Source organism: Polypterus senegalus, chromosome 12 (genome assembly GCF_016835505.1).
Source record: "Polypterus senegalus isolate Bchr_013 chromosome 12, ASM1683550v1, whole genome shotgun sequence".
Classification (NCBI taxonomy): domain Eukaryota; kingdom Metazoa; phylum Chordata; class Cladistia; order Polypteriformes; family Polypteridae; genus Polypterus; species Polypterus senegalus.
In genome coordinates, this window is record NC_053165.1 from 161,402,010 (window position 1) to 161,465,063 (window position 63,054).

Genomic DNA, 63,054 nt, shown 5'->3' on the forward strand with positions numbered 1-63,054 from the left:
TATTCTTCATTTCCCTTAGCAAATATCTTTTCACCGGGGCTCTCTTTAATGCTCCTTCATTTGTTACTTTCTCTGGCCATGACAATTTCAGCATTCTTCTAATAAACACACACACGCCTCTCTAGTCCACCTTCCATTGTGCTGCTCACAGTCCATGTTTCACAACTGAACCCTAGGACAGACCAAACGTAACACCTTGGAAAGTTCATCTCTGTTTTCATTTTTCTATGCTGTGTGTTTTAACTGCACAAGAAGCCATTTTCCTGTAGCAATCCCTTTCTTCATTTCCTATTCACTTCTCCCACCTTGTGTTGACATGCCACCCTCAGTAACAAAAGTGACCCACTTACGTAACATTTTCAGATTTATTTCGGCACAACATTGTCTTTTGTAAACACCACACTAACAGTCGTCTTGCACTTCAGTGTTAGTCCTTCTACTCTGTGACAGTCGAAACCCATAGTGAGCCTTAGGCAGGGAGAAGGGGTGGCAGCCCCTTAACTTACCTAAAAGATATCCCTCAGAGCACACAGTTGGCACCATGACACACTGTGGAGGGGGCACATGCCCCTTAACTTATCTATTTAATTTAATATTGTTTCTTTGTATCCGTATACTGCTGCTGGATTATGTGAATTTCCCCTTGGGATTAATAAAGTATCTATCTATCTATCTATCTGTTATATAGTACCTTTCACTCTATCTATCTATCTATTTTATCAGATGGCACACCTCAGTGTTTGGAGTACACACTAAGAACTACGAGACATCAAAGAGGTGGGTGGGAGGTCCCCCTTGGTCTCCAGAGCCCACGCCACTCATCCTTCCCACAAAGTGTCCCTCGGAGCACACGGTCAGTACTAGGAGACATTAGAGGGGTCGTCCTCAGCGTCTGGGGTACGCGGTCCTTATCTAAACCGTGCAACTCAGTGTTCAGCATACATACCAAGTACATGGAGACATCGAATTCCCCCTGAGTGTTCGGAGAGCACAGTCAGTTCTATGTGACACTGATGACTCAGGACTATGAGACATTTGAATACAGGAGGTCTCCCTCGGTGGTCAAGGCACGTGTCCCATAACTTATCTAAATGGTGCCCCATGGTGTCCAGAGAGACATCGTAATAGCACATTGGTGTCTGGCCTTTGTCACCTAATGGGTTAGACCGACTCCGCTTTCTCCTCATGGTCTTCCACATTTAACATTTCCTGTAGGTCTTCTTCACTTTCAGCAATAAATACAGCGTCATTTGCAAACGCTCATTGGTAACATTCACACCTCCTACCCTTATTCCTCCAGTTTCTTCAACATTTCTTAGAATCATTTGGCCATACAATGAGAAAATACCTGCTGGAAGAACACAGCCTTGTCACACTCCCCTACTTATCAATCCTATTGGCTGCTGTTTGTTCTCAGTATTGATTCATTACTAATCAAAGGTGTTTCCCATCAAATGGTAGAGTTTCTAAAATGTTACATGGATTGGGGATGATAAATTGGCCCCTGATATATATGTGTGTGTGTGTGTGTGTGTGTGTTCAACTTGTGATGGGCTGACTCTCCTTTCAGGGCTTGTTCCTGTCTTGCTTCTGACGCTTGCTGGGTTAAGCTCCAGCTTCCCTATGACTCTGCCCTGAACACGCGAATTAGGTAAATTGATGGATGGATATAATAGTTATAAATGTAAAAGGGCAGAACAGACTCTTTTTCATACGAGAATATGCTCCTTTAACGTGGGTACTGACATCTATTACACTTTGTACAACTTTGTCATGGCCAGTGTAGTGCTCTGGGCTGGTAACATCACTTCAAGGGCAGCCCACTGAATCATCAAGCTGATTAAGAAGGCAAGCTCAATTACGGGATGCTCCTCGGACCTGCTGGAGGAAGTAGAGAATCAAGTCCAAACTGATGGCCATTATGAACAAAGCTACACATCCTCTCTCCGATGACCAAGAAATTATTCCACAGAAGTTTGCGCTTCGTCAAACCTACAGCTATATGTCGTTATAGTGCCTCACTGGGACTGCTCTCCGATCAATAGCAACATTAATAATTCTTTGAGTGTAGAGTCTTGCTTATCAACCTTCGCTTATCCAACATTCCGCATTATCCGACGTCCCACCGCAAAAAACAAACAAACAAAACAAAAATCAATCGGCAACAAGAACTGCAAGTTGCGAGTGTGAGCGTAGTCTATTTTTTGTTGCTCCTGACTCTACCACAGCTTATTACAGTGAAACCTAAGTTTGCAAGCATAATTCATTCTGGAAATGTGCTTGCAGTCCAAAGCACTCGTACAGTATATCAATGCCAATTTCCCCATAAGAAATAATGGAAACTCAGATGATTCGTTTCATAACCCAAAACTATTCATATAAAAATGATTAATACAAATATATGTCGTTATAGTGCCTCACTGGGACTGCTCTTAGTAAAGTTAGACCTCTTATATCACTGAAAGATGCTGAGAAATGAGTTCACAGACTAGATTACTGTAACGCACTCCTCTCAGGATCACCCAAAAAAGACATAAATCGTTTGCAACGAGTGCAGAATGCAGCTGCTAGAATCCTAACTAGGAAAAGAAAATCCGAGCACATTTCTCCAGTTTTGATGTCACTACACTGGTTACCTGTGTCATTCAGGATTGACTTTAAAATACTGCTTATGGTTTATAAAGCCTTAAATAATCTCACCCCATCGTATATATCGGAATGTCTGACATGTTATATTCCAAATTGTAACCTTAGATCTTCAAATGAGTGTCTGCTTAGAATTCCAAGAACAAAACTTAAAAGAAGTGGTGAGGCGGGCGGCCTTCTGCTGTTATGCACCTAAAATCTGGAATAGCCTGCCAATAGGAATTCACCAGGCTGATACAGTAGAGCAGTTTAAAACACTGCTGAAAACACATTACTGTAACATGGCCTTCTCCTAACTTCACTTTAACTTAATCCTGATACTTTGTATGTTCAATTCATCATAATAACTATTCATGGTGGCTCTAAAATCGGTACTGACCCCTACTCTCTCTTCTGTTGCTTTTTTCCGGGCCTGCGCCACCTCCACCTACTCAAAGCGTCATGATGCTCCAACAATGATGGATGGATTAAAAGCCAGAAGTCTACGTGACCATCATCATCAAGTCCTCCTGTGAGAATCCTAAATCCAAAGAGGACTGTTTGACTTATGTGAGGTAGAATGCCCAGAGGGGACTGGGCAGTCTAATGGTCTGGAATCCCTACAGATTTTATTTTTTCTCCAGCCGTCTGGAGTTTTTTTGTTTTTTCTATCCCCCCTGGCCATTGAACCTTACTCTTATTCTATGTTAATTAATGTTGACTTATTTTGTTTTCTTACTGTGTCTTTTATTTTTCTATTCTTTATTATGTAAAGCACTTTGAGCTACTGTTTGTATGAAAATATGCTATAGAAATAAATGTTGTTGTTGATGTAAAAGCCAATCCGAAAAGATCGCGGACATGCTATAAGCGCCTGCCGTCGATGGGTTATACAAGGAACAAGGGACATTATAAATACGCAGGGCACAGTATTGCTTTCCCCCCGACCCTGCCTGGCTGCTGTGTCTGTGTATAGGAGAATGGCAGATCCCGCTAAAATAAATCACCACGCTGTTGCTGTTTCAAGCTAACTAAAGCTGGTGTTGCTAAAAGTACTGAGACTCCAAGGTCTCCGGGGACTCGCACGTCACAGCACAAACACACACACAAAGTCACAATGCTGCAGTAAACGGTATACGCTCGTACGGATGTTGACTATTTAGTGACGGAGTTAAGGCTAGAAACTGCAATTAATTACATTGAGCAACAAGAAGAAGCTACAGGAATCGACATAATGAGGCTGCAAAGAAACGGCACTCGTCAGGAAAGCAGACTACGATCAAAAATGTCTTTAAATCATCACAGGACTGAACTTTTTAAGTACAGTACATACTGTATTTAACGTCAGACAATTCTGTAACTGTAAGTTCATTTTTTCAGTTAATTTATTCTGTTATCTTGTTGTAAAACATGATTATTAGGTTTGTAATGTGTAAAATTATAACAAAGTTTGATGTTTAATAGGTTTCTTCTTAACACCAGCCATTATCCAACATTTTCGCTTATCCGACGTTCGGCCGGCCTGTTTATGTCGGATAAGCGAGACTCTACTGAATTTGAAGGAGCGGGGGGTTGTTCTTCTTTGTTCCAGTATTTCTTGGGTATCTAAGCTAAATTCATCCCTTGGAATAAATGCAGTACTATCAGCTCTATTCAGTTCCAAGACCATATGTCTAATTTTACTGAAAAAAACGTTCCTGTGGGTGGCATGGTGGTGCTAGGACCCACAAGAGTGTGCATTAGAACATTAGAACAATCTAGACGAGAACAGGCCATTCAGCCCAATAAAGCTCGCCAGTCCTATCCACTTGTTTCCTCCAAGAAAACATCAAGTCGAGTTTTGAAAGTCCCTAACGTCTTACTGTCTACCACACTACTTGGTAGCTTATTCCAAGTGTCTATCGTTCTTTGTGTAAAGAAAAACTTCCTAATGTTTGTGTGAAATTTACCCTTAACAAGTTTCCAACTGTGTCCCCGTGTTCTTGATGAGCTCATTTTAAAATACAAGTCTCGATCCACTGGACTGATTTCCTTCATCATTTTAAACACTTCAGTCACGTCACCTCTTAGTCTTCTTTTGCTTATCAAACTGTAAAGGCTCAGCTCTTTTAATCTTTCCTCCTAACTCATCCCTTGTGGTCCTGAATCAGCCAAGTCACTCTTCTCTGGACCTTCTCTTGTGCTGTTGTGTCCTTTTTGTAGCCTGGAGACCAAAACTGCACACAGTACTCAAGATGAGGCCTCACCAGTGTGTTATAAAGGTTGAGCAGAACCTCCTGTGACTTGTACTGCACACATCAAGGCGCTATATAACCTAACATTCTGTTAGCCTTCTTAATGGCTTCTGAACTCTGTCTGGAAGTTGATAGCTTAGAGTTCACTATGACTCCTAAATCCTCCTCATAAGGTGTACTCTCGATTTTCCGACTGCCCATTGTGTATTCAAACCTAATATTTTTACTTCCTATGTGTAATACTTTACATTTACTGACATTAAATTTCATTTGCCACAAATCTGCCCAAGCCTGTATGCTATCCAAGTCCTTCTGTAATGATATAACGGATTCCAAATTATCTGCTAATCCACCTATCTTGGTATCATCTGCAAACTTAACCAGCTTGTTACTTATATTCCTATCTAAATCATTTATATTTATTAAAAATAGCAGCAGCCCCAGCACTGCCCCCTGCTGGTCACCACTCTTAACATCGGCCAGTTCTGATGAGGTTCCTCACACCATCACCCTCTGCTTCCTGTGTCTGAGCCAATTTTGCACCCATCTAAGAACATCACCCTGATCTGCCACTTCTTTTAACTTGATGCCCAACCTCTCATGTGGCACCTTATCAAATGCTTTCTGAAAGTCCAGATAAATAATCTCATAAGCTCCACTTTGATCGTATCCTTTTGTTGCCTCCTCCTAGAATTCCAGCCTGTTAGTAAAACACGACCTCCCTCTTCTGAACCCACGCTGACTGTCCTGTCCTTGTCATGTGTTGCTCAGTCTTATCCTTAATAATTCCTTCCATTAATTTTCCTGTGATGCTTGTTAAGCTTACTGGCCTATAGTTGCTTGGATCTGCCCTGTCACCCTTTTTATATAATGGGATGATATTTGCCATTTTCCAGTCCTTTGGAATCTATCCAGTGCTCAGTGACTTCCTAAAAATATGTGTCAAGGGTTTATATCTGTACTCACTAGCCTCCTTAAGAACACGAGGATAAATATTATCTGGTCCTGGTGATTTGTTTGATTTCATCTTATTTAATCTGAGCAGCACTTCTCCCTCTACAATTTCCAAATCCCTCAGTACCTCCTTAGTAGTCCCTGTTACTGCTCTGAGGTTATCCACTTGCTCACTTGTGAACACCTCAGAAAAATGTAAGTTTAGGGCATCTGCTATTTCACTGTCTATCTTTTAATTCCTCTTTACTATTCCTGATGAACTTGACCTCCTCCTTAACTGTTCTTTTACTACTAAAATACTGAAAGAATCTCTTGGGGTCTTCTTTCGCCTTATCTGCTATATTCCTCTCCAACTGTCTTTTAGCCTCTCTGATATCCTTCTTAATGGTTGCCCTCATGTTCTCATACACGCTACGGTTCTCTTTGCAGTCATTAGTCTTATATGCCTTATACAGCAGTTTTTTCCTTTGCAACTTCTTTTTTAAATCTTTATTAATCCATCGTGGAGTGATAAGTGCTGCTGTCTCGCAAGACAGATGTCCAGGGTTTGTGTCCTTCCATGGTGTCTGCATGTTCTCCAAGTGCCTGCGTGGTTTTCGTACAGCCACGTGATTGGCCGATTAGATAACCGCATGGATAAGCAGGGGTCCAGGTGTTTGTAAGAGTTTACTCAGCGACTGTACGGATCTCTTTGTACTTTGTCTGGAAAGCTCAGTCATGGTCTCATCTAATCTCAAAACCATTTCCCATACTCTCATACTCTTTTCTGCTTTCCCGTGGTTCTTTTTGAGATATAAAGACCTGCATGCACTTTTACCCGTGTCTCACCGGCTGACCTCTGTAGCTTCTTCAGAATGGTTGCTTGCCTGTCTGTGGCTTCTTTCCACCGGGTCTCCTTTTCGCTTTCTCACAGAGTTTTGAGAGATGAACTTTTGAGGAAGCATCTGGGAGGTTTTTGAGGAAGTTTTCCAGATTCAGGAAGTAGATATGAAGGTGATACAACTGCTACAAGTACTCGGTCCACATCAATGGCAGGCTCAACTGGGTGAATACTTTTATAGGTCCTTTAAAAGTGCTTCTCCGCTTTTATTGAGACGCTAGGCAATGCCAAGCTGGCATTTTCAGAAGCACAGGCCCTGTAGAGCGTTTTCAAAAGCCTCCGTGCTCAGGGGTTAAAAACACTAGTGGACTAAAGGCAAAAACGGAGACTTCTGTCAGCATTTTTAAGCAAAAATATAGTAGTGTGGACGTGGCGTTAAGACTGAATGTTGTCATTGAAAACAAGTCTTCATCTTGGGGTAAGGTAATAATTGTAATAACATTTTGAAACTTGTTTAATCCGTTAGATGCAGGAGATCAAGGGCCTACACCACCAGTATGGAGTGCAAGGCAGGAACCATTCCTAGACACAGTGCCAGTCCATCACACGGCCTGCAGTGCCAATACGGAATCGGCATGTGCCAACCTAGTCTGCATGTGTTTGGATGTGTGGGAGGAAAATCCACACAGACATAAACGCCATCTGGGCACTGGATCTGCGAGCTAACCACTGTGCCACCCGCGGTGCTGTCTACACAACATTGCTATTATTATCAGTGTAAGACTCCGCCTGCAGCGTTCACCTCTCACTTAAAAAGAAGGCCGACTCCAGTCCGTCAGCGAGACGCCATCGTCTGTTTGTTCCAGTCAAGTGGCAGATTTGGATTTGCAAGGCTCGAGAAGATTTAAAGAACTCCTCTGCTCCCGGTACTCGAAGCATTTTGAATTCTAGCGGCTTTACTGGCCCTGATGAGCTCTGAGGTTATTACTGTCTGCTGTTAACGTTCAATATTCTTATCTGCTGGAATCCTGGGTGTGTCTCCTGTTTATAACAGTAGAGATCATTCCTCGTCTCCAAGTTTATTTCCTTGTATCTGTCGAAAGATGACGTTTGTACATTCCTGCTGCAAACAAAATCCTCATCCTAGCCTAACCCACACTGACCCACTGCCTTCATAATCATTCAAAATCATAACCTTCCACGCCTCTGAGTAGCCCAGTTTACATTTCCATGGTCACATAGTGATAGAATCTACCAAGGCAGTCATGGGCATAAGATGGGATCTTAGTGCAGCTGTGCCCACTCACACAGAATCAATTCCAGCTTCACCAGACTGGAGCTTCAGCATCCGTAAATCCACACAGTTTGTGGATGACATACTGAGACCACTTTGCTATATCATGACAGACGCTTATGTTCTACCCACTGTGCCACCATGCCAAAAAGAAGCCCTTTACAGTCTAGTTAATTAAATAAGAGCATTACCTCTGGCGTTTTATCACTCCATTTGTTTTCAGTATTGATTGCCTCCTCAGAGGTAATACAAACACAACGGGCACGGCCATAAAACGTTATCTCGACCTGGCAAAGTCACGTGGGCAACCTTCCAAGAGCAGCAACCATGCATACCATCTGCAATAAAGCAGGCTCTCGACCAAGATAAAGCTTATCACAAATCCATTCTAATTTGTATGATGGCAGCCGTACTCGTCTCCTTTTCAGAGTCTCGGATGCTTGCAGGTTGATACCATTGTTACCGAACAAGCACGACTTTGTTAACATTAGTGTCAGCTCCTCGAAAAGGCGTCTTCTCTGACCTGGAATCCTGCTTTTCGTCACATCATTGTTTTTGCTTCAGATGTAAACTTTATTTTCTACTAAGTGGAGATGTGACATTGGCTTCCACAGGGCAGCAGCAGCACACGTACAGTAGACAGACGTTCTGTTAACTTTGACAGTTTTCTCCTTTTGGTCTTAAATGCTCGGCAAGCAGGTGAACGATGAGCTCCCTCTCAAGCAAACCTACAAAGGGACTTCCAAAAGTCCATTTGCTTTAATAGAACTAAAAGAGATTCCTCATAAATCTTTTTCATTCTCTACCTCTCCACATTAATCGACACCAATCTCCATACGCTTTTGCAATCTTCGGATCCACCCCCAGAAATCATCCTTTTCTTTCAGTTTTGACCAGGCCCGTCGCGACAAGGCAGGCAAACCAAGCAATTGCCTGGGGCCCCGAGTTGGCCTGGGGCCCCAAGACAACGACTGGTTAAGAATAAAATGCAGCGACAAACTGTGTGAGCGCCCCATTGATAGTGAATGCAGTAAAGTGCAATGACACTGTTATCGGGATCCCCCTCAAGGGGGCCCCCCTCGCTGACAGCAGCCAGCCAACCACGCGATCTCTGCTGCCGGCAAAATACAAAACTTCTTCGGCAGTCATGAAGCAGAATTATGCTTCAGGAAGCCAAAAAAGAAAGAAGAGAAAGGAAGAGGAGGATAAGAAAAAACAAGACAGTGGTACGTGATAAATTACACACATAAAATAGCTCGACTTGTCTTTTGCAGCAGGTAGGCTAGCAGAAATATGTTTATGTATCATACATAAATGACATGACATTGCTGTAGCTTTGTAATAGGTTTTGATGAAAGTGGCATAGCATGCTATACTAACTATTCCACTGTGATAATCTATTTAGGAAAACCACACAATAAATTCTGTGCATCAAACATTAGCTTGGGATGTTTTTAAGCATTGGTAGTCGACTCACAGCACTACTAATAATTAGTAAACATTTAATTATAATTTCATTGTTTGTTAACAGTAAAAAGTTGATTTATATAGCACATTTCATACACAATGGCAATTCAAAGTGCTTTACATAGAAGAAATTAAAATAATAAAAAGAAATAAGAATAATTAAAACAGTTTAGAAAAATAAAATAAAATACAGTACAGTCGGACGAACAGCTGCACATTTTTGTGCACTTTTTTAATGTATATTTGATTTTATGGTACACTGGTGTTTTTTGCAAATGTTCAATTGTTGAAAATGTTCAAATTGTATGCACTTTATATGCAACAGCAGTATTTGCACTGTAAACCTTTTTTATTTATATAAAGTGTGAGTGAATTTAAACAGTATGGCTATGCTGTGGTTCCTTTGCGTGCGTGCGTGAGTGCGGGGGGCCTCCATGTCCATTTTGCTTGGGGCCCCCAAATTCCTTCAAACGGCCCTGGTTTTGCCAGTTTTTCATTCACTCCCTTGTTCACAACTTCTCAATCCTAATAGCACCTTCCACACATGCTGGCCTTGAAATCACAAGGGGCCAGGTCAGGAGAGTAGAGCGGGGCATCCTGAAGAATTATTCCAGAGGCACTAACGGTCAAAATGGGCTTGGTTGCTTGATGTGCAAGAGTTATGCCATGGGGAAGGAACCTGTCAACTTGTATTTGGGACGACCTGTCTGGAGATCTTGAAGAACTTGAGCCAAACATCTCTGAGTGCAGAAGTCTGAAACTCCCTAGAGGTTTCTGAGCCAGCGCTTGGTCTCTAGGATGAGCTGCCAGCTTCTTGAAGCTTTTGCCGTCGATAAACCGAGATGAAAATGTGGTAAAGCACGAGCACTCATTGTTCTCGCCACGTTCACTTCTACCTTTATTATCTCCAGGACTACCTACAAACCTGAAAATTTAAGAAGCTTTTGAGAATAGTAGAATAAAAATCAACCAGTGGGAAAAATTCTAAACTCCATGTGAGTGTGCTTTTGGAACTCCCCTCTTATAGTTCAGTCACAAACCTGCCTGGACGGGGTTGCTGGTCAGTTGCAGAGGTCACTCACACATGTTAGCATTCATATGGAAAAATCAGGAGGGGTCTCAGATATGGGGATGGATACTTGAGGAGTAAACCACAAGGCAATAATTATATTTTTAATTTTTTGTGCATTAAGGAATGATCAACAAGAAATCAAATTGAATTAATATATTGAACAATTATTATAGAAGTTGAATAAATCTCACTCTATAGCTGCATGAATTAAAAAAAAAATTGAGAACGTGTTCAGGTAAAGTACCACTTCCAGTTAGCGGAAATAGTCCAAAAGTTGATAGAAATCTACGTCTTGTACCTCATACTTGTATGCAAAATTTGGTTGACCAAAGTGAAATTGAAATCAAGTTATTGTGTTTACACGCAGACACACACACAAGACATAATTCCAAAAATGTTTTTTTCGGACTCGGGGAGGTCTAAAACTTCGAGACTTCTTAAAATCTTGACATTGAATTTTTGGACGATTACAATACTTTTCCTATACTTTGTATATGAAAAAGTAAAAAAAAAAAAAAATGAGATGAGATTTTTCAGGTACTCATTAATTATGGCCCTGGAGACTGGCGACGTTTTCCATGTTAGAACAATAATTAAAATTGTGACAAGAACAGGCCATCTAACCAAACAAGCTTATCCATCCTCTTCATTCTGATTGTCTAAAATAACATCAAGTCGAGTCTCTAAGGTCCTGCTTTCCACCACACCATGTGTCTAAGGTTGTCTGTGTGAAATTAGCCCTTGTGGAGCCGACCCGGACACAGACAGGCGGACATGTTGTTAATCACCACCACACGTATTTATTGACAATAATATTTACAATTGTTACGTCACTCAGACTCAGTCCGTGCACAAATACCCCAACACACAGTCCTGGCCACACAAATGCCTTCTCTTCGGGCCGCCTCCACACTCCTCTCGTGCCTCGTCCTTCTTCCACCCGACTCCAGCCTTGAATGAAGGGAGACGGCCCCTTTTATACGCTCCCAGATGAGCTCCAGGTGGTTCCCGGCATTCCCCTCTGGACACGCCCCAGTGTGGCGGAAATGCCGGCTGTTCTCCCGGAAGCTCTCCTGGTATCCCTCTTCTTCTTCCCCCCAGCACTTCCTGGTGTGGCGGAAGTGCTGAGGTCCAGGGTCCCCAAGGCATTGGGGCGCCTCCTGGCGGTGACCACGGGCCCCTACAGGGTGGGGCTTCCATGCCCTCAACCCATGGCCCCCAAAGCAACCAGGATGGCGGCCCCCACGTGATGCCAGATGGGCGCACGCCCCCATCCGCGACACCCTTAACAAGTTTCAAACCGTGTTCCCGGAAACAAATGGGATCTACTATCTACTAATGCTGCACTCCATTAAAAAACGGGAAAGTCAGAATTTCCAAATTCTATTTTGAAAGTTTTAACTGGAATGCCCCTAAAAGTCGGATTTCCTGATTGGAAAGTCAGAAAAGCCTCACCAACCACCACCTTAAAATCCAAGAAGGCTACACAGTGCATTAACAGATGTGAAAGCTGTTGTATTATACTGCTTATTAGCACTCCTGTCTATTTGTGTCTCATTAAATTCATCGTACACACAGTGATGTCCAACTTCTACCTGTGGACATGTTGCTACAGTGCTTGGATGGCAAGATACCGTGGAATGAGTGGTCATCAATGGGTATTTATTTCGAAAAAGAAGATTTTCCTGGAGGCGCCCGTACTGATTTTCCGACTGTTTAACTGGAATGCAGTCAACTTGGGATCGATGTCATTCCCAGTTCTGACATCTGACTTTCGAGGTAAATGAAACATAGCAAAAATCCTTTCATAATTTTAAACACTTCACTCGTGTTGCCTCTTAAATCTTCATCAGCTTAAACTGAGAAGGTTCAGCTTCTTTTCTCTTCCCTTTATAGCTCATGCAATCGGACTAGTTGCTCTTCTCTGGACTTTCTCTTGCACTGCTGTGTCTTTTTTTTTGTAATATGGAGACCAAAACTGCATGCAGGACTCCAGGTGAGGCCTCACTGGTAAGTTATGGATCTTAAACATGACCACCATTGACATGAGTGCTACATATCAGGATGCTATATAACATAACATCCTATTACCTTTCTTATCACTTCTATCCATTATCTGGATGTAAATGGTGTGCAGTCCACTATGACTCCCAGATTCTTTTCAAGTTTCACACCTCCTATCATGTAAATCGCACAGTTTTACTTCCTATGTGTAATACTTTTCATTTACATATATTAAATCATATCTGCCACAAATCTGCCAAATCTTTATGCTTTCAGTCCCGCTATAACAATTGAGTTTATTCTCCATTATCTGTCCCATCTCACAACTATCAAGCTGGAAGCTACCACAGTGCAAATCTGAAAAACTGAGATGGCTTGTGGTGCGAGTCCACGATAAAACAGTTGGCGTAGTCAGCAGTATTTCCACTGCGGGGGCACAATGCACAATAGTAGGGATGAGTGAGTGAGAGAAAGAGCTCAGCTGACATCAACAGGAAACACTCCACTAACACAACCTGCTCGGTCAAAGTCAGGAGCCTTTTTTTTTAGCTCAGAATGCTTCTGAACGCCATTGTATAGGGTGGTCCAGATCTAGTTATGCAATTTTCATTACACTATAACTTAAGTTTATTACATAGAGAATTCACATAAAATTCTTTTTGTTGCCAACAGATGGCAGCACCTGCCCTGCATTCCAAAATGGCGGGGAGACGGTTGTCAGTCTAACAGTGGGTGCGATGTGTTCGTCTTTTCATAAATGCATAATTAGATCTGAACCACCCTATAATTCAGATGCTATACTGTATGTTCATGATTGGCCACCAGCAGTTACCACAGTGCAAGTCTATACTCTGAAATGACTCCTGGTGTGCAAGAGTTTACAATAAAATACTGCATTACGGTTTTGAACTCTTCTTGTCCTATCCCGAATTCCTACTTTTGCCTTTGTGTGTTTGTTACCCTGAAATCCTTTCATTCTTTCTGGTTTTGACCCATCTTGCCCTCTTACAATTTTCATCTCACATACTGTATTATTTCCTCCCTTCTTGGATCGAGTCCTTGCCGTGGCAGAAGGGTTTGTGTGGTTTAGTGATCCTCGGAGCTATGTTATCGGGAGCTACATGCTTCCCAAGGCAAACAGGTCTGAGGTGAAGATCCAGACTAACTCGATCCTGAGACCCCACATGGATTTAAATCAAGGATTGGCGTTTCCCTTGCCCAGGAAAGGGTACCCGGGGCCCCACGCCCAGGGAAGGGGCTCGCTGGCGAGCGCATGGTGGCTGGACCTTTGACCACAGGGTCCAGCCCGAAGGAGCAACATGGTTCCGCTCTTTTGTGGGCTCACCACCTGCAAGAGAGGCCATAGGGGTCAGGTGCAATGTGATACAGGTGGTGACTGAAGGCGGGAACTCTGGCCTTCCGACCCTCGGTTGCCAAAACGGGCTCTTGGGACATGGAATGTTACCTCTCTGACGGGGAAGGAGCCCGAACTGGTGCGAGAGGTTGACAGGTACCAGTTAGATATAGTCGGGCTCACCTCTACGCACAGTCTGGGTTCTGGAACCATTCCTCTTGAGAGAGGCTGGACTTTGTTCCACTCTGGAGATGCTGTGGGTGAAAAGTGTCAGGCAGGGGTGGGCTTGCTTATTCGAGGCCTGCACATTGGGGTTCTCCCTGTTGGACGAGAGGGGTGCTTCCCTGCGCCTTTGAGTTGGGGGAAGGACTCTGACTGTTATTTGCGCTTATGCGCCGAACGGCAGATGAGAATACCCAGCCTTCTTGGAGTCCCTGGAAGAAGTGCTGCGAGGAGCAGCTCCTGGGGACTCTATAGTCCTGCTGGGAGACTTAAACGCTCACGTCGGCAATGACAGTGAAACCTGAAGTGGTGTGATTAGGAGGAACGGCCTCCCGGATCTAAACTCGAGTGGTGTTCAGTTGTTGGACTTCTGTGCTGGCCATGGATTGTCCATAAGGAACACCATGTTCGAGCATAAGGGTGTCGATGAGTGCACTTGGCGCCAGGATGCCCGAGTTCGCAGCTTGATGATTGACTTTGTAATTGTGTCATCGGATCTGCGACCTTATGTCTTGGACACTTTGGTGAAGAGAGGGGCTGAGCTGTCAACTGATCACTACCTGGTGGTAAGTTGGATCAGATGGCAGGAGAGGCTGCCGGACAGACCAGGCAGACCCAAACGTATAATGAGGGTCTGCTGGGAACATCTGGCAGAAGAACCGGTCAGAAAGATCTTTAACTGTCACCTCCGGCAGAACTTCAACCTCATTCCGAGGGAGACGAAGGACACGGAGTCTGAGAGGAGTTAGTTGAGGTGGTTCGGGCATCTGGTCAGGATGTCCCCTGGACGACTAATTGGGGGTTTGTTCTGGGCATGTCCCACTGGGAGAAGGCCACGGGGCAGACCCAGGACACGCTGGAGAGATTATACCTCCTGGCTGGCCTTGAAACGCCTCGGGGTCCTCCGAGAGGAGCTGGAGGTGGTGGCCAGGGATAGGGAGGTCTGGGCTTCCCTGCTTAGGCTGCTGCCCCTACGACCTGATCTTGAATAAGTGGTGAACAATCGATGGATGGATGAATGGATATTATTTCCTGGTTGAATCACTAACTCACAACAGACTGCATTTTTGGTATTCTTCCACAGGATGGAAACATTGCTGGCCAAAAGGGCAGAAGATAAAACCTCATCAAAAACAAAAAGGTCAGAAGTGAGAGATCAAGGGACCAAAAGGTCAGAGCCAAAACAAAACACCAGACTAAATCGCTGCCAAAAACTCCTATTGCTACGTTCTACAGCCGAAGAATCAAATACCTGCATGAATTCACACATGCATGTTTTAAGAAGTATCTACAACCTTGGACAACCAGAAAGTGCATGGCAGTGAGTGTTATACCATCCTGATGGAGATGACTTGTGTCACACATTTCCCAAATACCAAACAAACAGGAAAAAAACATCCACATAAAAAGCAAAATGGCCTTGTGGGAAAGTATTCCAAAAGTACAACTAAACAGCAGAATGGGATCCTCTGTAGTTCAAAACCCTCAAAGGGGAACACAACACAGAATAATAAGCACGAAAAGACATTAATTTAACAGGATGAAAACCAAACATAATCGTACCAGCAGGTCTGCGTGAGCATCTGATGTCATGGCGGCCACCTTATTGAAGACCACAACACTGCCAACTTCACATAAAGGGATGACTTAGCAAATGAATTACAACTCCGGTTGTGGCTTAGCAGTCTAGTGGTTTGAGTTTGTTTTGCCTTTGCTGGTTACGACGTCTTTAGAGCTCCTCTAATGTAACAGACCTGTTTGGGTACGGACTGATCCCCATTTAATGTGTTTTAAGGTAATCTCCACCACTCAAATAACACAAAAGTCAAGCTGTTCATATCGCACTTCGTTTACGAAAGATCAAAACAGAAATGCACAGCAGGGCGGTCAGGTCTCCTCAGTTTATCCGTTCACTGTTTGCTCCTTGTTAGAAGCGTGTGGTTCAGCGCACCTGGCGCTTTATTTGTTATTCTCATTTTTCATATTATACAGGGAAAGGGAGCAGCAATCTCTCATGGCTCAAGTATTCTGCCGTTTTTTCTTTGTCGTTTATCTGTATTTCCATTTAAAAGCAAGTTTGAGGTCAAATTTATCGTCCTGTGTACGTGACGCGACGAAATTCTTTCTTACAAGTCTTCTATAGAGCAATGACAGCCATACAATATATGACATTAGGAGCAACATCAGATGATATAAAGGCAGAAAAATATGTTACAGATGCTGTAGTTCCAAGTATTCTGTATTCCTCAAAAGAGGCGGTTTGGGTGTCTGTCGTAGTAAGGAGGTCCAATGAGCACCTCTTATGGGGGTACAGAACACCGAGAGAAACCCCATGAAGGGACTGTGCCTTGGGAGACCCTGGGAATTCCCAGGAGGAGCTGGAGAATTGGAGCCGCTCAAGATAGGATGGCCTAATCTGTTGGGTTCGGCAGGACTGGCTCATTTCAAAGTGGCTTGAATTATACAATTTATTACTTCTATCTACACGAAAGTTTGGTGATGGGGGTTAAAGATTTGCTAGCAACTTTTAGCAAGGAGTCCGGGTGGGAGTTTTTGATAGAAAAATATATTTTTTTACGTTGTGAACAACTCCTGGATGGCAGTTTCCAAGATATCTGCCCTGAACACTGAGACCTACATACATGTTAACTTCCAAAAAAAAATGGACCTATCATCTGCAAACAAGTGGCATTGTGTTTGCCATGTTACAGACTCCAAGACTATTGTTTTTGGTCCTGTTTGGTCCAATATTTACCCCTATATTCTTCAAAAATGGTTTGACAGACATCCAACGATAACTGCCAAAGAAATTAGCTCTCCCAAATCCTGGTGAAGTCAGGAGTAGCTGCTTAAATTGGAAAAACTGAGAAAGTGCTTGAACTCCTACCCTTACGAGATTTGTGAGCTGGTTAGGACCGAACTTGTAGCACATCATGGTAAAATGATGGAATTTAAAAAGATAGCAAAATCAAAATACAAAAGCCACATAAAAGAACAAAATCTTCTCATTTATCACCCACATCTGAGTCACAGGAAGCTGGCACCGATTGTGACAGGACTAGGCTTAGGGTAAGGTGCGGTTATGGTTCAGCAGCACTAAAATGGTGTGAGCCTTCAAAGGAAGCTAAAAGAGTCCCAAATAACCTCAAAAATGCCCGCTAGGGGAGTCCGGCACGGGAGATGGATGTCTGAAGCGGAGCTCCGTTGGCAGCGGTGTTATTATTTCTTTTTTTTTTTTTTAAACATCCCGTGGTATCCTGCATTTACTTAACCCGAGGAGGCTCAATTACAGTATATCCAAGCATATATATTAACATGACTGGCAGAAATAGGGTTCAGAAAAACACGGAAAAGACAGCTAAAGCACCATCCAAGCCTAGACAGGCAATCAAGCCCAAGTTCAAGTTCAAGGTATGGCCTTTCAGAAGCTGACCTGAAATGGACAGGCGAAAGAAAAATGTCCAAATTGTTTCCAACCTGCAAACGTTGCAATTGAGCTCCAGCCTCACTGGGCCACATGTGTTGGGCCTTCACCACATTAACATCATTCTGGACAAAAATTGAAATGCATCTCAAACAGCCTGGGGGTCACAATCCCTCCTAATCCACTAAAGGCTGTGTGTGTGGTGGGCTGACAGGTGGTCTTAAAGTGGAGAAGGGCAAACAAACTGTCATTGCCTTTAGTACGCTACTGGCACGTAGATTTATTTTGCTGAACTGGAAGAATCCTAACTCACCGCTCTTAAGTCAGTGGGTACCTGATGTTATGTATTATCTAAGACTGGAAAAGCTTTAAAAAAAAAAGCATTTTCAAAACCTGGCAGGATGTGACAAATAACATTTTAGAATAAGCACTTAAATTGAGGAAGTGGATTCTCTCTCTTTCTGTTCTATTTTATTTATTTGTTCTATTATTAAAGTGCCACTCTGCTGCCCTAGCTGTCTCTCTCACGGGGTTGCTGATTTGTTTCAAACCAGTTTTGTTAAACTTGACTTGCATGTATGAAATGCTTTTTGATTTTGATAAAATATATATCTGCGGTGGGCTGGCACCCTGCCCAGGATTTGTTTCCTGCCTTGTGCCCTGTGTTGGCTGGGATTGGCTCCAGCAGACCCATATGACCCTGTAGTTAGGATATAGCGGGTTGGATAGTGAATGGATGGATAAAATATATATATATATATATACTGTAAATGCCCACTAGGGGGTAAAACAGTAAAAACCTGGCCAGCAAAAGGGAAAAATACAGTACCTTTATAAATAAAAGACGTATTATCTAAAATTGCTCTGCAACAAAAGGGCTCTGTGGAGCACCAAGACAAAAAGGAGTTGCCCACAAGGCAATCCAAGGAAAACAAAAGCCCACATATGAAATCCAAAGAGAGTGGACAAAAAAACGAGAAGGTCATAATTCAGGAAATTGTAACAGCAAATAAAGCACAAAACTCAGCAGACCATGAGCACATTTCAATGAACTACAAGGTACTGTGGGATACCGTCCACATTTATAGGGAGGAGGGCTGTACCACCTTGTGGTGATGGGCAGGTGGCACCGCCTCTTGGGGAGCCACCCACAAAGCACAATGAACATAAAGAAACTAAATAATCAACAGTGGTAACAAAGACTGTAGACAACACAAACAAAAAACAGCATTTGCACCTCAACTATGAGGGACCCCTGGCCGAAACAAAACAGGTGCCAACCCACTGCAGGGCGCACTTACACACCCCTCTCCCTCATGCAAGGTCAATTCAGATTCGTCAGTCAACCTAAGCTGCACATTTTTGGGATGCAGAGGGAAAAACCACACAGATGTGAGCAGCTGCCACAAATACATGGCTTCTATCTCAGCTTTCAAACATCCACACATCCATAATGCCACTCTTTGATCTCAGTATGGCACCAGCAGACACACTTCTAAAGTGAAGGAGAAGAGTTCAGCCAACCAACATCCCCCATATTTCTGATGAAACCATGGTGTCCATACCTTCACCAAAGTCAGCTTCTGCATGCCATGATGGAATATAAGCTGAGCCCGAGTGCTTCAACAGAACACAAGAAAAGGATTCCAAGGCTACTGATGGTTGGATTTCGGGAAAGGTGATGTCACTTAATCCAGTATAAAGCGCGTGTACATATTTACACCTGTAATACACTAACAGGAAATTATAGAATCATATAATATTTTTATACATATAAACACAGATATTACATTAAACACACAGTTAAACGGAAGCAATGTCAATGACTAACATACCATGACAATATAAAATCCAAAACATTAAAGCTGAGATATGGCCAATTGACAAACAGGAAAGGAAAACAAAAAATTCCACTCATCAGTATTCCTGAAAAAAAAAAAACCTCTGGTGGTCCATACTGAGTTATAACTAAGCCAAAGTTCGGATAACTTTGGCCAACTAGGGTTTCCTACAATGGAATTAGGCAGAAATTAACCAAATGAAAAGGACCAGGAAATGGGCAAGTCAAAAATGGGGAAACAAAGGAGACACAGTGGAGGTTATTAAAAGGCAAAAACAGACAAATAGTCAGAAAAACAAACAAAAAAAAACCCCTCCCACTGTTCTATTCCATCAAACGAGTGTGGTGCTGAGGTGTCACCCACTGCACGGCTGCACTCAGGTCCTAATTTGGGATCCTGAGGCGGTTTGTTGTGTGGCGGGTGTGACAACGCAGCGTATCGGTACAGGCTCCCAACCTCTCTCTCAAGCACTGGGTTTTGTTTTGTTTATATCCACAATCTTGGACAACTAGCAAGTGTGCAGTGCTGACCTTTACACTTGTGGTCCAAATGACATCAATAACACAACTTCTGTTGTCACAAGTAACAAACTCCATTATCAGTGATGAACAAAATGTCAACCACAATGCAGTGAAAACCTCTTGATCAGAATGAAATAATATTGATTTTATAAATCATATTACAACGAATAAAACGTAGATCAGGGGTATAATCAAAAATAAATTCCATACATATAGGATTCATAACAGTGTGAGCATTCCTGCCCTAACAAGGAATCACAGTGATGAGGAGCTAGGGGCTGAATAGCATAGCAAACAACAGGGTGATAAAGGGTAAGCCTGTCTGCTTCCTTACTCTAAAATGAAATATTCAGAATATATATCTTACTTATACTTGTACCGACTGTAAAAATAGCATTCAGTCCAAATAATTAAAGAGTCAGGATCAGGAGAAAGAATGGGGTCAACGGGCAGAGCAAGGGTCAAAACTGAAAGTCAAAGTGAGAGAAAATTCAAAGCAAAACCGTAAACCAAAAATGGAAATGAAAAGAGTTTTGTTTCATATTCCAAGTCATCAAAGTTCACAGTAAGTCATACGTTTCGTCCTATTTTGAATATTCATGACTATTAGAGAGAGATTTTTATAAAGACACGTTGATGATGTCACAAGCAGTGTGGCCCAGTGCTTTAAAGGAAATCCCCAAGAAAACCAACTATGCAAAACCCACCAAACAGCAGCACCACTCCCAAAACAAAATGGTCTTGGAAAAGACAGTAGAAAATGTTAAAACTTCTAAACTAATTTCTAATTGCAGGATTGGATTCCTTGGGTATTAAAACCCCCAAATTGACACTAGGATTATTAATCCACCTTCAGAGAAGCAAACAAGAAAAAAATCAAAGGAAGCTCACCTCATAACAGAGACAATAAGGTTATGAACTTAACTTCACAGTTTTTGCAGTGCGATTATATTTCGATATTCCCAGAAACTAGATTCTTTAGACGAGAATGGCGACATTAACTTCTGTTTTGCATATTGCGCTCTGATTGTAAGATTCTTTTCGTTTTCCCCTCTGCTCATTTGACTTTGATGTTCTCTCTCATCACCCAGTGCTTAAACCTTATCTTTATGTTTCTGTTACCTTCACTCAGTGTCAGAACATAAAACAAAAGAGGCTTTTATGGAGGGAATATAATGGTTCAATCTACGCTCATTTGTTGGATCTGAACCCATATATACATATTACAGTGAATGCGCCTACTCATTCAACATTTTTAGAAAATGTTTGTGAATCCAGTGATAATAGGAAGTCTGGAAACTCAGATGCTGCAAGTGTACAGTAGTGTTGTGTAATAAACTGGAACTAAAAAAGTATTTAACTAGCAAATTCTTAAAATGATACAATACCAGTGTTATGCTAAATTTGGTACCGGGAACCCACCCAAGTTTTTCGAAACAACATTCGTATATTATGGTGCCTGAAAACTCCAAGGGAGACCCTCCCACTTCCTGCACTGTGTTGCATACACCAGTGTGCTTCAAACTCAGAGGGAAACCAACGTACAGCTGCATGTTACAATATGCGTACATTCAGTGAGCGCCAAACTTTAAGGGGAAAAGCTTGATTAAGAAATCATGAGCCTTGGACAGACCCGCATGGAAACAGGGGCGTGTCATTTTATTGAAGAAATCTTTGACGTGAGCATCACTTTCATTACCCTCCGATGCGTGTACTGTTATGCTACAGATGGGAAATGGTTAGGTCACATGTTAATTTTAGGATCAGGAGATGGTGAAATTAAACTCATAGTCAGGAATGAAGAAACATTTATAATAACAAGAGAACACAAATGAAACATAAAACACATTTTAGTTCTGTCAAAAGTAAACTAATAACTCTCAACAGGGCAAGAAGTTTGAAACTAGGTGGATATTAAACTGTGCCATAAAACCTGTAATCCAAAATTTGTAGCAGTAAGTCGTCACTCTAATCTTTAAATTCAAATCACACACACACACACTCGGAATTTGGTTGCAAATCCACAATCTTGGACAACTTGTAAAATACAAGATGCTTACTGTTATACTGTTGAAATGACACGTCTGCTGAAATACCCGACTGTGTTTAATGAGACTTCCTAGACATCTGCCATTTTGAAGATGTTGCGTGTCATTTCTTTTCGACTGCCACATGCTAGCGATGTGACTTGATACTCCAAGTCTGAAAATGGTGCCCATAAAAAACAAAATGGTGGGGCACGAACAACCAAACATAACATGAAAAAATATTAATACCTTCAAAAATGAAACTAAAGTAAAAAGAACATAATTAAATGTTATAATCCCAAATGCCTAGAAACCTAAAGGAAGAGCAGAAAAAATGGCAAACTCCAAAAAATCCTAACACTAACAATATTATGTAAATATGCTACTTACTTCTTTTTTATTTCCAAATGCATTATTCATTTCTGCATTTACATTCTGAATTGCATTGTTCTGACTATTTTGCTAAAGTTGTATTCTTGTTTATTTCCACATTCATACTCATAACAGCATCACTAGATAATTAGTTGCTCCGTTTTCCTTGTAGTCAAAATTAGCATTTATAATAACTACTAGCAAAATACCCGCGCTTCGCAGCGGCGAAGTACTGCCTTAAAATTTTTATTAAGAAGAAAATTAAACCTTTTTAAACTGAGGGAAAATATCCCAATAATTACTTGTTAAGGATCTCTTTGTATACCACATTGTGAGTTCGGCCCTCCGGTTGTAATCATGACCAAGCTGTGTGCCGAGCTTACTCTGAGCATGTAACGTACAGTCGGCCATGTGAACAGTAATCTTGTCTCAATTCTCACAGCTTGGATTGCTGCTGTCATAATCGGTTTGAGTTTCATGGTTTGTTTCAATGACGACAGTATTTACAGGACTTGTGTTGAAGTGACATGCGGCATCTGTCAAGCATTGTAAGCACACAACCGGTTTCATCGATAAAATCACATCCAGCTTTTGAGAGTTTAAACATTCATAAACATCAAAGTGTCCACTACTCAAATCGTCACCTGTGAGTCTAAGATGTTTAAGAGGCATTGGCGGTTGTCCAAAGGTGTAACATATTTGGCCATTTCAGTACACTTGAAAGTGACAACCGAACAATTCAGCGGCAGCCATCAACTCACATGCAGAACCAGAGGTGAAGGTCTTAAGCATTTCACTCTTCTAGTGCTCCTGTGTAGTCTAATTATCTCCTGTACCGTCATCAGTCCACACCTTGAACCTGTGCCAGTCATTCAATACATAAGACACAATGGATATCAAGAGTGAGCCTGATATGGCCGTGCAATATGTAACAAAGAGAATGGAAAAGGCAGGCGGCATCTCCGGGCATGGAAACCACTTGTTCTTTGATCGATGGTGATCACCTCGATAGACATGTTAATGGGGGTACAGTTGGAATGATAAAGGAAATGGATACCTGAACAATGTAAAGTAAGTCTAAAATACCTACACAATAACTATAATCATAATAAATGAACAATAAAACAGTGGAGAAGCCGTGGATTAAATAAAAAGGCTGTAGTTATCAGCAGGGAGACGTGAATCCCGTGGCGAAGCAAGGAAAGGAATGTAGAGACCGGAGCGACTAACGGCCTTATATAGGCAGGTAGCCAACAACGTGGGAGGTGTTGGGATGGGGGACTCAACGCCGCCTCACACGGTGACCGAGCTGCAGGCTACGGACGTATATATGTGTGTAAGTAGGATTCAGTTAGCGTTGGGAACACGCGTAACAAATTTCTTGAAGATGTGCCCATAAGTAACAAAGACCGTTGGAAAGTTCAATATAGCGGCTGACAGTGGCGTCATACCACCGAAATAAGTACATACATTGGTTTCGGTTAGTGCAGGGAAGCCACCTACCAAAGTTCATGAAGATGGGGCCATAAATAAAGTTCAACATGGCGGACGTTGTTGTCCGTTATGACCGTTACGCGTAGAATTTCGAAATGAAACCTGCCCAACTTTTGTAAGTAAGCTGTAAGGAATGAGCCTGCCAAATTTCAGCCTTCTACCTACACGGGAAGTTGGAGAATTAGTGCCATTGTAAAGTTCAATATGGCGGCTGACAGTGGCATCATACCACTGAAATAAGTATGTACATCGGTTTCGGTTAGCACAGGGAAGCCGCCCACCAAATTTTGCGAAGATGGGGCCATAAATAAGAAAGTTCAACATGGCGGACGTTGTCGACCGTTACGTGTAGAATTTCGAAATGAAACCTGCCTAACTTTTGTAAGTAAGCTGTAAGGAATGAGCCTGCCAAATTTCAGCCTTCTACCTACACGGGAAGTTGGAGAATTAGTGATGAGTCAGTGAGTCAGTGAGGGCTTTGCCTTTTGTTAGTGTAGATCAGCCCAACAATATCAATTATTAACTCTAACTGCCTTCTACTTTGGCACTAATATTTATAAGAAACTAGGGGGCTCTGCACCCTGCTCGCTTCGCTCGCCCACCTCTGGCTTTGGTTTACTGGACATACAATTTAAAGAGATTGTTATTTGTATGGGAATTGTTACATATGCATTATTTTCACTTTTGCTTTAAAACCTTTGTAAAAACAATATTTGGAATTAACTTTTCTTCTACATCACATTGAATTTTGATTCCGTGTTTGGACTTTCATTGCGACTATGCAACATAAAACTGCCTGTGAGTGAATATCGTTTCTTTCTCTCTAGTAAATGAAACGACTTTCTCGAACGTTTGTCCATTCACACGACTGAGGTTAGATGACCTTTGGTCTTGTTTTAAAATAGTTGTAAGTAGGGCGTGACTTGAAAGAATCTCATGTTAAAAGTCTCCATCTCAAAGGACTTCATACCGCAACGTCGTCTTTGGAATCTTTTAATTCTCGCTGGCAACACAAATTAGACCATCTACAAGTCTCCAGCTTAAAGTTTAAATTCAAACAATATATTTGATTTCTTTTTGCTGTTCCGTTATTTCACCGAGTAATAATTTCTGTTTGCACTAATGCTATCTTTCCTATTTTTTTTTTTTTAACTTTGGAATTTTCATACTTCCATTATCTCTAACCTGCTGTGCATGTGTACCGCGCAAACATTATTTTAATTCTTTACCACTTTCTACTTTGTCGTCTACTCTTTGTCCTTTATTTCCTGCCCTCGTTAAATCTCTTTCTCTCGGGGTGTATAACGCCGCTTGTGTTGTGAAGTGGGGGTGCTGAACGCTCTCTAAGGAGATATGGTCTGATCAGCTGCTGTCTTGCTGCTGCTGCTGCTGCTGGCTACCTGCATGTTCTGCTTGTCGTGCTGTGCGTCGATCATTTAAAAGCCTGTACAGCAGCTGTCCTTTTGACTAGCGGGATGTCAAAGTGTCTTCTGAGAAGATCACGTCTCGTCTGCCTCGATTCCCTCCCAAGATTTTTTTTTTTTATAACAGAGAGATGTTGGAGATTTGTCCCCTCAGATGTACTTTTCAGAGTTTCTCAGTGTGTTTCTACTGACATCTCTTGCGATAGAGTAACGCGTTTTAAAATACCAGCTTGTGTAGAAATGAATAAAATCTTGGTCTGTTCCTATTAATTAATTGTATTGTCAACACTTTTTAGCAGGGGATTTCATGCTGTGGAATTTACCAGAATCTCATGAGAACTTCAGCTTGAAGCACCATGTGGTCACCACTCACAAGCTTCTCTTGAACCCACACATCTGTTGAAATGCCTGTTGAACGTGTCCTAACCACCTGCTATGTAGAGGCCAGCGCTCAGTGCACGTCAAGCTCGTTTTTCCTTGTTTTGTTTTAACACGGCTAACCTGACCAAAATATTTGTGGTGATTTCCACCGAGATGCAGGTTATGGTGTGCAGGACTAGAAGGAAGTCGGGTACAGCTGATTGAGAACGCCTTCAGACCCTTTCACTATCTGCATACTTTACAGTTGCTGTTTCTATCCATCAGTCTTCACTCAATAATCCAGAATGACAAAGTGAAAACAGATTTAAAGAAAGGTTTGCAAATTTATTACAAACCAAAAAGTAAAATCTCTCCTTCCTAGAAGTATTTAGACCCTTAATTCCACACTTTGTACAAGCAAGATACATTTATTGTACAATACAATGAAATATCATTTGGAACACACCTCCAGATGCCTTAGATTAAGTACAGTATATTAAGAGCAGATGATAAACTAAGTAAACATTAAACTATGAGAAGCACAGTTACTATTAACACTTTCAAGTAAAAGTAAAGGTAGACATGTAAGGATAAACCGAGAAACAATAAATGAAGTCACAGTGAAGATGACAGTCGATGTAATGGTCATAAGTATCCACATGGGTTGTGTGTAAGTGTGTGACTACGTCAATCAGTGGTGGCCGCCGAGTTTAACAGGCTGATTGCTTTGCTGTTCGTCAGCCTGTAGCAAAGCCCCTCGCTTATAACTTGTGCGGAGAGTGTTACCAGATTTATGTAGCAAGGAAGCCGCTACGCTTTTAAAATAAGGGATGGATAAAATCAGGCCAACACCTAAGCCCTACCGAATTTCCACCCAAATATTAACACCACCCAGGAAAAAGCCCCTTAAGATTAAACACACCAAACACACAAATATATAAAAAGATCCTTATTTGCTAGAATAACTATTTACAAACACAAACAATACTAAACACACACCACACGACGACGATTACAGTCCTGAAAAGAAAAAAAAAAGTCCTTACTGCAAACGATGGAAGTGATTCTGGAAATGGAAACGAGGGTTAAATGATGGAAAGAAGTGCCGAACGCTCCTATTTAATAAACTGCTTCCTGGAATATGGATAATGAAATTCTGTCCTACCACTGGAGTCCAGAAGAACAGTCTTCGGAGGTGTGCCTCTTATCCAAGAGCATCGAAGGACTAGATTGGGAGGAAAAGAACCCCGGCCAAGCACCAACCTTCTCCGCTACAAATGTCCAGTAACTGAAAATGTTTAGGAGCTGCGGCGGATGATGTTGATTAGAAAATAGTCCACTCGAAAAGTCCCGCCATATCCTACTCTTCCGGTTTTATTGGTACAGTGCATACAAACCACAAACTACAAATCCCACAAGCCCCTCCACATCGGTGCAAACCTGTTTAAAGACACCTGACCCCAGTTTACAAACAGACATCGGTGCCCCCAGTCGGTGTATGTCAACAGGGCCTACTTACACAGAAACAAAAAGCCCCTATGTGGCCCCGCTAGAAGCCTGGTGGTGCGGGCATGCAGGACCCTGAAGTGCCTGAAAGAGGGCAGAGGAGTGAAAATGCTATGGCCGGTGTGTGTTGGATCTTTACAGCACACAGTGAAGATATCTTCCAGTGATGGCAGCCAAGCACCAGTAATTCTCGGAGCCGTTTTGATGATACACAGGAGGGTCTTTCTGTTCTCAAAGTGCCGCCAAAGTACCACTTTGTAATGTAGAATGTGATGACAGACTCCATGGTGCACCTGTTGAAGTTAACCAGCAGTTGTTGAGGGAGTTGTGCTTTCTTCAGGCTCCTCAGAATCTGAGACCTCTGAAGACCTTTATTGGCCATTGCAGTCATGTCTGTTGTACATGAAAGGTCCTGGCTGATGTGGACTCCTAAGAATCTGAATCTCTGGACTGTCTCCACCCTCTTGCCATTGATGCTGATGGAATGGTAACTGTGGTGTTTTAGTCTCCGGCATCAGTTCCAATGTTTTCTTGGAAACGAGTGCAAGGTTGTTTTTCTGGCTCCAACTCTGTAGAATCTCAGTCTCTTCTCTATAGGGTACTTAATCATTATTGGAGACCAGGCTTATCACTGTGGTGTTATCTGCACACTTTATTATGATGTTAGTATCCTGGGTAGATTTGCAGTAGATTTTGAAGAGGGAGTAAAGGAGAGGGCTCAGCACACAGCCCTGTGGTACCACAGTGTTCAGTATTATGAATGAAGAGAAGGGCTTATCCATGCGCACTGTTTGTGGTCTGTTGGTGAGAAAACCTAAAATCTAGTTGCCAAGGTGTGAGATGAGAGCCAAGTAGTTTAGTTTGATAGACAACTTGTTAGTGGAATGGCGTTGAAGGCAGAGCTGTAGTTGATGAACAGCATCAGCACATTGCTGTCCCTCTGCTCTGGGTGTGACAGGGCAGTGTGAAGGGCAAGTGAGACAGTTTCTCAGCTGACTGATTTGACTTGTAAGTGAACTGGTGTTGGTCCAGGGAGATGGGGACGTTGCTCTTAATGTGTCTGAGGACAAGTCACTCAAAGAAGTTCATAACAAGAAGGGTCAGGGCCACCGGGCGATAATCACTCAGGGACCTCACCACTGCCTGTTTTGGAATAGGGATGAATGTAGCGGACTTAAGGCAAGCGGGGACAGTGGCCTGCTCTAGAGAGATATTAAACAGGCTGGTGAACATTGCTGTCAGCTGGTTCACACAATGCACCTGTGGCAGCAATTCCAGCATCAAATCTTCTACGGTAATTCATATCTATCAGTCTCATTTAGCCTCTGAAGACCTTTCTTGGCCATCGCTGTCGTGTTTGTCATCCATGACTGGTCCTGGCTGATGTGGACTCCCAAGGACTCTCTATCCTTTCTGGTGTCTTTCGTAGATCTTTGTTGAATATTGACATTCCTATCTACCAGACTCACAGAGTGCCTTTCAAGGCTCTCTGCTGTATATCAGCATCCCTATCTATCAATGCAATAGAGCGCCTTTCATGGCTCTGGACAAGATAGGAATGTAAAACAGAGAACTATGAAATGAGCTATATGAAAAAGAGAGTTTAAGAAACTCAGTATAAATCTATCAATCTCACGTATATACCGCCTTTTACAGCTGTGTCTTGTATACTGACATTTCTATCTATGGATCTCATAGCACCTTTCATGGCTCACAGTTAGATAGGAATGTACAACAAAAGGATATGAGAGAGAGATAGATAGATAGATAGATAGATAGATAGATAGATAGATAGATAGATAATCTATCAATCTCATGTAGTGCCTTTCACTGCCCTTTATTGTGTACAGACATTCCTGTTCATCGGTCTCATATAGTGCCTTTCATAGCTCTTTGTTGTATACTAACACTCAAATCTTTCCATTTTATATTTTTCATATTTATCCATCAGTTATAAACTGCCTTCCACATATACTGTAGAGCACTAATCTAAAATAGTTTTATATATCTTTAACAATCTTTCCAATCTATCAGTGTCACACAGTGCCTTTCCTAGCCCGCTCTCTTGTATATTGACACTCCTATCTGTCTATTATATAGTTTTTCACATTTGATCACTCAGTTATATGATACAGTAAATGTTGTATTTGTTTCTTTCCTTTGAGTCTTTTTTAATTTCTTTTTCCATTCTCTCGATTGTTGCTCATAAAGCTTCACCTTCTAAGTGCCCATTTCTGGCTTAAAGTCACCAGGACTCCGCTCCCCAGTTCCTCCTCTTCTCACATGCAAGCCCAGACCCCTGCCTTTTTAATCCTCCTCCTTAGCATCACCTCTTATTACTGAGGCGGATGATGGGAGGCCTGAGCAGACCCTTTCTTAAGGTCCCCACCACTGTGCTCTGCAGTCTCTGTGGAGGCTCTTTGTGTTTTGCTCTTCATGTTTGGATTTTTCGCTCTCCTATGTTACTGTCACCGATGAGCGGTGATCTCCCACTCATCCTTCTCACTGACGTCACTATTTGCCCTGCAAACAATAAAGACAAATTTTTAATTGTGATTTTCTGGCTCCAGGCCCCATTTCACCATGGCTACTGTTTTGTTGCTGCTCAGATCATCTCCCACCGTGTACACATTACATGGGTGACCTAAAGCAGGAGGGTGAAGTGTCTTTATGGGCACCTTAAGCGCTCAGGTGGCCAGGTGTCCTATACAGTGCCTGACAACATTTGCTTTGAACAAGCACTTGAAATATAGTGCCATGGAAGAAAGGGTGGATATTAAAGGTGATCTGCTGGCAACCCATCCAGAGTTGGCTCCTGCATTATGCCAGGGATGCCATGATGGGCTCTGGCTTTACATGGTTGTGTAGTAGAAAAAGTATAATTAGAAAATGTAAGGAGGGATGACATGAGGTAACATTCTAAAACTCATGTGTGGAAGGCTGGAGCTTAACAGCCACAAATCAGTAGAGTCCAGCGACACGCTTACATGTGTGCCCAACCAACATGCACCTCTTACCAAAGGTGGACCCTCTGACACACTGGAGTTCCATCCAGGATTGGCTCAGGTCCTGCACACCATGCCTCTGTGACAGACCCCACCAAATTGGATCACGCCACTCTGAGAATGTCAAAAAGTGCCTTACGCCAGATGTCTACATCTGCATGGTGTCAGCATCCTTCTCTGAGACATCAGCTACGCTCTGCTCCAGGACCTTCACGTTTACAAAGTTTAGCTGGATGTGTCAGGGTACCTGTATTAGCACGCCATTATGTTTAGGCATTTGTATGGCCAGCCACAAGTGACTGACCCTTAAGTGTAGCCTCACACTTTGCCATTTATGTATGTGGTGTTGATAGGGCATATACCAGGTACAGCCCACCTGGAGGGATCACAGTTCGACTGGCTTGGGAACCAAACCCTGGAAGCAGTGCCAGTTAAACAGAAGGGTGAGATAAAGAACACTGAAGGAGAGACGGATGTGTGGTAGCCATGCGGACACAATACTCAGAAAATCTGGACTTGATTTAGAGACCTCAATCTGAATTTATGGAACAGCCATGTCATCCTGATATGTGCGCTGGATTTCTCTATAAATATAAATACATTGGCCTGCCATTGAGTATGTTGGTCTATGGGTGGTCAGGCATCCCATCTAGGATTGGTTCCCACTTAGCTGAATATGCCTAATGTGAGTTTGCCCAATAGATGCTCATCTCCTACACAGGTTGTACAAAAGTGAGTGATGAAAGGCACTACATAAGATCAATAGGTAGGAATATCAGTATAGAAGTGAGAGCTATGAAAGGCACTATACAAGAGCAGTAGATAAGAGTGTCAGTGTGTGAGAGAGAGCGGAGAAAGGCACTAGAGAGACCAACAATTAGATGAGAACGTCAAACAAGAGATCAACAAATAGATAGCAATGTCAATGTATGAAGGAAATAAGAGACAGACGTGTCAAAATATGACAGAGAGAGAGAGCTGTGAAAGGCACTATATGAGATTGACAAAAAGAAATATAAAAAAGAAAGAACTGTAAAAGGCAGTACATGTTATATACAAGAAAGCTATGAAAGGCACTATATGAGATCAACGGATAGACAGTAATGTCAATACAAGAGAGCTATGAAAGGAACAATATGAGACGGATAAATAGGAATGTCAGGATACAAAAGAAAGCTATGAAAGGCACAATATGAGATAAACTGATATATAGAAATAAATACAAACAAAAGAAAGCAAAGGAGGGCACTAATGAGACTGACAAATAGGGACGTCAATGTGGAAGGCTGTCACTAATGTTGCTGGGTAAGACTTTAGCTTCTCAAGGAATTGACAGGTGTGGTGAACGGATGTACATGTGACAAAAATCTAAACTTAAAGGGGGCCTGGATTTAGTTTTCAGCCTGGGGGGTCTTTGGGCACTCCAATTTTCTGTTAACAAAAACAAACTGGCACTTCATGGGTGAGTGCGTCCCCCCCAGTGGATGGTTTAATGTACCATTCAGGGTTGATTGCCCCGATTTTTGATACCAACATCCACCCAGTATCCTAACCTGCTTACCCTGAACAGGGTCATGGGGCAGCAGGTGCCGATCCCCAAAGTCACTGGGCGCAAGGCAGAAACAATACCCAGACAGGCTGCCAGTCTATCATAAGGTGAACATGCACACGGGCCAACTGAGCAATGGAAATTCACCTAACCTGCATGTCTTTGGATTGTACTAGGTAACTAAAAGAAACCCATGAAGATATGGTGAGAACCTGCAAACTCCACACTGGGAGCACCCAGGTCTCCTTACTATTAGGTAGCAGCGCTACCCCTGTGCCACCTGTGCCGCCCGTATGACAAACATTTACTTTAAAATCTCACATCTGACTTTATGGTTGTGGTTTATGACAGACAGGCCTCCCTCACAACGGTTCTCTTTGTTATTTTGTGAGCTCAGAGTCTTAGAAACTGTCCCCACCAAGTGACAGACAAATTGGGCCAATCTGTGAAAGTCCCCAGCCGGAGGAGCGTAAGGACGGCTTGATGACGCGCGTCATTTTAAATGTAGGCAGCCGGCTCCTCAGACCTCCACTGCACTTCCTCCTCTAGGTAGGGTGACAAATCGGGAGGGACGCCGTCTTTCAGCTTCTCTTTACTCAAGCCGAGTCAGCACAGTGGCAGGAAAATCTATTTCATCGTAGTGGGGTTTCCTGGAGACTTTGTTTGGTTGGAGCCTGAGCCAAATGGAGCCAAGCGCGCGTCCTCTTTTGCATTTTTTTATTTTCCTTTTTCTAATCTGGGTGGACTGTTTAGTTTGATGTGGAGTGCAGCTCAGGAGCAGCACACGTCTCATTTATAGCATCAGCCACACACACACGCCAGCCGTTATGACTTTCTCCAAAGCAAACTGAATCCTCAGCTTCTCGGTAAGTCAAGAGTTATTTATTTGTCAATGTTGTAAAGTGTTCACAACCCTCACAGTGTTTGAATGAATTTTAAAACCGCTTGTCCAAAGCATCTTTACTCACAGCGGTGAGCACAATAAATCCACATGGAGAAGGAAAGCGGGAAAGAAGTCGGCAGTGCAAAGTCCTCAAGTGATATCCTGGGGGTCACCTCCATAAAAAGGTGAACACCTGATGGTCCTGGAAGAGAGAGCCTCGACTATTAAGGGGTGATGCTGTTTAATATTTGTGAACCTTGTAGCTCTATGGTAATTACCTCTGGTCACCGTGACTGCATGTGGGTAGGTAGGCATCTCTGTGATGGGCATGCGCCCAGTTCAGGACGGGTTTCTGCTTTGTGCTCAGCACTGTCAGAATGGTCTCTTGCATCCTCTCACTCCAAAATCCAAGAAGCAGGTTTGGAAATTGGATGGATGGATGTGTGGTGCTGCTTCTCCTTTTGTGGGCGGGCATCCTGCCCAGAGTTGGTTTAGTGCTGTCTAAATTGTTTGTAGCACACTGTGATACCATAACGTAATAAGTAGGCTTGAAAAATGGAAGAGCAGATACATGTAAAGAGCAACAAGATAGAAAACAAAGAACAGCACGGCAGTGACGTGGTGCAGCCTTGCAGCTCCAAGTACCTGGGCTCTGTTTCCGGCCTGGCCACATCAATAATAGGCATCCTCCTTGGATGAAAAGGCATCCAGTCCAGGGTGGGCTGCTGTTAGTATTTGCTCTGACACTGAGCGATCCCACAATACAATCGGCAGTTTGTAAAATAGAAAGCTGGAAGGGCATACTGCAAAAAACAGAAAGTCAGTAAAATGGTGCAGCCTTATAGCACCAAGGTCTTGGGTTCAATGCCCAGCATGACCACATTGAGTGAGTCTTTACTGTGATGGACTAACATCTTCTCCAGTGTTGGTTCCTGCCTTGTTTTCATTGATGACTGAACTGTTTGTTCCATGTTGTGATTCCATAATCCAATAAGTAGGTCTGGAAAATGGAAGGATGGACCCATGGTAAAACACTGGTATGGCGGTGAAGTGGTGCAGCCCCTAATGGGTCCTGGGACGAGGGTTCAATTCCCACTGTGGTCACTTCGAGCATGTGTGTGTTATATGCGCCATTCCTGTGATGGAGAAGTATCTAGGCCGGGGTGGGTACCATGCCATGCGCTCTGTGCTGTCACTATGAACTCTTGCTGGTCCCACTTGATCCCATAATGTAATAAGCAGTTTTGGAAAAGGATGGATGCATAGGCAGATAGTAAAGAAAAGCCTGGCAATAAAGTGGTGCACCTTTATGGCTCAAAAGGGTCCTGGGCTCAATCTCTAAGATGTGAATATATGCATTTATTAATAGCCTGGTATCCTGTCCAGGGTGGCTTCCTGTCTTGTGTTTAGAGCTGTCAAAACTCTCTGTTGCACTCTGTGATCTCATAACCCAAATGACAGATACATGGTAAAAAGTGGCATGTTAGAGATGATGTGCGCCCTTAAAGCTCCTGGGACCCGGGTTCGAATGCCAATATGGCCACACTGAGTGTATCTGGGTATGTGTCTTTCTGTGATGGACAGGCATGCAGTCCAGGGTGGTTTCCTTGAAGTCTGTGCTGCTTGTATCCACCTTGGCATGTTGTGATCCCTAATTCAATAAGCAGTTTGGGAAATGGATGGATGGATAGCCTGGCATATAGTAAAGGACACAAAGGCAGTAAGCAGGGTCCTGGCTTCAGTTTACAGTATGAGTTAGGTATGCATTCTCCCCGACTCAAAACTCTAGGGACCTGCTGCCTTGCCCAAATGTAGTAATGTGGTGTCTGCATGTTCTCCCAGTGCTCATATGGTTCTTAAGTTTGCTTCAAGCTAAGGTTGTTTGTTAGCAAATTCGTATTAATATTTAAATGTTATACTCACTGTGGTGTCTGCTCTCCCAGTGCTCATTGCCTTCCTACCGCGTGTCCATGTGATGGCTTGTCACTTCATCCAGAGTCACTTATTGTCTTGTGCCAGTTGTTGGTGGTATGGATGATGGCTCCTCAAAACCCTGTAAAGCTAGGAATGGATTCAGAAAATGGACGGGTAAATGACAGCTCAGTTTCATGTTCAGAGCAGCACCTGCTTACAACAACAACAACAACAAAAGGCAACCAATTTACTCCGTCTTTGTTTAAAAGCTGTGAGTCCCAAATACCAGACACAACCTCAGAGACATGAGTCCCGGGTTCAAATGAAAGGTTTATTATAATACAACACCTCCAATAATTCTATCAACTGCAAATACAATCACAATTCACTTTCACTCTCTGCCCTCCTCCTCTTCCTCTCCTCCCAAGTGAGCTTTGCCCTTCCACTCGACTCCAAATGCCAGGGCTTCCTTTACACCATACCCAGGAGTACTTCCGATGCCAATGCAGTGCAACCAGGAACCACTTCCGGGTCAGACGGAACCTCTCTACGGAGAAGGAACACTCCTTTCCCACAGCTCCCCCTGGTGGCTCCCAAACACAGCTGTACACTTGGACTACAACTTCCACGCAGCCCTGCAGGTGTGCCCATGGGAGATCCACCAGAAGGATGCCGCCACCAACCCCACTGGGGGAGTACATGGCCCAAGGGTGCTGCTCCCTTCCATCCAAACTTTAAAAAGGCCTTCCGGCCAGGTAAGCACCCATCCATCCCAGTCGGGATGCCAGGCAATCCTCTCTGACACAGCACAGCCACACGCGAGAAAGAATTGCAAAGAAGCCGAACTAAAAGAGTGGACACAAATAATTTAACCTGCACAGCACCTTTCAGTTACTGAGAAAAGTGCTTTACAGATGAATTTAACAATTTGGGGTACAGCCAGGCTATGTGAGGGGGTCTTGGGCCTTGTGCTTTCAGAGTATAGGCAGTTTAAGTGAGGGGTCCTGGATCTTCTGCTGTAACCGACCACCCTGGGCTAAGACACGGGTCGAAGGCGTACAGCCGGGACGGGCGCACCTCGTGGAGAATAAGTTTCCAGGAATAGTCGTTTACAATGCAAGGGAAGGCGTTACAAGTTAAACAGTCTGTGAATCAGTTTGTGAAATCCACGTCAGGTTTGCTGGGAAACGGAGACAAGCCCTGCGTCATCTGCTACGAGTGACCCAAATAAGGTGTCAGCTGGGCGCACACTCAGGTAAGAAAAACTGAGACCCACGTGCTTTTGAAATGAAGCGTCTCAGACCTCCTCCACATTCCACCCATCGCATTTCTCGACGGGTTAACCCAATTCGGGGCAGCTGAACTCCCTTTAATAAATCTGTAGGTTTTGCTCTGCCAGTTCCAGCCAGCCAAGTTGTTTTAGCCCCCCCAAGTCCCTCAGTTCTGATCCATTTGAGTGTGAAACGGTGGTACCAGCTGAATGAAGAAGGCGTATTTCTAGAAAAGTGGAGAAAAGCAAAGCGCTGCCGCCTGTGTGTGCTTTGAGTGGGCAGCAATTAATTACAGGGATGAAATGAACACAAAGGTGGTGCCGTAAAAAACAAAGCGGAGGGGGGAAAAGAAAAGGGAAAAAAAAACAAAAGAAATCACATGGCCGTGATTGCTTATGTCGTGCTTGTTTATTGATTTTGTGCTCAAGTTTGTCAAGGGTGGAGGCACGGCAGCCCGGCGTACGATACCGGGAAGTTAGGCTCATTGTTTATCACAGTCCTGAGGAATAAAGAAAACAGAAGCAAAGGATCACCAGTTTAACTCCAGGCTACAAAATGCAAATACCTTTACAGATATTAAAATAACCGTCCAGCCACTCACTATACGACGCACCTAATAGAGCCCGGGCATGATAACAAGCGAGTTGAATTCAAAACAGCACTTTCAGATGAAATGATGTCATCTTGAGAGATACAAATCCTGAGGTTACGACACCAATTCCGTCATCATCTTGTCTTTGCCACTCCATCCACTACCACAGTTACAGTGCATTCACAAAAGCATTCAGACCCCTAACACTTTATTGTATTTTAAATGAACTCGCTTGCCGTCTACACTCAATAAACCGTAACGACCGGGTGGACACTCCTTTTCAGACAGGTTTGCAAATGTATTAAAAATCTCTCCTCCTGAGACGCACACAGACCCTTTGCTGTGCCACTCCACATTGTGCTCAGGCGTCTGCCGTTTGCTTTAATCCTCCTCCGGATGTTTCTAGAACTTGATGGGAGTCCACCTGTGTGGCCAACTGAAGTGATTGGACTTCCATTGTGCAGAAGGGCACACGTGGGCCTGTTGTGTTCGGGTGCAGGAACAACAGAACACCTCAAGGTGATTTGGGGCACCCGTTTATTAAAAATGTGACAATAGGGATGACGCCTGTTGTGGCGTCACTTTGCCTCATTTTTTGGGCGAAAGAAAAACTTAACCGAAAATCCAAGCGTCTTTTAGTCAGTCACAGAGTTCTGACTGGCAGCAGATTCCTATCATTAGTGACGCCTTCTCTTCCAGGAGCCTGGTGGCTTTGTTCTTGAGGGACCAAAAAGGGGTCCTCACTGGGCAGATTCTGGGTGCTGGAGGGAGAGGATAGGGTGAGTGGCAGCACTGGGTCATTACACACCTTGCAAGTGCTCCTCGAGGAGACCTGCATGTGTCACTCCGTGTATAGAAGGTCTCACAAGTCGCACTGGATGGATGACACTGTGATGTTCTCAAACCCACTTTACAGTTGCGGGGAGCCACAGCCTAACTTGGCAGCACTGAGCGCAAGCCAGGAATCAACCCTGGACAGGCGGACGATTCATCAATTACCTGATAAACTGCATTCCCATCTCACTGCTCGGTCCTGCTTTGTGCCTCATGCTGTTGGGATTGGCTTCTAATGGAAAACTGGCTGCAGAACCTGGATGAAGGAGAAAGTGTGGAATGGACAGATCACGATGGCAGGTTAGGGCTGGCATAGGAGGAAAGCAAACAGTTTGCAATGTGCAATTTCTACATAAAACTTACAAGGTGTGCAATGACCCCGTGCACCATGAGAGGGTGCTGCCACTCACCCTATCCTCTCCCTCCAGCACCCAGAATCTGCCCCGTGAGGACCCCTTTATGGTCCCTCAAGAACAAAGCCACCAGACTCCTGGAAGAGAAGGCGTCACTAATGATAGGAATCTGCTGCCAGTCAGAACTCAGTGTGACTGACTAAAAGATTCTTGGATTTTCGGTTAAGATTTTCTTTAGCCCAAAAAATGAGGCAAAGTGACACCACAACAGGCGTCGTCCCTATTGTCGCATTTTTAATAAACGGGTGCCCCAAATTACCTTGAGGTGTTCTGTTGTTCCTGCACCCGAACAATTTGCAATGTGCAATTTCTACATAAAACGATAGGAACGGTCTGAATGCCACTCAATCCAAATCGGAGTCACAAGGGCTGGAAGCCTACATCAGCAGCACAGGGGCACAAGGCAGGACTCGACCTTGGACTGGTGTGCCAGGCCATTACAATTAAGCAATATTAGACACTTCAAAAAATAAAAGTGTTAGGTGATGAAATCTTGAAACTACCACATTAACCAACCGATTGTGGAAGTGAAGAAATTAAAACTGGTGGGGTAAAAATGCCAGCAAATGACATCACACAGCAGGAACGCTCAAGTCCCGAAAGGCAAGTTTAAAGGCAACCGAATTACACGACACGTTCGATGCGAGTTACGGTAGGCAGAGGACTGAAAGGTCACAGAGCTTGGACTGGTTGCTCTCTTCTTTTGTTCCTTCCGTGACCAGCCTAGGTGAGCCTCCATAAAGCACATACAGGACATTTTTCTTGTGCTTCCCCAATATTTGTCAAGATGAGGCCGAAGATCGTTTCCTCTTCCCTTTTTACTAACAGCTGAACTGATCGGCTCTTTTTCTCGAACCGAGCTGGTGATGGTTGCCCAGAAGAAGGTCCCGATGCTGGAGTGTATGTTGTTTTTTATTTGGCAGAACTTTGTCACCTTCCACTGTAATTGTAGTCTCCGGACTTGTGATGGAGGACGTGGCCAGTTGGATGATCTCTTCCATGTCACTCCTGGCACTGTACTTCTATTGTGTCTTTACTTGCTCTCCTCTGAAAATGTGAAATCTAATTGCCAAAAGCCACAACTACACAGAAATGACTTCCTAAACACACCTGCTGACTTTCAACATCCACAGATCCTTGTGTTCAAAGCTTATTGAGAATAAATTTCCATCAGTAAGTGTTACATCTATAGGCGATAATATTGTACTACTAAAAAGGAAGACGATGGAGGCAGGTTTAAAGTGATAACACCACCTTACTATTATTATCTACTTCCTAACAGCTCCCCAATACCCATAATTCCTTATTACTATCCCCAAAAGCTCAGACTTACAATATACTACAAGTAGCCTTCACGCCACACCATTAAAAAGGTCCAATCACATTACATCATTTTTCTAGTGTGGTCTTATCCAGTGGTGTAGTTTGACACCCCCAGTGACTCCATCAGACTGGTCTGCGACTCGTCCAGTTTGATCCTCTCTTAAGCTGTAATGGTGGACTTGGTGCGTGTATGAGAGCGGACAACCAATGACCTCTCACCCTGACATATGGTGAATGTAATGCAGCAATCAGTAAACGGGGAAAACATGTGGACCTTGAAAACAGAAGAGCGGCTCTTCTGTCTGACGTCTCATGTAATACGACAAAACCAAGACAGAACGGAAAAAAGAACAAAGGGCTGGGCGGCACGGTGGCGCAGTGGGTAGCGTTGCTGCCTCGTAGTTAAGAGACCCAGTTTGCTTCCCTGGTTCTCCCCGTGTCTGCATGGGTTTCCTCCCACAGACCAAAGACATGCAAGTCAGGTGCATTGGCGATCCTAAATTGTCCCTAGTGTGTACTTGGTGGGTGGGTGTGTGTGTGTGTGCGTGCCTTGTGGTGGGCTGGCACCCTGCCCGGGGTTTGTTTCCTGCCTTGCACCCTGTGTTGGCTAGGATTGGCTCCAGCAGACCCCCGTGACCCTGTAGTTGGGATATAACGGGTTGGATGATGGATGGATGGACAAAGGGCCGAGACTGCAGCTCAACTTGTCTTACTTACCCAGAAAGCATTCGTACAGAACCAGCTTTGTCAGGCTGTCAGAAAAAGGGGCGAGCAAGGGACACTTTGGAAACGTGCAACTGTGTTGGAAAGTCGTCACCGAGTCGCAAACTTTTGTCACCGTCTGCAATTTCGAGTCATGCAGTTTGACATGATTTGAGCAACCAGATCACCAGCTGCAGTCGTCAAACTTGATTTCCCCTAAAATGAATGCTCGTTTCCCATTGCAGCCCCTCACTCCTCAGACCCGTCCTTAAACTTCCATCAGCTATACTGTGAGATGAACATCGAGCAGAGAAGGACGTGCACACATCAAGTGACCAGATGGGGCCTTTTTTTGTTTTAGTGTCCCTTCTGTAGGCAGCTTAGTTGAGCCCCCTTAAAGCCCCTACAGGCCAGTTTACATTTTTCTTATGGTCTCCCAATTTTTTTGCATCCCCATTTTAGCACTGCTAATGGCATCCTGCTAAGGACAATTTGGTTGCATCACCAAAGCGGACAAACCGGCAAGGGAAAAAAATGCTACAATGTTAGTGGCTTTAAATACCAAGTTCATTTTCCAAAAGGATGATTCCAATGTGGATGGCTCGGTGCCACACCATGACGTGGAGTTTGCATGTTCTCCCCAAGTCCACAGGGGTTTCACCTGAGCTCTTCGGTTTCCACCCTCAGTCCAATGACATGAAGGATAAGGCCGTGTCACATTATGTGACTTTTCCAGTGAATTTAACTTGTTGGTCAGGTCAGGTTGGGGAGCAGGCACTGGTACAGCATGTGGCCGCACCCACCACACGATGAAACGGCACAGGATCCTGGTTGGCAACCCACCAGGCAGACATGCAGTCCCAGTGCCACCCTCCGGGAATAACCCTCTATCTGCTACAACCAGGTGTTACATGAGTATCCCCTTGGCCTGGTCCAGCCAATCTGGTCCTCAACAATGAGCCGGACCACCCTCAGGGAATCATGCCACGTGGCCGTAGTGCTGTAACTGACGCTCCCTCTCAATGCAGGTCATGTGCCTCATTCAGGACTCCATGAGCAGCACAAAGTCAAACCAGGGATACCTGAGGATTCTCCAAAGAGACACACATGAAGGAGTCCAGTCTTCATCTCAGATCACTGGATAGCAGCCATGTCTCACAAACAGGGAGCACCAGGATTCTAGGACTTAGACCTTCGCCCTTTTGCAGATATCAGGAGCACCACACACCTCTTTCCACCCCTGTGCTCTCCTTCATTTATTTCATCTAAGCAAGCTAGAGGCAGTAGGTGACACCCACTCCCATGAAGGACAGCCTGAGGTCCCTAGCGACTCACTTCATCAAGTCTACAAGCAGGTTGACTTCTGACTCAAAGTGGTGGCTGTATGTGCTTGAGAGTTGATAACCAATGTGTGTTCATCCAGAAGTACAACGGCAAGGAATAAGGAACGCGGGTATAATTCACCTCACAAAGAGAAGAGAAGCTCGTCTGTCAAACGTCTCATGTTCTACACACAACAGAATGGAGGAAAGGGCCAAGTTTATGGCTGAACCTGCAAACTCTTCATACAGCATCAGGCAGCATGCTGTTGTCTACAAGAAATAGGGGCGAGCACAACTGTGCTGGGAAGTCGGCATCCAGTCACTAAATTTGATATGCCCAGTGATTTTCAGCGGTGCCAATTGCTGTTAGCCAGTCGGACACCCCCAGCGGTTAGAAGTCGCATAATGTGACATCAGCTTTAGGCGGATTGGCAATGCCAAACTGGCCACCCTGAGTCACGTATGCATTTGTGTGCTCACCCTGAGAAAGACTAGCGACCTGTTCAGGTGGTGTCGCTGCTGTGGAGTCAATGATTGCTGCGTTGGGCTCCAGCTGCACCACAACCCTGCCCTGGATCAGTGAGTTAAGAGAATGGATGGATGATTTAAAGGCAGGCAAGCAGCAGGCAGAAAACATTCACGACCAAGCAGATCAAAACAAGAAGCAGAGCACACGACAAAGTTCAACCTCCAGAAAACCAAAGCAGAACTCAAAAACAACAAGGAAGCAGGAAGTCCAAGTCGGTGGCTGTCACACAGGTGAACTAACGCTCAACTCACATACTATAGGAATTTTCAGAGTTCCCACTTGTGACGCCTCACTTTCATCCTTCGCTGCGCTCACAGAAATGGGCGGCCACTGTTGATTTTCTCCTCAGTCTGCACCAAAACCAATTCAAGATAAGGTCTAATCTTTTAAATGAGAGTAACATTTGTTTTTGTGTCATCATACTGTAGCTCCAAATACAGTTTGACCACAAAATAACAGTTTCTTGATGTCCCAGTTATGATAATTTGTTTCCCTGCCCCAGTGTTTGTGATCGTCTGCCACTGTGCCATGCTGTGCCTCTCTCAATGACCCCTCTTTCTGTGAGGCTCAGCCTGCCTTTCTGGGCTTCCAGGGGTTCATGGCATGCAGAGCTCAGAGTACCCATGTGAAATTTCACCCATCCAGGCCCACCTATCTTCAGAGTAATATGCTATTTGCATCCTTGACCACTTTTGAGATGATACTGTGATATCGCTTGAGACTCATCCTCCTTTGTGTGTGTGAAAGGTCAATGCTATGTTACAACTTGGCAGAGCCGTACTCTCTGAACTGTCCCTACTGGGAGCTCCCACTTCAAAGGGGGCACCTCAAACAACTTCCTGATGGGAAACTTGTATTTCCCGTCTGTGCCACAGCATAATCAAATGATCAGCAAATATACCACAATCCGCAATTTCTGTGCCACCCTCATGCGACTGCCACACAATGAACACTGCATAGCAGTCACAACAGACACAGATGGGAGGGGCCGGGCAAATGATATGCTAAGGGAATAGCCAATAGCAGTGGAACCCCTCCTCCATCTCCAAGTGTGGGTGTCTGAAGCCCCCAGTCTAGTCCAGGGCTGTGGTCATTCCTGTCACATGCAAGTCAAATCCTGCCGAGCCCCACCCCTTTTATCTTACTGCATATGTCATTGGCCTTCCTGGCTCGGCCCTGCTAGACTTGACGTATCTGACGTTTGCTGCCGTCTGCCATCTCATACTATAGGAGCACTCCTGGGTTTGGTGACTGAGGGTTCAGACTGTACACCACCGGGAGCCTGGTTCAACCTTCACCACTCAGCGACCCAAAGTGCACCAGTTAACCTGCCAGCGCTAGAACAGTAAAACTATGACTTCTGCTCTACAAGCTTGCTACTTGTTAGGCACCTTAGGATTGCATTTAAGGAGAAATGCTAAATTAATAACTAATTAAATAAAAATGTAAATGCAGTGGATTCAGAAAGTCTTCAGACCCCTTAAATTTTTTGCACACTTTACATATATAAATTTAACTGTAAAATGGACACGTGCAATTATTGTCTATCAATCCACACTAAGTGACTTACAATGACAAAGTGACAACATGTGACCAGAAAGGTTTGCAAAATTTGTCAAAAATCAAAAACTGAAGTCTATCCTTTCTCAAAGTATTGAGACCTTTAACTCGGTACTTTGTTGAAGCCCCGGGAATTCCAGGTTCAAATCTTTAAGGCAAGTCTCTCCAAGCTTTGCACATCTGGATTTGAGCGGGTTATCCCATTCTTCCTGGTATGACCTCTCAAGCTCCGTTAGATTGGATGGAAAGTATTTGTGAGCTGCCATCTTCAGGTCTCTCCACACATGTTCTCTGGGGTTTAAGTCTGTGATCTGCCTGGGCCTCTCAAGGACACTTGGAGACTGGTCCCAAAGTCACTCCAGCTTTATCTTGGGTGTATTCTTCAGGTCACTGAATGGTCTCCCCAGTGTGAGGTGATGTGCACACTGGAGCAAAACTTCCCCCAGAACCTCTCAAGATTTGGCTGCATTCTCCAACTCCCCATTTCGGCCCAGTCTTCCTGTCCCCATAACATGCTGCTGCCAGTACCGTTCTTCACTGTAGGGTTGGTTATTAGGCAGGTGATGAGCACTGGCAGCTCTTCGCCAGACATGCTGCTTGGAGTTCTGCCCAAACAGTTAAATTTTTGTCTCATCAGATCACATGATCTTGTGTCTCAGGTTGTCAGAGTTCTTTAAACTGTCATTTGTCTTTTACGTAAGAATAGCCGCCCTAAACGCTTGATTGATGAAGTGCTGCTGAGATGGTTATCCTTCTGACAGGCTCTACCATCTCAGCAGTGGACTTCTAAAGCTCAGTTAGAGTGACCCCTGGGTTTTTGGTCATGTCCCTGACCAAGTTCTTCTTACCCAGTTACTCAGGATGCACACCTGTAATAGGAGGCCCAGTGGTTCCAAACATCTTCCATTTCAGAATCACTGAGGTAATGATGATCGTGGAAACGCTCAAAGCTTTACAAATGGTTTCATCCCCTTGCCCTGTTCTATGCTTGACCACATTTTGATAATGGAGGCCTAGAGAGAGTTTCCCTGGATGTCATGGCTTGGTTTTGTCCTGACAGTCAGTGCGACTTGCAGGACCTCCTATTCAGTACAGGTTGACGTGGGCCTTGCTACCTGAAGTCTAATCAATTGGCCACAAGTGAACTCAAGTCCTTGAACATTTCGAGGAGAGTTCAAGCAAATAGAAGGCACCTGAGCACAATTTGGAGTGCCACAGAAAAGGGTCTAAAAAACACTCACCTAAAGGATTATTAGGACCACCATACTAATACGGTGTTAGACCCCCTTTCGCCTTCAGAACTGCCTTAATTCTACGTGCCATTGATTCAACAAGGTGCTGAAAGCATTCTTTACAAATGTTGGCCCATATTGATAGGATAGCATCTTGCAGTTGGAGATTTGTGGGATGCACATCCAGGGCACGAAGCTCCCGTTCCACCACATCCCAAAGATGCTCTATTGGGTTGAGATCTGGTGGCTGTGGGGGCCATTTTAGTACAGTGAACTCATTGTCATGTTCAAGAAACCAATTTGAAATGATTTTGAGCTTTGTGACATGGTGCATTATCCTGCTGGAAGTAGCCATCAGAGGATGGGTACATGGTGGTCATGAAGGGATGGACATGGTCAGAAACAATGCTCAGGTAGGCCGTGGCATTTAAACGATGCCCAATTGGCACTAAGGGGCCTAAAGTGTGCCAAGAAAACATCCCCCACACCATTACATCACCACCAGCCTGCACAGTGGTAACAAGGCATGATGGATCCATGTTCTCATTCTGTTTACTCTACCATTTGAATGTCTCAACAGAAATCGAGACTCATCAGACCAGGCAACATTTTTCCAGTCTTCAACTGTCCAATTTTGGTGAGCTCGTGCAAATTGTAGCCTCTTTTTCCTATTTGTAGTGGAGATGAGTGGTACCCGGTGGGGTCTTCTGCTGTTGTAGCCCATCTGCCTCAAGGTTGTGTGTGTTGTGGCTTCACAAATGCTTTGCTGCATACCTCGGTTGTAACGAGTGGTTATTTCAGTCAAAGTTGCTCTTCTATCAGCTTGAATCAGTCGGCCCATTCATTCTCCTCTGACCTCTAGCATCAACAAGGCATTTTCGCCCACAGGACTGCCGCATACTGGATGTTTTTCCCTTTTCACACCATTCTTTGTAAACCCTAGAAATGGTTGTGCGTGTAAATCCCAGTAACTGAGCAGATTGTGAAATACTCAGACCGGCCCGTCTGGCACCAACAACCATGCCACGCTCAAAATTGCTTATATCACCTTTCTTTGCCATTCTGACATTCAGTTTGGAGTTCAGGAGATTGTCTTGACCAGGACCACACCCTAAATGCATTGAAGCAACTGCCAGAAATTGAACAGGTGTTCCTAATAATCCTTTAGGTGAGTGTAAGTTTTGGATTTTTCACAAATTTGAAAATTTCTCTACAAATCTGTTCACTTTGACATTATGGGTCATTCAGTGTATATTGGTGGACAAGGAAAGCACATTTCTCCATGTAAAATTAAATCTACAGTTGAATAAAGTGTGGAGAGAGTGAAGGGTCTGAAACCTTTCTGAATCCATGGTATGTGGGGTGCCCTCTGTTAACACTTTATGGAGGAAGAGCTGTCGCTTCGTGCATTTCAAGGTCTGAATACGTGGGTTTAAAACTCATTTCATGCCGGGGTGATGTTCCTTATTCCCATCTGGGTCACTGTGTGTGTGCAGTTTGCATGTCCTCCGTACCATCCAAGTGACCCGAAATTGATCTGAAGTTCATGGATGTGGGTGTGACTGTACATTTATGGCCCTGCGTCCCATGCAGGTCTGGCTCTTCCCTTGGTCCTGAGGCCTCCTTCACTGATATAACGAGTTCAGAACATGAAGGGGTATTTGAATGAGTTTCCTCTATTTACACTTTGGCATGACTGGGCAGCTCAAATAAAAACCGTGACCGTGACTGAACAATGGAAGTTTGTTACATATAAAGGTGAACAAGACATTTGAACTGCCAGCTAATAACGTGGTCAGCCTTATCAGGATAGGAAAATATCAAAAAACACTCTCTTCTGTCCGTTTCCTAAGACTCGTATTTCCAGGAATGGGCCGTGGGGTACACATGGCAACAGGATGGGCCACAAAGCAAACACCAGTGTCTGGGCAGGATACCCCTCAATCAAGACGAATGGCTCAGAACCTGCATGTGACAGAGTGAGAGCACCATGGACACTAGGGGGCAGTACGCCCAGTGGGTTTGTGTGGCATTGAGAGAAATGTCAGCTGTCATGTAGACTTAACTGGCTTGATCTGGTTACACCACTGGAAGTAGAAGGGCAAATGGCCCCAAAAGTAACAGACCCTTCAACAGAGCAGGCAATCGAAAGGCGCATTAGAAATCTCATGGGTGCAGGGACACTGGGAGCCATTAGGAGTTGCATTCTGGTGACACTGGTAGAAATATAAAAGATGGAATACAAAACCACACTTGTGGGTGAGAGACAGCAGGCGCTTAAACGGTGGGAGGAAGAAAGGCCAGAATCTGGAGACAGAGTAGGTGAGCTTATGTACTGCTTTGCGGTGGGCATCTGGACAAGCTGTCTCACTTGTTAAACAGGGGTTCAACACCATTACAGGCAGAAAGTGTTTCTCAAATTTCCATTACTTTGAACTAAACATTCTCCCTGCAATCATCCCTCCATGCAGTTAATTTATATCCAAATACGTAAGATGCTAAGTTTGTCTATCCAAGGTGCAGTTTTCGATACGAGGTGGCAGAATGCGGATGACTATCCTAGCAGTAATGAGGGTGAGGTAGGACCCCCTTCTTCGACAGGATGCCAGTCAACACATGGCACTTAAATGTTCACACACACTCACGCTGCACCAATTAGAATCAATCTGACCTGCACAACTTTGGGGACTACCTTGGACCTGTAAGCCAACAGTGCTAACAGCTGCATACCCGCGCGTTAAGACAATTTTTCTGAAGCTCCTGCCATGTTTCAGATAGAAGAGGCGAAAACAAAATCACAGGTAACACAGAAAATAAACCTGGGGGTCCTTGAGAAACGTCTGTCCGGCCAACAGCAACAGGCCATCGGTCTCTCGCTAAATTCTAGACAAGCCTCTGACTTTGGGGATCACCTGCTAGCTGACACTGACATTAACTACTATATGAGGTGACAATTTAAGAGTACTTACATCTTTTAAAATGTATGACACGAGTGGACAATTTTGTTGTGGCCCTCCGAACCAAGAAGGACTTTAACAAAGCTAAAACAGAACAATTATGATAGATAGATAGATAGATAGAAGTGTGTCACTGAGACCCAAACCATAGACACTGCTACTCAAACTACAGTCCCAGGTCCCCAGGTTCAAATCTTCTTTCGGCTGCTCCCGTTAGGGGTCGCCACAACGGATCATCATCTTCCATATCTTTCTGTCCTCTGCATCTTGTTCTGCTACACCCAACTGAACTCTTTTTATATAACAAAACTAGGGGGCTTTGGCCCCTGCTCGCCCCTCTGGTATGTGCCAGCCACTCGAGTTGTTAAGAGGGGGGTTGAACGCGCCCCAAGGACACGCGGTCGCTCCTCCGTCACCTGCTCTTAAATGGTGATACAATGGTAAACAGTTTTTTTTTTTTTTACCTCCTCTTTGCTCGATCATCTGCTGGTTCACTGCTGCCGCCGTGCCACATGATCTGCATCTTGTGCGGCGCACTTCTGTCATATCACCTCTGTCCATATATTTGATCTCTTTTCGCCAATATTGCATTGAATTTTGATTCCGTGTTTGGAATGACATCGTGACAATGCAACGTGTAACTGCCGATGAGTGAATATCGTTTCTTTCGCTCTACAAGAAATGTGTCGGACATAACCACAAAAGACTTTTCCAAATCTCTTTGCATAAGCTCTTGTCTCATGAGGCTTCTGGCCCCGGGCGTGGTTACACTGCTTGGCACGAAGACACGTCTTGCGGGACGTGAAAGTGTCTCGAAGACAATCACGTCTCGTCTCCTTCCAGGATTTTTTTTTTTTTTGTTATAGAGCGATACCTTCTACCAGACTTCTTCTTCCACAATGCACCATCTTCTCTTATTACCTTTTCTTCCTCCTCTCCCAGCTCTGACTCCAAAGGCTGTGTGGAGCACTCCCTTTTTGAACCTCACCCAGGAGAACTTCCGGTGTCCAATCACTGCCTCCAGGAACCACCCTAAGAGAGGGGACTCGCTTCTCAATAGCGGCACCTATCATCTGAGCAGCCAAACAGAACCACAACTCCCATGCTGTCCTTTGGGTATCCACATTGGGGGGTTTGCCAGAAGGAACGCTGCCCTGCCCAGTACTCATTACTCACCCCAGTAACACCAACTGTCCCAGCTGGAGTGTCCATCCAGTTTACTGGCTTCCCTCCCAGACAGTAGGACACTCCTATCCATTACTGCTGGCTGCATCTTTCATTCAGTTGGCTGAGACCACGCACCCTGTGTGGACTTTATGTCTATTTATGCGGTTGCTTGTCTACCTACCACAGTAGCTACTACTTTATTTGTCCCCAGGAAAAATGAAGATTGTTATGGAAGCTCAGAAAGAATTCTCGGGTCTTTTTTAGAAGCTATTCACAATCTTGGACAAAGTCCACAGCTCTTGCCTGGCTTTTTTTATACCACTGCTAAGATGACGGTAATAAGATGGCACCTGCCACCCTAGCAACAAGGTATTGTCTCTCAACTACTAAGCCACAAAATGTTGCAGCAGCAAACACAAGAATAATATGAACAGCAATTAACATTATTCCAGAGGCCATTTACAAAAAAACTAATGATAAACTTGGATTCTCGATTATCTATACCCCCCTAAATGCCATATTCAGTTGCAAGAAAATACTTTTGAACATCAGAGTTTATGACAGACCATGTGCTGCCCTCCATTGGCCAGGAGCTCCTTTGCTTCTCTGTCTCTTTCTAAGAGCAGGTTCGGGTATCTCAAGCATCTGCTGGCCACCTGCCCCCTAGTGTCTTCCAGGAATATTGCTGCTTTTAGGACTTCCCACTACCACTACTCTCTTCTGGGGTCTTGCTGGATGCTGTCCCCTCTTCTTGTGCGATTTCTCGTCGACCATGGCACCCATCACACAATTTTACATAGCATTTGCACAAAGCACATAAAGGAACAAGTTCACAGTAAACAGGGAGCAGAATTCCCAGTTACCCGTTAGGGTCTGCACACTTTTCCATCACCATCCAGTTTCCAGATTAGGGCAAAGGTGACAGTTGGTTATGAGATAAGTGATGTCCAGTACTGGAAAAATCAAACCAAGACAAAGCACCTGCTCACCTGATGCGATCAGGCAGCACACCTCTGGCACAGCTGAGCAACAGGAGGACGACGTTTCACATGTAGGTCTTAGTGTGGCCGTCTACACGCTGGCTGTGAGGTAGGAACAACTTGTTTGGTTAAAGGCTTCATTATTTTGAGAATGACTGCTCGCCAAACCACAGACTGAAAGCAGATAACAATCACAACAGGAAGCTTGCCTACGTGTTTAAGAGAGCATCCCCCACTTAGACTGCTCGAAGGACACCGCAAGGACAAAATGACATCCATCTATCCAATTTCTAACCTGTTTAAACCAATTCTAAGTTGCCTGTCCCAGCAGAATAGTCAATGTCAATTAAATTTGAATATACACTGGCCTGGTAGAGATACCCATTTGTAATACTTGTGTATCCATTTTAGGACCATGGTGGGGCTGGTGCCTATCAAGGCAGCAACAGGCACAAAACTGGCATCAGGCATGGAGAAAATACTAGTTACCTATAGCAAGAGACACCATATTGGAGGAGGCCTGACTTTGCATTTCTCTTCACATTCACATGGGCCTTCCTATGGATACTCCAGTTTCACCCTAAAGATATGCCGCATGTGAAATTGTCCTAACATGCTGTGATTGACTGGCATTTCATCCAGTGCCCGTATAAATCAAGCGTCTCAGACTAGGAAAATGGTGCTAACTGGCAAAAGAATCTCAGAGTGATGCAAATTTAGTCCTACTCGTAGCAGTCGGAGTAAAAGCATTTTATCACCTCTCCGGAGTGGTGGCTCTGAGGCTAGGGATCTGCACTGGTAATCGGAAGGTTGCCGGTTCGAATCCCGTAAACGCCAAAAGTAACACCAGGGCCCTTAACCTATGTTAACCTATGGGCCCTCCAACAGGGAATAAACCTGGGGGTTGGTGGCAGAATTGGCACTCAGGGCATCATATAAAAACCTCATACTGGTTCCATTCCATCTGAACTAGTGTGGTGTGGTGAGGTTATCACCTGCCTCATGGTTGCTCTCGGGTCCTAATCTGGGATCCTGTGTTGGTTTATCATGCGCTGTATCAGCTGGGGCTCCTAACCTCTTCCTTTAATTTAGGAAACTCCTCTTAACTCCACCGGGACCTCCTAACTGACTACAAGCTGCCACAAGATGGTGATCAGTCAGATATTGCCACACATATCCTCGGAAAGGTGGAATATTATGAAAACACGTGAACTCATAGAATATCATTTTCACAGAAATTGATTTAACGCTCATAACAAATCTTGGATGTCACGTTACCATTCGATCTACACAGAAAAGCCACGAATCTTCAGCTAAAATAACTTTTTTTTTGGCCCATGCTTCACAACAGCAATTTGGTTTATGTCTCAATCCCCCATTTCTAGAATTTTGCACCAAACTTTGATGCCCCTACAAGCCCCTATGTGAGAACACATTTTCCCCATCATTCTGCATGAGGTAAAGTTAAAGGAAGTTGCATTCATGCAAATAGCTGATGTCTCTGAACTTGTTGGTGTGGTTGACAGCACACACCTAAAGATCACAAGTGAAGATGAGCACGCATGTGTGAATCTCAAGCGATATCACAGTATCATCGAGGTGGTCATTGATACAAACTGCATAAGACAGAAACACATTCCACACAGCACCGGATAGAGGAAAGTTCAAAGTTTGGTCCTATGATCCTTGAGGTTGCATGCACTCAACTTGAGCACCATGTGTGGCGCCACAAACATCAAAACGGTAGACCGTTTCTTGCCAATCCGTGAGTCAACTGGTCCCTAGATCAGAAAAAACACACTCGGGTATTTTTTAGTATCTACTCACAATCTTGGACAAAGTCCACAGTTCTAGCCCGGCATTTTTATACCAGTGCTAAGATGATGCCAATACTGAATTCCCAGCTTCCTCAATTCGATGTTGCAAATCTTGAAGATTAGTGGGCATAGGTGGAACAAAAACTCTTTTCTTTAAATGTACCCCCATAGATAAAAAATCGCAGGGTGTAAGGTCTGGAGGCCTGGGAGGCCATAGACGATGAGCAAGAACTTGTTGTCCACCTCTTCCAATCCATCGTCCTGGAATGGTGTCGTTCAGGTTAACGCCGGACCTCCTAGTGGAAATGAGGCGGTGCTACATGAAAATGAAGTCATTCGAATCTTCTTGAAGTTGGGGAAAAACACAGTGATGTAGCATGTCCAGGTATGAAAATCCAGTCACAATTTACTCTGCAAAAAAGAAAGGTCCATAAACTTTGCTTGCAGAAATGGCACATTTACCTTCGGCGAGTCTCTTTCATATTTGACGACTATGCAAGGTGCTCAAACAACCTGCATGTATTTGGGATGTGAGAGATAAACCAGAGAAAACCCACACAGACAGGGAGAACAAGAAAGCTCCACACTGTGTAGTGTCAATGACAAGAAATAGACAAGCGAAAGAGCGAACCTCGTATAGCTGATGATGTTGAAGACAAGGTTTTCACAAACTAATTCAGTAATTGACGTGATATATCTTTCCGTCAACTAACGTGTTATACTGGTGGCTCTTTTAAGATGGCTTTTTACAGAAATAGACAGGTGTAGGTTGCTGGAACTGGAAGCAGCGCTGCTGATCCTCACTCCATCAATCATGCGTTATGAAGGCAAAAGGAAAGGAGAGGCATTAGATGACAGCGCCACCCTCACCCCAACTCAGATGAGCCCCGAGATCGTCTCCCAATCACACGTGTGCGACGCTAGAAAATAATTATTGCCATTCGACCCTATAATGGCCAAAGAAAAGCTGAAGAAAAGGTTGGGTTTTATCAGTAATAACATCCTTCTACTATCAAACCTGCTTATCAGTGTCAAGCGGACTGGAGCTGGGTAGAAGGGGGATACACATCTGGGACGGATCTCTCTCAGGGTCCACATACAGCCACACTCCATCACGGTGGGATATTTCAGCATTACTACCCATAATATTTAACTGTCTAAGGGGGTTAGAAAAATGGAAGGATGAATGGATGGACAACTTACTATTATTAGGACTTTGTTGCGGCCCAGTGCCGCTAAGATTCACACCAAAGAGATGGTGATTTATTTATATTTTTAGTGGAGATTCCAGGGATGCACCCAACCTTGGCACGACCTTCACGCACTCACAAACAGAGACAAGAAGCCAACGGAAATAAAACAGCAAATAAAGAACGTATTAACAGTAATGATGAAAACAACGATCCCACCCCAGTCCGTTTACGGCGATCTACAATAAACGCGAAAACAAACCACGACAATAAACACTCACTATAAAGGCCATGGGAAACAGCAACAGATGAAATGTAATGATGAAGACAGATAATCCAGAGATCCGTACGCTGAATGGAAATGTAAAGATAGTCCTCCCAGTAGTTCCTGAAATGGTGAAGACGGGTGGACGGGTTCAGGAGCGATCCTTTCTTCGCAGGATGGCCATGAATCCACATACAATCCCCATGTCTCCATTGACCCCAACAGCCCCTGCACCATCAGCAGAAGACCAATCAGAACCACTGGAGGGACTGCTGGGAGTTGCAGTTCCAAACTCTAGTAGCACCGATACAACTTATGGGGACTCCAAAACTCAGCTTGATGATATTTTGGTGAATTTAGGTAGATGGGATTGGCGGATTTTCTTGTGCTGAAGGGTCTGTTCTTGTCAACATTTTTCTGATGTTCTATCATTAAATGTCTCAGCTTCTGCTGGTTCTACTGTTGAATGAGAATCTTCCAGGTGAACCTTCTGCTATCAAACGAGTCAGGGCCTCGTGGAATATGTTGGCTGTTCTGAGGAGGGCAAACCTCTGCACCTGAGCGGCATTCGCTTTGCCAGGCAGCTGCATCGAGGTACTCTTTTGAGACCTAACTGTTCCAACTGGATTCACACAAATCTTCGAGTTCCACATGCAAGAAACCTGTCCCTTGATCTCTGTATCTGGTTCAATGTTCCATTTCCTTGAGACAGACATTTGCATCATCTTGGAACTGCTAAGCCAATAAGCAGCTATCGTCTGTTGCTCTGATCATGGAGCAGAACGTCTGGTTGATTTGCTCTGATAGTACAATCGCCCGTGAGGTTCTTGATGATGATGTCTGTCTGAAGGCATTGGGAGGCCAGTTCTGACTGTGCCGATATTATTATGAGACGGGGCAAGATGGTTAAAGGCGTATCCGTGGATTTTATTATTACTACAACAAACATTTTCTTCAGGCTCTGTCAAGCTGCAGCCACCTCACCTTAGGAATGGATGCCCAATTAGTCAGTGCACCCTACACTTTTACTGCCATTTGCCTACATGCAGGTATTTCGAGATAAGACATCTGTGTAACATTCACACATCTCGGAGGATGAGATTTCTCACGTCGTCATTTAGAGTTCAGACATGTCAGTCTAAGACAAACTCCACTCTAGGACAGGGAGATCAAACGCGCTTGTTTTCATATTATTTATTTTTATCCGCAGTAGCCATTGGTGATATGAAGTATTGTTTTATGCTGTTGTTTTCTTGGCTGACAGTTTGCAATTGCCAAGCTCAAGATTATCAGTGATATCAAAAGTTGTAAACACTTCCCTCTTGGAAAACTTCCAGACAACTTACTAAATAATACACTAATAGCGAAAGCTCCAGCTAGTTATTACAAAATCAGGTTTGCCATGCCCAGTGTTCACTGCACCCCCGGGACGGGCATCTCCTGATCCTGAGCAGGACATGCAGATGATGAGTCTCTGTGGGCCCCGCAGGCTGAGCTGAGGTCAGTCCTCCTCAGCCTACAACTCGAAAAGTGAGCTGAGAGGGAAGAGCAGACAGGAGGCGTTCTGTAACACCACATGACACACGGCAAAGGGAGTGGATGTGATAAGAAGCACACACTTTTTTGCACAACTGCCAGACGTTCTAGGGCAGACCTCCAGTGTATTGAACCAACACCAACTCCACCGTGCATGGCCAGGGCAAGTTGTCTGTTCTGCTTCTCTTCAGCCACACCAATGCAGCCTGGGTGACCTGTTCATACCGCACACATCTATGGGTCTCGTGGCCGATTTGAGCCAAATGGATTAGCCGTCCCTGGGAGAAGCTATCAAAAAAAAAAACAAACATTAGGGCTGCCTAAAAGAGAACCGCTGAGAAGAACCAATCCTGCTGGTATGTACATTTTTCTTTCTGTAATTTAGCAAAGAATCATTCGGTTCCTGTTTATTTAAAAGTAAAAACGTTACATCCATTATGAAGAAAGCAAAACAGGTTTTTTTTTTCCCCCCCATAAAACAGTAGACATGTAATGTTCCATAAAAAAGGGACAACTTTTTCTTCCGATTCAGCTGAACTAATGAGTAACAGGATCACTCATGCAATGGGGAAGGAAATGCAAAAAGTTGAAACACAAAAGACTGCAATGACCTGCCGAATGGTCAACACCAAACAGCAGCATGACGTAAAAGACAATCACTTGGGGGTGCATCAGCACAGAGCTTTCTTTAGCAGCCCTCAACATCAATAAGGTGCTATTCTTCTGTGTTAGCAATGGTGCGGTTTCCCCCAGCAGTCAGTCAGCACATTACTAGAACATAAAAATAAGAAATTTGACATATAAGAGGAGACTCTTCAGTCCATCAAGCCAGTTTGTTAAGCTAGGAGCTCAGCTGTCCCAACATCTCAAACAGAGCCTTCTTTAAGGTTGTTGAGGTTTCTGCTTCAACTCCACGTCTCGGTAGTTTGTTCCACAGTCCCACAACTCCAACCAGTAAAAACCCAGTTGTCTCAGCTTATGATATTGTGCTGCCACTTGATTTAGGATGTCTCGTGTCGCTTTTTATGTATGCACATAATGGGTCAAGTGTTGCTGCCACCTGCTGTTGTGATTTGTGTTTGTAGCCTAATTTTTTCACATGTACTGCCATCTTGTTTCTGCTTTTATAAGTCCTAATAGCCGTGTTGCAATCTAAGTAATCAAGGCAGACCTCAACGTTAACATCTGCAGTGCACCATCTACTGGAATGTATTCTGTAACGCAGGCAGTAATAAACATGCATTGCATTTTCCATTTCAACAGATGGCGCATCACAATCCTTTCTAGTAACAAACTGCATTACTCCCAAAAATGTAAACTTTTAAACACACTCCCACAGAGCAACATATTTCGGAAATTGCAATGTGGATGGGCGAAAACATACACTTTTAAAAAATGCAGACTCTAATTGCGCTCTGATTTGTTAGTGCTTATTACATAGCCATTCCCCGATTGGATCCTGCTCAGTACAGCATCTCATTCCTTGAATAGTCTTCCTTCATGGCAGAAATCCATATTGAAATGCAGTGGACACAGAGTAGTTGCTTCCCTGCACACATCTAAATCGTGTTTTGTACAACAGGAATGCTGCAAACATGGGTAACAAGGCAATAATATATCGAGGACAATTTTGCAATAAATTCTTTGGTTGGTGCCATGACCGTCCTTCAAGGATTTTTCCACCAATAGGCGTCCAAGGCTACATCACATTTGTATTCAGCCATTTTAGTGGAAAAAAAAAAAAGTGGGTGGAAATGTCTATGCGTCTTATGGAGCAAATATTACGTCACAGACTGTGATGTGGATGACCTGACCGGACTCGGATGATGACGAGGGTTCTACATCGGAGAAAGAATGCACGTCGCACTTTTACCGTCGCTGTACTTTGTATATGTACACGGGAAGCTCGGCAGTCTACTTATGACTTTATGCTGTAAGTAAATAAATCAAGGTAAATAGGTAAATAACATTCGATTTGGCTCTTATATACAAAGTACAGTGACAGCAACTCCCACATGCAGCTACAGACTCTTCAGTACGTGAGCGACTCTCCACGCTGGTGTTTAGATCTGGACGGTGTATGTGCCCAAAAAAGAAGTCTGACTGCATTCTCGTACCATTGCTTACAAACTGAAGTGTCAGCGTGCACTTTTCGTGGCATCACACGTGTATTTTTTGAACATGCCCGTGTCGATTAAACGTAGGAAGCTCTGCAGTCTACTTGTGACTTTACGCTGTAGAAAGTAAGTAAATAAATAAATCAAGGTAAATAACATTCGATCTGGCTTTTATGTAAGTAACATATAAATGTTAATGTTTTGGGCACATGCACCGTCCAGATCTAAACACTAGCGTGGAGAGTCGCTCATGTACTGAAGAGTCTATAGTTGAAGATGGAAGTTGCCATCAGCAATGCCTTAGATGGAACTGAAGATAGTATCTTATATGAAGATAGCGAAGAAAGTGAAATTGGTGATTGTGAGCAACTGAGTTTTTCCAGAAAACTAGAAGAGTGCTTGAACCTTAAAGTCTCTCCTCATTTGTTGATGACAGTGATGATGGTTCTTAATAACGCTGTTGACTTTACATGGCTGAAATATTATTCTGAACCAAATGATGTACTAATATATTTAATGAAATACAGCAGAATATTTTTTTCCTTGTTTTCCTCCTCTAAACCTTGGTGTGTCTTATGGTCAGGTGCGTGTTATGGAGCGAAAAATACGGTACTTTTGTAAATGATATGAAAGCACAAGTGTGGACGGAGATCGTTTATGTTTAAAACTGAAAACGTGGTGGTGTGATACTGTTTACCTCAGAGGTGTCTGGAAGGTGACCTACAGACACGCACGTGTGACACCGTCCAACTCAATTCAAAGTCATGGAGAGAAAAGCATGTGCTAGCTTGACAGTGGTACTGCACTTCAATTGTGTAGATTTGCTCACCAGACAAACTCAGACAGGGGTCCAAAGGACCTGCGCCTTGACTGTTGGTCACTCCAGTAAAGTGTACTAGTTGAGGTTGTCTGGTAGGGAGTGCATGTGTGGTCATTAAATAAAGTTCCCCAGGGGGCATATATTTTGGCCCTAAGGGACTGATGGACTAAATCCACTATGAGGAAGGTACCTGTGCCAAGTCCGAAAAATTCCTCTTGGGGGCACCTCGCTAATAAAGTGCAAGTGACTAAGCAGGGTTCCTCAAAGGGTAAAATTTAAGAACGAAACCTGACCTGTGCTCTTGCCACGTGCAACAATTTGTAAAAAGAGGTTCAAATGGATACCAGTCAAACATGCATTTGGTTTGATAGATTAGATATCCAGTCCAAACTGTTAACGGTTCCTGGTCAGCTATATTCAGAATATTAATTTTCCACAGGCAAATGATACAATTTAATTTTGGTAAAAGACATAGGACAAATGCAGCCACTATTTCTTTCTCATGATGCTCCTTAGACTGAGTGGCTCTGTGCCAACAGCCACACATTCCGTACATAATGCAAGCCCCCAGAGTCAAATTAATTGACATACAGTACACCATGATAAGATCAAGCTGCTCTTGTATCTCAGCAGGAAGTGCTTAAAAATTATTAATCTGCGACCTTAATAAATGAAAAAAAAAAAAAAAGAGACCTGTCACCGCATTCGCACACTCAAGCTAATAAAGTCTAACGTGCCTGTCAAAGCTACGTTTCTAACCAAGATGAGAAAACGGAACAGAAAGCCTAATCAGCCAACTTGCTTACACTCTCGACTAATAATTTACATGAATGTGATAAAATGTAACAACAAGATGTATTGTGATTGGGGGAAAAAAAAAAAAAAAAGTGACGTTGGCGCCATGTAGTACATTCTTTAAAACAATACCTGGGCACAACACGGCACTAAAGGGGCGAACAGACGGCTGCACGACTGATTAGCTTCGGCCACCAACGCCACAAACATAACCTGCTGCCTAAATATTTAATGTGGGGATTTAAATAAAAGCTAAACTTTTGTTCCTTCTCTTTTTATCTCCTGCAGGTCGTCAGCAGCCTCCAGTCAACGTCACCATGATAGAAACACCTGACAACAGCACCACGCCCCTGAACAGCAGCCACACCAACCTTCTTCTCTCAGTCTACATCATCACGTTCATCACAGGGATGCCCGCCAACATCATCGCCTTGTACACATTCATCTTGAAGGTTCGCAACAAGCCCGCCCCCATCGATATCCTGCTGCTGAACCTGACCGTGTCTGACCTCATTTTCCTGGTCTTCCTGCCCTTTAGGATGATCGAGGCCACCTTTGGCATGCGCTGGGTGCTGCCATATTTCTTGTGTCCCTTGAGTGGCTTTGTGTTCTACTCAACCATCTACATCAGCACTTGCTTCCTGACGGCTGTGAGCGTGGAGCGCTACTTGGGAGTGGCCTACCCCATAAAATACAAGCTCAGGAGGAAGCCCATATACGCCATCGTGGCCAGCGTCTTCTTCTGGATAGTGTCGTCCGCGAACTGCAGCATTGTGTATATCATGCAGTACCACGAGTCAGACAACTTCACCGTCGACACAAGATTTTGCTATGAGAAATTCAACGCAGAGCAGCTCAAAATCCTCCTCCCTGTCCGACTGGAGTTGTTCCTCATCCTCTTTTGCATCCCTTTCCTCATCACCATGTACTCCTATATAAATTGCATCCGCATTCTCAACAGCTTGCCAAACATCAGCCGTCGGCGGAAGCAGAGAGCCAATGGGCTGGCGCTGGGCACCCTGTTGGTGTTCATTCTCTGCTTTGGACCCTACAACATCTCTCACGTGGTGGGCTTCGTGGAAGGACAGAGTCCTACGTGGCGCGTGGATGCTCTGCTGCTCAGCACCTTCAATGCCTGCTTGGATCCCATCATCTTCTATTTCTCTTCCACCGCGGTACAGAAAGTCTTCGGCCAGTGTTTCAAGGGAATCTTTGACAAAGTATGTAAAGTCACCTCTTGTTCAAGGTTCATGTCCCATACCAGCTCAAGCATGGAGCGGACTGACAGCAGCTCCAACACTCTGTGATTTGCGTCAGTGTTGGCCACAAGTCTGCCGCATTCTGGACATTTCATTAGAAAGGCGATGCAGGAGAGGAATTTCCACTGCCAACTTCCAATTTTCTTCATTTTATTTTAATTTACGGAAGGTGGCGCCTATTCCACTGTGGCATGGGGCAGAGGTCAGAAACACACAGAGAATGTTCTGATTATGAATGCTTATGACCTTCTAGCATGCCATAACCTCTGCCTCTGTCCCAACTGAAAGCTGTCAGTCTAAGAAATCTACACACTGTTTATATTTGTGCCAGTAATGTCTCCGGCTCCACATGTGAAAGTAACTAGCGAGTGAACATGTGCAATAGTGCTTTGAGATTTGAACAAAACTCTGCTTCTTCTAGTCAAACTTTGTCTCGTTTCAAAGAACCTGTTACTACGGGGCTGGAGCCAAAAGAGGGGACACCGATGAAATGGACATCCCAAAAGGCTTATCTTAGTGAGAATCCACGGACTTTACAGTTACATCCAAACAGAGGCCTCTTGTCATTGTGTCTGGCAGCTTTGGTGACTTGAGTTCCCAAAGATGAGTAGAAGTGTGCTGTGTAATGTATTGACATGGCCATCTTTAAAAGAGAAGAAGTCTTCAGATAAAATCCACCATACAGCACTTAGACATTTACAGAAATGTTAACAAAGCAAAGTGTACTGTGGGGTTGCAAAGCAAGATTTTCTTTCAGAATGGCTTTCCATTTTGTGCTTACATGGGATACACAAGCCAACGTGTGCATATACACAGAAGCAAGCAAGCCCACCTATAAAGAACCTTAAACATACACAAATAATGCATGTAGATATTCACATACGAATGTGGAAACAAAAACACAAACACACACACACACACACACACACACACACACACACACACACAGGTGCACAAGAAAACACGCATTGAGAAAAATACACACACACAGATCGATGGGCAACAAAGCAAACAAAGAGATACAGAATACTTGGTCATAGATACAAGCAGAAACACACGTGTACATGGACACAAATACGCATATAGATACATGGGAAAAATAAGCAAACAGTGACACACACCACCATACACAAATATTTGCTGTACATGTAGAAAAACACACACACATATACATGTGCAGAGACACAGATGTACCAATACATACACAAAAACACAAACAGATACACAAATAGCAAATAAACAGACTAGGTACACACATGCATGCACATCTGTACACATATATACAGATATATAGGCAAAAAAATGACACACCAACTCTTTTACCATGCATATACAGTAGATGGAGCATATCACTTATGAAAATGAAATATACTGTAAAATACCCAAGAAATATGTAGGCATATGATTGACCTAAATATATGTTACATTGTATTGAAAGATATATTTTTTAAATTATAACCGCATTATAAGGAAAGATGCTTTGTCATTAGTATAATGTAACAAATGTATTGTGTATAAGATTTGTCATATACTGTGTGTCCAGGACCACCGATGGTCATTCAAGACCCTCCTTCTTACCAGGAAAATTGTAAATGCAGTCTTCCCATTGATTCCAATTAATACTATTAACTAGCATTTACAGTAGATTTAAAAATATATTAACAGTTTTTAAAAATTTGGTAAAAGTATATTATTCCTAAAAATGTAAAAAGTTTATATATTTTTATATTTTGTGAAAAAAATATTGCAAATACAGAAAAATGGCAACAAATCACATATTTTATAATATATTTCAGTATACTGCAAGATATTGTTAAATATTTTATATTTTAAAATATATTCATATGGACAGCTTTAAAAATATACTTTATATATATATATATATATATATATATATATATATATTTCTTTTTAAGGAATATACACATGCAGATACACAAATGCACACAATTGTACCAGTATATACACACACACACTCGCATGCAGAAACACAGATACAAATATACACCTGTAAATAAACAGATACAAGTACATACATATGTGCACACATATAAAGATTTATGGGCAAAAAACATACACACAGTATATAAAAATATAGCTACTATATGTACATGCACACAGACAGCGTGTGTGTACGTCCAAAAACCTGTTGTCATGGCTAGTGCTTTAACTTCAGCTTATTTTACTTTCTATCAGACACTTCCTATTGACATGGCTTGATTTGCAAATTTAACAACAAAAGAATCAGTTAAATGACAACAAAACAAACCAATACAAAATACCAGGCTGAACTCCAAATCCTCCTATAAAGAATATGTAGAATGAGATGTCCAGTACATCAACAGACAGGGAGGGCCAGTTTTTAGTGAACTGTCAGTGTGACTGTATAAGTAATGGAGGAGATTCCTCTACTGAACGAGTGCTCATGTCAGTGCTCTACGCAGGGGGTCACAGTGACGGGTAACGAGTCCACTTTACAGACAGTCCATGTATTTTAAAATGCAGTTTATTTTTGTACAGTGCTCATCCCTGAATGTGGGTTGAGAAAGTTGTATTATTCAGACTGCTGAGAGTGGGCTCACCCTTAACATCCTTTCCTGGTTCATGGGACACATCAGCTGCAGACCCCTTACAATATGAATGTGTGTGTACGTCCATTTACAGAGTGTGCTTTATAAAATGTGTGTAACGATTTTAAAGGGTGTAGTGTAACAGGGTGATGTTCTGGCAAGAGATTCAATGGTCGTTTAGGGCTGGGTTGGTAGAGTACAAAAGAAAAGCCCAGGAGGGACCATTTTTAAGAGAGAGATGTCCACACTGCTGGGTGCGAAGAGGACAGTAAACCCTAAATGTATTTGCCTTTACCCAAGGGCAGCTTAGAGGGCATTAAAACAGTTTGTGTTTAAAATGTGAGCAGTGGCTTTCAGTGTCCATACTTGCTGACGGCTCACAGGGCACTGGTAATAACAGAGTAAGCCGCCCCCTGGTGTCAACAGCTTTCTATTGACTTGTATGGATTGCTCAGTTTAGGTTCTCACGTTTGTGTTAAGCTTAAGCTCATGACATTGGGTGGGACTGAGTTAGCCTGTCATAATATATACATTATTTTTTAATATGTTCATACAATTATATACATCTTTTGCATTCATTCAGGTTTACATTTTGAGAATTTAAGATTGTAAAGATTCATCTTGCTGCTGTTGTCAGGCAGACAATTTTTACGTTTTTTTTTTTTTTTCTTCCCACAATTGCTTTTCATTTTAGCACTTTTCAGTTCACTTTTAGTCTGCCTGCCGACATGCACAGTCGCTCCCACCTGGGGTTACAGACTCAAGAGATTTGCGATAGGGAAGGGGAAAAGGTCGCCACACGTGAACTTAACTACAAAGTGAGACATTAATTCAAATTTCAGATGGGCTGACTCACCAATCTACGTGGACACATAGAGCTGATCCAGGAAGACACCACAGCGTGCGCGTCTCATACAGGCGTCACTCCGCGTCTCCCCGATCTAAAATGTCTAACTAATGTGCCTTTATGGAAATGAAGCATTCTGTTACTTATCCAGCATTTATACTTCGGGAGATGTATAATATTACGGGAACAAGATTTTGTAAAGTCATATATGCATTTTTAGAGTGTTTATTTGAAACATTTTTTTCTACATAAGTTTGAAGTATACAGGACTTGTAGGTTTATATAAATGTGTATGTGTTGAATTGCATTGTAGTGTTTCTTTAAATTATGCCAAAGATATTTTGCTTTTTTTATTACAAGTATCTCAACATAGACATAACTGTATTCTTGAACCTGCATTGGCCAGTAATGGGCTGTTTATTTGTAATTAAGGTTGTCAGTGTCTGTTAATATTCTGATAAAGTGTTGTCAATGATGAAACAGAATGGGCATTAGTGGTTCTTTAATTCCTCTAATGTCTTCCCTTTTGAAAAACTGTCAGAGGGTCCATCAGTGTTGGCACATTGTGTTTGAACACATTACAGACGTCC

At 43.5% G+C, this 63,054-nt stretch overlaps 1 protein-coding gene across 2 annotated transcripts; it reads left to right on the forward strand.

The window, feature by feature from the left end:
* Window positions 1–32,155: 32,155 nt before the first annotated feature.
* On the forward strand, window positions 32,156–60,645 carry LOC120540088 (free fatty acid receptor 3-like). Of its 2 annotated transcripts, none has more exons than XM_039770573.1 (2): window positions 32,156–32,435; window positions 58,077–60,645. In XM_039770573.1, exon 2 carries the CDS (start codon window positions 58,106–58,108, stop codon window positions 59,093–59,095), a length of 990 nt encoding a protein of 329 aa, XP_039626507.1. In that variant the 5' UTR covers window positions 32,156–32,435; window positions 58,077–58,105; the 3' UTR covers window positions 59,096–60,645. The 2 variants fall into 2 exon arrangements, with proteins under 2 accessions (XP_039626507.1, XP_039626506.1); XM_039770572.1 differs by lacking the exon at window positions 32,156–32,435 and adding an exon at window positions 54,085–54,412.
* The last annotated feature ends 2,409 nt before the right edge of the window (window positions 60,646–63,054 follow it).

Bases quoted from the DNA above. Each gene is read 5' to 3' on its own strand.
- LOC120540088 (XM_039770573.1), top strand. From the start codon at position 58,106: ATGATAGAAACACCTGACAACAGCACCACGCCCCTGAACAGCAGCCAC.